The 72,089-nt window shown below is 38.7% G+C and overlaps 2 protein-coding genes across 2 annotated transcripts; both read right to left on the reverse strand.

Moving 5' to 3' along the window:
• Positions 1-2,143: 2,143 nt before the first annotated feature.
• Positions 2,144-43,108, reverse strand: LOC131357538 (fibronectin type-III domain-containing protein 3A-like). The gene is made up of 26 exons (XM_058396556.1): positions 42,878-43,108; positions 34,304-34,433; positions 26,732-26,807; positions 26,553-26,629; positions 26,186-26,390; positions 24,535-24,768; positions 23,543-23,607; positions 23,268-23,431; positions 22,843-22,902; positions 20,712-20,850; positions 20,530-20,583; positions 20,291-20,415; positions 19,878-20,061; positions 18,232-18,318; positions 16,471-16,609; positions 14,986-15,048; positions 14,751-14,869; positions 14,565-14,670; positions 13,881-14,056; positions 11,857-11,970; positions 11,615-11,764; positions 10,843-11,129; positions 10,513-10,716; positions 9,250-9,416; positions 8,540-8,661; positions 2,144-8,355 (listed from the first exon to the last, which is right to left on the reverse strand). The coding sequence occupies exons 2-26, from the start codon at positions 34,400-34,402 to the stop codon at positions 8,053-8,055; spliced, it is 3,519 nt and encodes a 1,172-aa protein (XP_058252539.1). The 5' UTR covers positions 34,403-34,433; positions 42,878-43,108; the 3' UTR covers positions 2,144-8,052.
• A 516-nt stretch (positions 43,109-43,624) lies between these two features.
• cysltr1 (cysteinyl leukotriene receptor 1) lies at positions 43,625-47,865 on the reverse strand. The gene is made up of 2 exons (XM_058396557.1): positions 47,611-47,865; positions 43,625-46,463 (listed from the first exon to the last, which is right to left on the reverse strand). Exon 2 carries the CDS (start codon positions 46,456-46,458, stop codon positions 45,433-45,435), a length of 1,026 nt encoding a protein of 341 aa, XP_058252540.1. The 5' UTR covers positions 46,459-46,463; positions 47,611-47,865; the 3' UTR covers positions 43,625-45,432.
• Positions 47,866-72,089: the final 24,224 nt, after the last annotated feature.

Below are 72,089 nucleotides of genomic sequence, written 5' to 3' on the forward strand. Positions count from 1 at the left end.
TACTTCATATTTTATTTATATTTTGGAATACATTTTGTACTTTTGAATACATTTGTATATATAGATAATTTCATTTATATTTATTTTTCTTGTAATCTGAAGCAGTCTCTGGCAAAAGATGGGATTAATAAAGTTCTATCTGATCTGATCTGATCTGATCCTGGAAACAAGTTTTTTTCTATTATTTTCTGTTCTTTTGTTTTTCTGTTTTCAGGGGTATTGTGATATATTATAATATCATTGAAAATAGAAAAACGAAAGAAGAAAATACTTCAGATTTCACCATATTGTGATATTTATCACAATATAGTTTTTTTATACTGAATATCAATATAACAAGCTGTCTGAGATGGGTTAAAATATTCTGAATAGTCAATTGTTTACTTTCTATATTCTGTGTTGGAAAAGGTATTTTTTAAAACAGGTTATAAGGACTAAGTGACACTCCAGTTGTGGAATTATAAATAAATTCTTCTAACTCTTGTACAATCTGAGCATGTTTAGGATCCTTTATGCTGTAATATCATCTGTTCAAGCTGATTCAGTGTGACATTTATTTAACTCCCAGACTGAGCTACCTGTCTACTAACTGTCTACCTGTTCTACAGCTGAAGTCTAGAATCTAAAAAATTCCTAGCAAAAGTCATTGTTAATTTTTTGTTCCCAACAGTCTTTATTTTGCTTTACCATCATGCCATTTTTTTAGCATGCCATTCCAGATTTAGTTTCCCTTTACAGTTATTATAACCTCCACTCCTTTGGGAAGGCTTTCCACTAGATTTTGCAACATGGTTGTGGAGATGTTGTTTATTCAACCACAAGAGTGTTAGTGAGCCGCTGTCATGGGACAGGTTAGGAACAATGCAGGGAAATTGTAATACTACAGCCTACAAATATATCTTATACAACTGTGTGCTTCCAACTTTGTGGTAACAGTTTGGCCACATCTGGGGTGTGATGGTCAACGTTTTGACCATATCAGAGCTTGAAATAGTTCACTCTGAGTGATTATAAACTCTGAGTAAACAGAATCCTTAGTTATAAGTATCCTTAGTAATCCAGAGTTATCTTGTTTTGAACTGAGGGCAAGGTGCCTTTATTATTGCCACACATACATTACAGCACAGTGGAATTCTTTTCTTCGCATATACCAGCTGAGGAAGCTGGGGTCAGAGCAACTGTGATACAGCACCCCTGGAGCAGAGAGGGTTAAGTGCCTTGCTCAATTGCCCAACAGTGGAGCTTGGTGGTGCTGGGGCTTGAACCCTGATCCTCAACCCAGCCTTAACCACTTGAGCCATCACTGCCCCAGTTTTATACTTTATCTTGTCTTATCTTGTCTTTTATCTTGTCTTATACTGTACTTAAATAATGAATCTTGGCTATTCATAATCTAACATTTCACACTGTACATTCCTAAACTCTGGGTTAAAGTTCTCATTTGCATACTTGCTTTGTCAACAAACGCGACTAGATAAATACATCACTCAACTGCTTTAAATAATGGATTGTCTGATGCTTTTGCATGAGTGAGAAAAAAAAAATGCCGCTGTGTAAATCCTCCTTGACTGTTTTAAGCCTTTAAACAAAGACAAAAAACAAAAGACTTTTCTGATCATAACTGTCAGAATAAAATAAAAATAAAATGTCTCCTTCTGAGTAGTTCCAGTTGATACGTTTTCTGCCAACATTTTACTTTTTCTTTCCTTAAATGCTGCAGCTATTGTGCACAGCATCTAGTTGTACTGTTCCAACACTGCATTGTTTGACATATTTGGCACCAAATTGTAAGGTTAAGACCACTAAACCTGCTTCAGAACAGGGTTTCATAACCATGAGAAAAAAATACAAAGAAAATGCTGGTAACTCCGCTTCTAAATTACAGTGTGAAGCGTTCCTCTCTCCAGGGTTAAAAGTTAAAAACAGGGTTTAGAATGACACCAGAGCAGCGTAAAAACCCTTTTAGTGTATTTATGTTGTTGCAAGGATACACTTCCATTTCATTTTAACATTATACCAGTCTTCTATTTTAAAGTTTTTGAAGTTTTCCTTTTTCTCCCAAAATCCAGTCATCATTCACCATATTTAAAGAATAATAATAAGAAGAAGACAAAACACCTGAACAGAAACTCAGAAGTCACAATTAATACACAGCATGACTATAATTTATTGAACATATTAAATATATTATCTATGATTGTTACAAGTCAGTTATGACATACGGTACATGGCAGTCTTTAATGTGAGTAAAACAAAACAAAACAACAGATAAATATTTTTTGGAATGTATCTTTTTTTTTTTTTTGTATTTCAAAATAAAAAAAATGTTCAGTATCAAAATGTGGTCTATACACACTGGCATGACAAAAAAGGTAATTTGGAGCTGGTAGATTGACATAAAGATGATTCCATGTACATGCTGGCACACAGTACAGCTACTGACTGCTCATGTGTTCGGGTTGCCAGTCTATCTCCCTAGTTTACACACGACATTCTAAAACACTGAGATACTACTTAGAGCTTAAAAACATTTCATAAGCCTATTTTTTTTGTTAGTGTTTTTAGCAGCGAGCCACAAATAGAGAGACCATAACAATTCAGGCTGTCCCTTATGGCTTCTTTATGCTTTATGACAGTTTTTTTTTTTTTATTATTAAATTTTTTCTTTCTTTTTTTTTTAAATCATGGCAAATGTCAAATAAAAAACAAGACAGTGTGTGCACAGTAACCTCGGTGCCTGTTAACAGTCTTTGTACCGGCTTTGGTTACATCGTTGGGAAAGTGAAATGCTTTGAGATTACGCAGAAACAGTAGCAGTAGCTTGCACGCAAACTGAAAGCAGCACAGAGGTCAGTGAGTCTCAGGGCTACAGCTACAAACCTAAATGCTATTTTGCATTTATTTTCGAAAATTGTGCAAGAAAAAAACAGCGTACACGGTAATAAAAATAAAAGTAAATTTAAATTAAAAAAAGAAAAAAGATTTTGTTTGAAATGTATAATTTAGCATGTCGTTCCTGTGTGGGTTTAGATGCTTGTTTCACACAGCACAGTGAATTACGAGTCGCACAGTTTGTTTGGAAGAAACACAAGTTTGGACCGAGAGATTCTCATCAAATCAAACATTTTGAGAGGTTTAAACATGCATCGTTGACATTAAACCATACTTAAATATACTGCAGCAGTAATATCTTTGGTCCATGTCTGCTCCTCAGATACGTCGTTAAATGCTATCATGTTATTTGTATGTTTTAAAACTCTATACTTGTGTAAAGTATATAAACTCCCTCCAGCTTTTGGCTTACATTAAAGGATGAACAGTCCAGTTTCTGGTAGCAGCAAGAAGGTAGGATTTACAAAGAGAACACTTTTACATGAAGGTGCACTGAACTCACATTAGTTTACTAAATTACTTAACATCAACAATCCATAAACTTCAGCACGGATCTTAAGCAGTAAATCACGTTAATAAAGCTGAATTTGCCACATCACACTCACTACAGACCAAACAATCTGAACTAGAAGAGAAATTAAATACAGAATTAGTTTTATTATAGAATTAGTCTCTCTAAATTAGTGTTGCATTAAAGTCTACATACAGCAGCATAAATGAAACTGTAACGTTAATAAAAGCTGACGTTAATGTTGATATTAGTGCTTCAATCATCCATGTTGTGTATTGTTTATCCTGTACAGGGTGACAGGGAACCTGGAGTCAGGACACAAGGCAGGAGACACCCTGGAGAGCAACCCATCACAGGATACAATCACACACCACTGACTATTTGATAGAGTTTTTTGGTGATTGCTGTGGCCAAGATTGCTTGACTTTGCTGTGTCATTTCCCACAATTTGCAACACAACACAACTTGTGGACATTTTGTGCTTTTTTATGCCCAAAACTACTTTGATAGGTGAAATTGCAAGCACAGGATTCTTCTTTTAAGCTACTGCTGAAGATGCAGCTATAATTACTTTCCATGATAGCTGTTAGCTGTGATGACATTACACAATACTTGGCCCAAACCTACAGAAAATCTTTAAAATAAATTGCAATATCTTCTAAATATGTGATCCTCTTTATGTGATGTGGCTATTTTTTTTTTACTTCTTAGCCCTTAGTCCTGTGTTGTCTTATGTAGATTGGTAAATACAAGTAAATACTGTATTACTATAGAAAATTTATGATGTAATAATGCTGAAGTTTATGGTTTGTTTGGTATGTAGCAAACAGTGGAGCTTAAAACTCTACAGGGTGTGTGGCTTAAAAAAACATGACTATATGGGCATTGTCAGAGCTGTATCACAGAGTCAGAGCTGTATCATAGAGTCAGAGCTGTATCACAGCATCAGCGCTCTATCACTGAGTCAGAGTTGTATCACTGAGTCAGAGCTGTATTACAGAGTCAGAGCTGTATCACAGAGTCAGAGCTGTATCACAGAGTCAGAGCTATATCACAGAGTCAGAGCTGTATCACAGAGTCAGAGCTGTATCACAGAGTCAGAGCTGTATCACTGTCAAAGCTGTATCACAGCATCAGAGCTGTATCACTGTCAAAGCTGTATCACAGAGTCAGAGCTGTATCACTGTCAAAGCTGTATCACAGCATCAGAGCTGTATCACTGTCAAAGCTGTATCACAGAGTCAGAGCTGTATCACTGAGTCAGAGCTGTATTACAGAGTCAGAGCTGTATCACTGAGTCAGAGCTGTATCACTGAGTGAGAGCTGTATCACAGCATCAGAGCTGTATCACTGTCAAAGCTGTATCACAGAGTCAGAGCTGTATCACTGAGTCAGAGCTATATCACTGTCAAAGCTGTATCACAGCATCAGAGCTGTAGCACTGTCAGAGCTGTATCACACAGTCAGAGCTGTATCACAGCATCAGAGCTATATCACTGTCAAAGCTGTATCACAGAGTCAGAGCTGTAGCACTGTCAGAGCTGTATCACAGAGTCAGAGCTGTATCACTGAGTCAGAGCTATATCACAGCATCAGAGCTGTATCACTGAGTCAGAGCTGTATCACCGAGTCAGAGCTGTATCACTGTCAGAGCTATATCACAGCATCAGCGCTCTATCACAGAGTCAGAGCTATATCACAGAGTCAGAGCTGTATCACAGTCAGAGTTGTATCGGAGCTGTATTAAAGCTGTAACAAAGTTGAATTAGAGCTGTAAGAGATAGCTGTATTAGAGCTGTAACAGAGAGTTGTACTAGAGCTGTATTGGAGTTGTATTAAAGATGTATTAGAGCTGTATTGGAGTTGTATTAGAGCTGTATTATAGTTGTATTAGAGCTGTATTAGAGTTGTAACAGAGAGCTGTATTAGAGTTGTATTGGAGTTGTATTAGAGCTGTAACAGGGGCTGAAATTGGTGTGAAATTTCATAAAATCAGATCGGAATCATCTAACATCACCCAAGTCTAACTACACAATGACTGGACACAGCCAATCAGGAGAGAGCAAGAGGGAGAGTGTATGAGTGTGTAAATAAAGTAAGCGAGAATGAGAGTGAAGGAGCCTGACACTACACTACAGGCTAATACAGGTATAATGGGGTGCAGGGCTCAAGCCACAATCGAAAATTTTCTGTAAGTCAATTACAATAACATTTTTTAGCAGAGGAAACTGGTAGAAATGTCAAAATTCTTAAATCTTACACCTTGTAGCTTTAATGTACCTTTATGTAAAGTGTTACTAAAAAAATGTTTTTGTTTTTCTTTCATCCCAACAGATTCCTGCTACCAGCACTTTTTTTTATATGGAAACTCCCATTATAATAATCTGTTATTACTCTTAGCCCATTTCCTGGATTCACTTATCAAATGACTCAAATTTGCACAACAGGCCCCTTTAACATGAAGATCTTGGTTAAATAAATGCATTAAGAATGGCTGTGTTGTACACCAGCGTTTCCTAAAAGGCATTGTGAGGAACTTCTATATCTAAGACATTCAATATGTCAGAAACCTTGAGATACTGCGGGTCCTATTGTGAAATTTGATCCGACGCAAAGTGTACAGGTAAAATATGGAAAAGCCCTAAGGCTAAGACCAACCTGATGAAGAAATAAGGTAAGTGACAAAGTGAAAGCTAAGTGAAGGAAAAAAACGTCGTCTGCTGTGTGACAGAATGGCTTTTGTGACATGAAAGAGGTATAAAGAACGAAATAGCGTACAGCTCTATTCAAGTTTGAAAAGAAGGAAGTTCAGACAGCAGCTTTTCTTCTTTGTAAATAAAAACAGCTCTAGCAGCTCTATAAGTACGTTGATCACTACATTTGGTAGTGAAACACAGCTTTTGTGTTCGCATGAGAAGCTCACACGTAGGCCTTGCACAGAAGCACAGGAGAATATGTCATTAGGATTCCTTATTAAGAGTCCTTAATGTAGCCAAGGCAAAGAAAGGCAAAGCTCCTAGAATGACACTGACGGTACATGATGCCTTCTCAGATAGAGGCACTACACTCTGGGTCTACTTCATCAAGCATTATCACTTACGTCTTAGATGGGAAAAAATTCTGTGGAAGGGAGGATATGAAATCACATTAAATTATTAATCTACTTTCAATAACAATGTGATGACAAATAATGACCCTGCAACAGAGATATCAAAAACCATTCGCTTCATCTGGATTGAGCACCGGGAAGAAACCGGGATGTTTGAGTTTACAATATTGACATAAATATAAAAGAAAACTTCAAAGATTTAAAATCCCATTTGTGTCAAGTGCGGTCCTTTCAAGAATGAAAGAGGGAGGGAGGGAGAGAGGGATGTGTACTCCTTTTGTTGCATTCAAGCACCAATCAAGAAAATAGCAACATAGGAGCAGCTTCACTGGCACTGGAGCTGGGGGGTGCTAACATTTACTCCCCGAAAATCAGTAATGTTTCGATGAGATAACCAGAAGTCATTACAAAAATGAATGGAGATAATATACTGTTAAACCAAAAGTAAAGCTCAAAATAAAACTCTTCAGCATAAAGTAGAACTCAGAAAGGGACTACACTGCTCAGTTTGAGCTAAATAGAGACATTTATAACAAATGCATATCCATATCGGCTATCTAAGCAATACTGCCATATCTGTATGTACATGAACATAGCTAGAATGTATGTATAGTCTATCATAGAAGAACACACTGGTGATAGCAGAACGTAAAAAAATCTAGCTCTCCCAATGTCTCGGATAAATGAATGGAATTATTATGGTATAATGTGGTTATGATGTTATGAATTCTTAAACGTAAAAAATATTTCATATCTGCAAATGAGAGTACAAGAGACTCCAGTCGTTTATGAGTATGCTTTTTTTGTATATGTCTATGAAAGCTTTGGCACGGTCTCCCTTTTAACACTTATACTGAAAAACGTGATACTGAAAAAACAATTGGAATAATGCCTACATGATATATATGCACGCAAATAAAAAAGCCCCAAACCCTCCTATTATTATTCTAAGGCAGAAAAAAGCACTCAGCCCATAAGACTTCATTTTTCTATAGCGACAGAAACTTCACTGATGTCACAATCCTCAAGGGTGTTTCAGGAGAAATCACATGACCTCCAAACTGAGAATGAGGTCCTTTAATGTCCAGATAAGGCTGCTGTGTACCGAATAGCAGCCAAGCTAACCGAAGCTCTGAGTGATCGGCCTTGCCTAGAGAGGTTTCTGTGATCTAAAAATAATCGGCATTCGTGTAACATAATAATAAAAATCTGGCCAAAACTGTGAAGTAACCTTCTGAAAAGTACACCGACGGCACACTGAAGTCTCATTCATCACAGTTTACATAGCAAAGTACCTACTGATGCCATATATAGATTTCTTTCCTCCATGCATTAATAGTCATTAAAAAAAACAATAATAATAATAATAATAATAATAATAGTAATAATTGGGCTTTGACCATTTTAAAATGCTCTGTGCTAGCCAGGGCGGCTATGTGCTACGAGGCCTGCTCTGCTCTAACATGCCGCTTTTTCTTTCTCCTTCTTTTATCTTATTCCTTTCTTCATTTCCTCAAACCAAATCCCTTTCCTCACCCCCTCATGGCACCTCAATGATAAAGTACTGGATGAGCACAGCAAACAGAATGGCCAGTATCACGAAACCAAGGAGCAGAAGAGTTGCAAAGCGCTCATCGGCAAGAGACCAACTCCTCTTGGGCTGAGGATTGTGGGAGCTTGAGATCCGGGGTGGTTTAGTCGCAGGGAGGGCCGTGCTGAGGCTGCACTGACCCCACAGCTCTCCGCCATCTGTGCTCCGACGCCCGGCACACACACGCAGGCGACATGTGCTACTCGCTGTGGAGTTATGCCATGTGTATGAGGTTCCAGAGCCCTTATACAGCTAGAAAAGACACAGGAGTGTTACTCATGAGATTTCTATAAGCAGCTAATGCTGATGCCAAGCACCTGTTTATTTGTATATATGTACTTATAATGGAAATCTATGAGCAGCTGATTAACATATGAGCTCACATCCATCAATCCATCAGTCCACCCACACTAAGTTTAAATTGCCCTTTCCATACCTGCTCCACTTCACGGCCCCTCAGCAGCTGCAGTGCATAAACAACTGGGTCTCCTCTCATGGCTTGAAGAGCCTCCCACGTGACTGTATACCTGTTCCACTCGACCAGTTCAACCTTTGGTGCTGCGAAATGGACATAACAGTCAATTTTTATAAATTGACAAGCAGAAAAGCATCTAATGCAGAAATATGTTTGTTAGCATACTCTACAGTTTTTTCCCACTTTGCTAAGTATAACAACATATAATACCAGAAAATGTCTTTTGTCCCTTAACTACAGATAAACTGCCAATGATTTGGTACCAACTGGAACTAGCTGCACGTGTAGAAGAGGTTGGGGCTAGAAACACAGCGATGACACTGACATGAGGGTATACATTGTACTGGTAGAACTCTCCCAACTTCTGAACACTGACTGAAGGAATAGCTTATGGATTAATGGTGTTCATCCTTCCAGCATCCTCCAGAGACTTTCTTTTTTTTACGACCAACATCTTACTAACACACTTCATATCTTTTTTTTTCCTTGCTGGCCTGTCTATAGGACTTCTTTAAGCCAAGCTGTTCTTCCATGTTACATTGAAGGTGTCTACATTATTGTGGTGTCAAATGATGGTGTTGCTTCAAACCCCTGGCAACACTGGCTCCTGTTTCTTGAAATGATCCATAGGCACACAAGTGTAACAAGGTAAACTAATGGTAAAGGCTTACGTTTGAGCTGAGGTGGTGGAGAGCGGGTGGTGCTGAAGGTGTAGGGAGGAGAGAGGGGGCCCATGCCTGCTGCACTTTGAGCCTGAATGCTGAACTGGTACTCGGTAGCCTCACACAGTCTCTGCACTTTAAATGTATGACATGGGCCGCTGTAGATGCAAACCAACCTACAACACACAGACGCACATGTTCTAACCATCACAATATGTGTTTTACTTCTGGTAAAGCAGTTGTTAGGCATCTCATAGACATGTGAACGCTGAACCACCAACCATCCACCAAATGAAATAAGAATAGTCATACTGGCGTATCATGTCAGGCGTGTTGACACCTTAGCAGTAGGGAAATGGCAGAAATGTTGATGTTATAAACAAGCAGGTTTGTTATGATTGAATGGTTTGTCATCGTGTTTGATTAGACAGTTACCTCGCCACTGAAAATGCCAAATACTACATTTCCATATACCCATCTATATTCATTCCTACACTCCAGTAACATCTGCTACACTGTGCAGTGGGCACTGAAAACCCTTTGGCTGTGTTTTGCTTTCTTGTATTGGCATATACTCATTATTAAATAAACTGTATCAGGATTGGGGGCAAAAAAACATGACGTGAAACAGGACGTCCACAGAAACAATTAACTATATTTCCCTATGTCACACTATACGTTACTATGCTCATTAGATTTTCTTTATTATGCACATCCTTTTCTCACAGGCTCTTATAGCTTATAAAGGCAGTAAGATAAATACTGACAGTCTAAGAAGTTTTATGGAAAAGACTCAAACATATATTTCTAGAAGAGACTTTTGTGCAAAGATTTCATGATTAAATTTTCCTTTCATTTTCACCATTAGCTTGTGAACAGATGAAATCCATCTAACCCTAACTGTATCTGGTAACATGACATTTAAAACAGTAATAAATCCCCCTAAAATGAGCTAGACTAAATGGTCTAATCATGTAGACTTGCTCTGTAGCACATAACACTTTAACTTAACTCCTTGCTGATCACCTGCCCATAATTGAAAATACAGTGGTATGATCTGATCATCAATGAAACCAATTGTGTTGCATGCTAAACCTCAAGAAATATCCAAAGAATTACCTGCAAGGGATTAGGGGTTAGAGTTATGGTGAGAATTTGGGTTATATGTTAGGGTTATGGTCAATGGTTAGAGGTTAGAGGATGGGGTTAGATGCTTATTAAAGATTTCTCATGCAGTCTACTTAGATTAGATGCATGTAGCTTGGCCAGTACCTGTCTGTGGCAGCTTGCATGTGCAAACAGTAGTGTGTGCCGTGACTGTTCTGTAGCCGGTCTCCCCATTTCAGCTTCAGACTCTGAGGTCCAGCCACCACACACTCCAGCACGGGGGGTTCAGGAGGCAAGGGTCGTGTCCTGAGCTTTAGCATTGTGCTAAAAGGACCAGCACCGATGCTATTAACTGCTTGCACTTGTATCCTGGAACACAGCAAAACGATTTGGAGCTTATCGAGGAGAATTTTCAATTCAATTCAATTTATTCAATTTTAGAATCTTATCACCGGCTATACAGTTTCTCTGGTTATATTTTCATGTAGGTTATACCTATACGTAGTGTCCGATTGAAGATTTTCCAGTATGTGGTAGTTAGTCCTTCCTACAGACAGAGGCTGCTCCTCTCCAAAGTCTATGTTGTATCCAGAAATTTCTGCTCCATGACACTTAGGTTCTGTCCACCTTACAGCCAAACTGTTAGAGGTACTGCAAACTGTACCAGCACCCAGGGAGTCTGCCCTAATTTCCTCCACATGCTCCACAGCTGCTGGTACCGATGCTGGGGTCTTTACCGTGGCAACATCGCTGAAGAGGCCTGCCCCAACAGCATTGACTGCCTGTGTGTTTAATAAGAAAAACACAGTTGTATAGCTTGTTAGTTTTACATCTTTGATTTTAACCCATAAATATTTATACCCATTTTGACTTATCATCAAATCTTAACAATCAATGAAATATATATATATGGCTAGAGTCACTTAAATGCAGTATTTAGTCCATTTGAGTAAAACTTTGAAGCATTTTCCCATTGGTGTGGCTGATTTAGGCAAAGAACACGCTGGTCTGGACCAGAAATTAATTAATAATTAATTAATAAATTAATGTGTATTTTTAAATTATAGATAATATTATACTTATATATATATATATATATATAAAGAATTATATAATTAAAAAAAATAAAGCTAAGGAAATGACTTTCTGTGAGGAAATGGGCATTTTTCACTTTCATAAAATGTTGAAATAGGTTATTTTATCTTACAAAAAAAATTAAAAGCAAATTAAAAGTATTATTCTGCCGTAATTAGAGAGTAGCCCCTACCTGCACTCTGCAGTAGTACACTGTGGCAGGCTGCAAGTCTCTCACTTCATATTGAGATAAAGACCCAGAGTACAGTAAATCCAGAGCACTTTCCTCCAGACCCCACTCCATCTGAAACTCATACACCTCTGACCCATTACAGGCTGGGCTCTGTACAATGATAGAAAAAAAAATCAAATAAATTCATTTTCGGGCTTCTACCAGGCAAAAGAAATAAAAAGTAAAGCGGTATGGCAGCTTGCCTCCCAGGTGGCCAGTACACTGCTGCAAGAGCTTGGTGTAAGATTTGGAACACTGCACTGCTCTGGGGCTCCTGATGTTGTGGAAGCTTGGCACATGTCTGAGAGGGGACCCCACTGCAGGAGGGAAAAAAATCACAGCAATAACTCTTAAATGATTGCTTAAAATAATAAATGTGGGATTTATTTAAAATGCAGTAACAACAACAGGATGGTGTCTATTATGATGACTGAAAATACAGCTACAGAATCAAACCTGTAGCTTTGACCCCAATCCAGGCAACTAACTACTATTACTAGCTAGATATTTAACTAGTTAATTAGTCTTTTATTTTATGACATTCCATAAAACTGAGAATAGATTCGAGCAACAGAAAAAATGCACAAATAAACAAATCACCAAAACCAGCAGTGATTAGTGGAGTTAATGAACCAGCCTCTGTTCCTCACTAGTTCCCTAATTATGTGCCATAAGTGTATGAGACACCCCACTTTCCTTAATATACAAATTTCCTTAATATCTATTATTTACACTTTAATTTTTGCAAGTGTTGTGATAATGAGCCAATAAATAGAAAGCATTTAGTAAGCTACATTAATTCATATTCAGTTATTGGTAGCTGTGGCTCAGTGGTTGAAATTCTGGGTTACTGATCAGAAGATCAGGGTTTCAAGAAGCATCACTGTTCAGTCCTTAACCCTTTGGTCCAGAGGTTCTGTATCAAAGCTGACCCTGTGCCCTGACCCCAACTTACTAAAGAGTTGGGATAAGTGAAGAAAGGAATCTCATTGTACTGTATTGTATAAAGCTTTATTGTATAAAGTCTACCTACCTACCTACCAACCTACATACCTAATCAAATCTATACTATACTATAAGGCCAAAAGTTTATGTATACTTGGGCGTCACACCTATATGTGGCTCTTCCCCAAACTGTTGCCAGAAAATTTTAAACACATCTAAACTAAAAACTATCTAAAATAAAAAATTCCCTTCACTGGAATTTATAGGCTCAAACCTAGGTACCAGAATGTTCCAAAGCCTCTGTACACAAGGCTCATCGTGTGCCAAGGAAGTCCAGTGGCCTGAGCCCTGACCTCGACCCCACTGAACAGCGACTGTGCTCCAGGCTTTCTCTCTTCATATCCGTGTCTGACCTCACTAATGCTCATGGGGATGAACGACAAATCTCCACAGTCATGTTCCCAAATCTAATAGAAAGCCTTCTCAGGAGAGTGGAGGCTGTTATAACAGCAAAGAGGAACTGAATTCATGTTAATGCCCATGGGTTTGGAATTGGCACCTGTCAGAGTGATGGTCAGTTTTTTGTGCCTGAGGTTTGTTAAAAAAGAAAGAAGACATTCTTTTTTGGAAAGCACACAAATTCCATGCAATGAAAACTCACTAAAATAAAAAAATTTCTACAGAGGCAATGCTGAAGGGTGAAGGACAGAGACCATTAATTGTGTCATGGATGTTTACTGTTTTCCATCTTCTGCTAGTCCTTGGAACTCTATTTTTATTTCATCCAACTAATAACTCAAATAGATCAGATGTTTGTGAGAGCGTCTTTGCATAGCCCAAGCGTGTGATTTGCCCTGAGGCTCCTTCAGCTCAACGTAGCATCTCATGGTGCTTTTTGTACGCCTTTTGTAAAGAAAATAAAGGTCTATGTGAGTGCATTCTGATTCTGATAATGACATTATCTACATTTTAGTATTGCAAGCATCTCACACGCACAATTACAGTAATTCTAATTATCAGTGTTATTTTCTATTTTAATTGTTATTCATTTTGATAGAATTTATTGATTCTGATTGAGTAAGAATTTACACAGGATCAGATCTGACCATACGCAACACAATGAATAAAAGCAATAGTTTTAACTCCTGGAGAAATGATTCACACTGAAATTGTTTTTTAAAATCATTTCTTTTTCAATTTTTTTTTTCACATTAACTCACAGATCATCTTTTACTGCAGTAGTGTTGCTTTACCCATCGTCACACAGCTAGTATGTACCTACCCCTGCTGCATTGTAGGCTTTCACCCAGAACAGGTAGGATGTGCCAGGAAGTAGTTGTCCCACAGTGCAGTAGGGATCTGAGCCCTGGTACACCTGCAGTGGAGAGCCTTCCACTGACCGAGCCATTTCCACACAGTACTGGGACACCGCAGCCCCTCCGTCACACACTGGAGCATCTGCAACAGACAATGGACACCATGTTTAAATTTGTATCTGAATTTCGAAAGGTGAGTAAAAAAATCTAAGTAAATAAAATCAACAAAACAAATTATTTATCCGTTAATATCAGAAGGTAAAAATCTGCAATATATACTAAACCGAAGATTCAAACTATTTAAATTGAATCATATATTTGCTAATAAAGCATGGGTAACAAATAGAAGCATACAAATAGACAGATACTGTAAACATAGAGTTTTAACAATGACTTCCAGTTGAATTAACAAATTAAAATAAGGTAAAAGAATTAAGTTATATCCAGAAATAAATACTGTAGCCATTGTTTAATTGTTTCCTGGTTTGTTTTAGTGGTTTGTGTATTTACGTAGAAACTCCTGACCATGGACAACTGATGATTTTTTTCTTTGATAAAATTTTCTACATATGCTTAAAGTTAAACACAGAAGGTTGACAGAATTCATGTGAAAGATGTTTGTGAACTCATAAAAATGTAAGAAGCTTAACCCCATGATAGTGAAATCTCTGAGGATGTGGCTCCCTCTGCAGGGTGGAAGGCTTGGCATTGTCCAGGAGGCAGAGGAGCCATCTGCACACAGAGACTCTCCGACACCTGAAGGAAGGAGAGATGTTCTTTAATCAGAATTAAAACATCATAAAACTCAAAATTCCAAAATATTGGAATGCCATTACCTGACTCTGACCTCCCAAACTCTCACAGTACACCCGCAGTTTGTACCATCTGCCCTCCTGCAAGCCTTCACACACATGCTGTCTGAGAGGCCCACGGTACACGACATCCCAGGGGTGGTCTACACACACACACACACACACACACACACACACACACACACAGATTTTATCAGATTATATGTTGCCTAATCCGTTCTGGGTCTAATATGATGACTTGGACAGAAGTTTCTCTTACCACTCTGACTGAGTTCCAGTATATACAGAGTAATTGGCGAGCCGCCGTCATCCTCTGGGGCCTCTGACGTGCAAGTAATGAAAGAAAACACAAGAATAAGCAGTCAATATACCTGACTATTCAGTATGACAAGTATGATAATTTATGCTCATTAATTATGTAAAGAATGAAATAAGGTAGGGTAAACAATGGCAGGGAAAGAATCAATGCCAGTTATTTTCTAATAACAGCACTTCCTGTAGTGTTTTATTCCTCTTATACTACAGCAATGTGCCAGTGATTGCAGTATAGTAATACACTTTTTGTGTGTGTGTGTGTGTGTGTGTTTTACCATTTATTGTCACATTTACTAAAATTTAATTCAGTTATACAATATCCAGGCTTTCTTTTTTAAGTAAAAAACAAGGCCAAGGCCAAAGACCTTGATCCTGAAGAGTTTCCAAAGAAGGAAAATCCAGTGACTTTGAAATGCACTGAAACCCAATACTTCTTTTATAAATGTTAAATAAACATCCTTCAAACATCCATTATACAAGTATGCAGTAATGTATATAACATATTGTATGTGTACACTAATGTATTAGAATTAGCAGATTAATATGATTTGAACTGATTTGAAATACAACTGGAGTGCTGTCATTGCTGCTCTTATAGAAAATAAATCATCAATCAGACTCAGAAATTTGCCAGTGATGTATTTATTCCTACGCTCTTCATGAAGTTCTGTGATCATTTAATGTGGCACCAAAGCCTATAGTGACCAGCTCTGTAAAACTACATGATTTAAAGACTGTTGTATTATCTGAGGTGCTGGGAGCATGATCTTTGGCATTCTATGGCATATCCAAGATTCCCGCTTCACTCCTGAGCCTAGCTTACTGTACTATATGTGTAGACTTTTACATGTTCTACCTTGTCAGCATGGGTTTTCTGTGTGTGCTCTGGTTTTCTCATACCTGGCTACAACTGAAATGCTTCTAGGTGTGAATGCATTCCCTGAGACAAAATTTCAGATTTTTTTCCCCACCTCAAACCCCGGATTAAATCTGGATTCACTGGATTTACCAGGATAAAGCAGTTACTGAAGATGAATGATGAGAAATAATAAAGCATGGAATGTTAACTAGATCTTTTATATTTCCTCATATGTGGTAGCTTAGTGGGTAGGGCATTGGACTACTGATCGTAAGGTTGTGATATTGAATCCCAATCCACCAAATAATTGGCATTAATTTTTTCGCTGCCACTGGGCCCTTGAGCATGGCCCTTATCCTTAGATGTATAAAATGAGATAAGATGTAAGTTCATGCTTTCAACAGGTCACAGACACAGATACCACGGATGACATTACCTTTCAGGCATGTACTAGCAGACTTTCTTGTATTACTATACAGTTATACACATTTGTTTTCAACTAAGCCCAGGTGTAATCAGCGTATAGAGAACAGACTATGAATAACTCTTTGTACTCTAACTCCGCCTTACCCCAGACAACATGCAGGCTGTGTGGTTGTACAGAACTGTGCACTGATGGTTTTCCTGGGCTGCCTGGTTGGTCTGGCAGTGTTCTATAGTCCACTACTGCACTAGACACATTGTGACCATCTGGTCCAGCCACAGACACCTGTTTAAACACAAGATGATGGAACAAGAACTGCTTAAGCAAACACAGACATTAAGTTTTCAATTATAATATCTTTATGTTTTCCTCTGATAAACTCATGAGACATTGTATGTATATATGTATGATGTATGGCAGTGTTGGAAAACACCTGAAATGTTAACATTTTCTACTATATATAGATGTAGCTATATACAGTGCAGGCTTTCCTGAATGCAAATTCAATTCAAACATATTTATAGCGCATTTTAAACACTACAGTGTACCAAAGTGATGTACAGTTACAAAAAATATCATAAAAGTACATAAAATACCAGAAATAGCCGACATCTGTTCCACACCTAATGATTGTTAAAGGCTTCATTAAACACATTGAATAAACATTAATACTCCATTCCACAGTTTTGGGGAAGCAGCAGAACATGCAATCTTCTTTACCCCTTAAACATGAATATCAAACAGCTGGTTATTAGATCTAAGAGATCTCTGGATGCAGTGGAAAATGATAAGCTCAGAAATCTGATGATCTTGGACCAATTCTATCAATGATCTTAACATACAATTTAGTGGAAACCTCACTGTCATGTCATATCACATTATATTACACAGACTGAATATATGTCTCTCTGTTGCATGTATTTATTCAGTGTGACAATGGTGCCCTTGAGTATGGCTGCTGCATCATGGCTAACCCTGCACTCTGACCCAACTTCCAAAGCTGTGAGGAAGAGCATTTCACTGTGCTGTATGTATATGTGACAAAAAAGGCTTCTTCTTCTTCTATTCCCATGTAAAGTTCCACTCTGACATGCATAGATGTTAACACAGCAATTTCACGAGTATGGACAAAAATAACCAGGCTAAGGCTGTTTCTCAGTCTGTGTTCAAAAGAACCCAGGTGCAGTCTAACTACAGTGAGAACACAATTCAACCCTGATTCAGTCCGACCGCAGGAAATAACATGTAATAAACATGCTGGGTATTTTGGGTTGTAGGCGGCATTTCATCATGTGAGCTACTAAAAATAAAACGGCAAACTGAACAAGAGGGTTTAACTGGAGCGACGCAGAAGGAAGCTGTGTAGGATGTAAAAAATACTATTGTTTTTAAATAATGTAACATTTTTTTTAAAACTAAAAAAAGTCTCGTTCCTCACACAGCGTTTTCATTCTATAGCCCAATTAATTCTGTGCAGAATTCTGTAGAATAAAAATCAAAATAATGTTCACTCTAATATTCATCCGTCCAGATGTACCTCTTATCCTACATAGAGTCTGTCCCAGGGTGTACTCAGGACAAATTGTGGAACACCCTGGACATGTTGCCAACACATCACATGCTCACACACCTGATCACACACTACGCACAATTTAGAAATGCCAATCAACCTGCAACATGTCTTTGGACTGGAGGACAATGGAAACCCCTGAAACATAGAGAGTAATGAAACTCTGTACACACAAAACAGAAGCGGGAATCAAACCCTGCACTACATAGGTGTGAGGCAAAAGTGCTTGTCAAATTGTCTACTAGCTGAGATGTGACCTAAGACATAAGTATGTTACATTACATACATTCAGTAACTTTAAATACTATATACTAAATGAGCTTCTGCCATCACTCACCCTGAATCGATAAGACGTGTATCGCCTGAGCTCTTTCACTACACACGATTGCTCCTCTCCTCTATGTTTCGGCTGAAAGCCACACCCCTGTACAGGAAAAAAAAAAAACATCCTGTATTTTATTTCATAAATATTTCACAAACAACATGACTATGTTACTAGTCACTTCCTGGCCTTAAAAAAAAAAAACTCATAACAAGTTGTTATTGTGGCTGTGTTTTAACCTTCAGCGTGCCACTGTGGTAGAGCGGGATTAGTCCACAGACAGATGTGTGAAAAGAAAGTATGAGGGACAACAGATGAATAGCCTCAAACATCTGGCTCTAATTAGGCACACTGCACCATGTTCTCGATGTACACTGCACATGTGAATAGCTAAACCTAGGCTCATGTGTTAAACTGCACTGGTCATCTCTCAGTACATCTCAATAGTAGTTTTATTCACTTCACAACTTATTTACACAGATGGTCCAACTAAGGGCTTTTTCTTCTGATGGACAGAAGAGGCATTCTAATAAAAATCTGTGAGCGAATATAGGGGATATCTGACCTGTGGATCTCAGCAGCTACTCCAGAGTTAGATTCGGTCACTTGGCTGCTTCTCTGACTAGTGGTGGATGTAAATGTTTTTGATGCATGGCCTCCTCTAGAGCGACATGATTTGTGATATATCTTTTCTGTTTTTTTTTTAAATAATAGATTTAAATCTGAGGTAGCTCAAGTGATTAAAGTTCTGGGTCAGTGACTGGAAGATCTGGGTTCAAGCCCCAGCACCGCCAAGCTGCCACTGTTGAGCCCTTGAGCAAGGCCCCCAACCCACCCTGCTCCAGGGGTGCTGCCTCATGGCTGACTCTGTGCTCTGACCCCAGTCCCCAAGGATGGGTTATGTGAAGAAAGAATTTCACTGGGCAGTAATGTATATGTGACAAATAAAGACAACTTAACTATATTTATTTTAAGAACCAAACCCTGCTTGATACTATGCCTCTTTCCCAAAACAGGTGTGTTTTTATTACGACTATATGACACTAACTGCAGACAGGTCGACTCCATTCAACTAATTACGTGACGTCTGATGGCAACTGCTTGCAGCAGAACTAATTTAGGGGTTTCACAAGCAACAGGTGTGAATATGTATGCATTCACAAGTTTTCTTTTTTTTTGTTTACATTGCACATAATTTGAAATGCTATTCAGTATTATGGGATGACTTGTGTAGATTCATAACATATAATCCCAGTTATACAAGTCCATTCCAGTTCCTCATTCTAACAAGCAGAGGGTCCAAATGAGGGCTTGTTTTTTCCCTTTGATGGACAGATAAGGCTGATGAACAAAAGTCAGTGACCTGGTAAGAGGGATATTTGTCATAGAAGCTATATAAGAGGGCAAATGCTCAGTAGAATGCTACCACCATCATGCTTCACTGTGGGGGATGTGGTGTTCTCAGGGTGATGCTGGGTTTCTGGCCAACATAAAATGAAAATATTTGGAAACATTTTTTAAATAACTTTAAATAATGTTCAATATTATGGGGCAGTTTGTGTAGATTTATGACACTATAAAATATTGAAAAGTTCATGGGAGATACTGTGTTTTGTGTGCCATCAACTCTAGTAGAAATACAGCGTTTGCTGCATACTCACCGATTTAATCTCTTCCATTTCCAGAATGTACGAGTGTGTGTCTCGGCTGGCTGTACCACACGGGGTGCTCCACTCGAGACTCAGCCATGTTACGCCAGCCTCCATCAGACGAGGTGGAGGTGGAGGAGCAGGAGGAGACATGACACAGCTGGCTGTACAACAACTCAGAACAGCACTGAAGGCACTGTTAAGAGCAGATACATAAACATACTTCTTATTGAGCAAATGATTAAGGATCTGAATCCTAAACCAGGACTAAAAAATAAATATAGTGGTGTGGTGAAATTTAGTTGCATTTTTACAAAGCAAATTAACATTCATACAACTTATCCTAGAATGATCCATAACGGTAATGGCCATAATGTAATTGAAGGAGTATTTCAGTGAGCTCTATAGAGAGACAAAATTCCTACCTCATTCCTACATCGTTTTTAGCAGCAAGTCTGAAGGCATATTTTGTTGAAGGCATGAGGTGCACAACTTTGTACTGCTTGGCAAGGCCACTGTAAATCTCCTTAAATGCACTTTGTTTTCCCTGCTAAATAAAGCAAATGCATATTCTTAGATACAGAGCACACAGTCATGACCTGAAAAAAGAGCAGGCTTTATTGTGGTAATGAAAATTTGTGCTTGTTTAGTGCAAGATTCTTACCTCGTGGTATTCCAAGCAAAAGCCAGTGATTTTTGAGCCATTGTCATTGGGTGACTGAGACAGAGACACAGCAAGAAACAGAGAATGAGCTACATGATTTATTAAATGATAGAAAGTGATTATTATTACTATATTAAAGGAATAGAACATGAAGGTGTAATAACTGAAGGTGTATGGCATACTCTCCACTGGAGGCTTATGGAGCTCTTGGTGCGCTGGATAAGTCGGGGGACTGCAGGAGTGTCTGGGATGCTGCACAATGTAGTAAAAATTACACTCTCTGATGGGGTTCCCTTCATTGACCTACATGCCACACACACCCTTACACACACACAAAGACAGCATCAGTATTGTGTACTCAGTGAATGAATTTATACACACATTAATTAACTTGCATCTCAATCAGCTCTCTACCTCACTAGGTCGTGAATCTGTATATCATGTTTTGGAAACTGGTAAGGACTCCCTACACATTGGGTCAATGATGACTCAAAAGTCACTGTTAAACACATAAATATAAAATATTGAAGTTTTATATATCGTGTTTTATTCTGTATATGTAATTATACATTTGTTAGCTTAATCAGCTGCATTTCTATCATGGATAAAACTTTAAGTAGGCTAGCTAGTAGATTTTTTAAAAATCATCAAACAATTAAAAGTCATTACACTCAAACAAACCGTATGTAGAATGTCAAATAAAGATAAAAATAACTAGTGATCATTTGAGACCTACAACAAAATATAACAAACTACGACTGAAAGTGTGTCAACTATGTTTTTAGAGCTGAAAAGCTCTACATAAAACATTTCCCAGTAAGGGGAACATAGTGAGCACTGATGCTCCCTGTTTTTTTTGTGGTGCTTTTAGGGAGTGAAGGCACCAGTGGACTGGAATGGCTTTGCAATTGAGACATCCCTTAAAATGGCTGACTCCTTGATCAGTGCCCTGACTACTGAACTAGGGAGCTGATTGAGACACCCCCTTCGTTCACACCTCTGCACTTTCATATAGTTTATGTACAGACACATTATATATAGTCTAGGTATTTATATTATTTCATTCGGCAGACACTTTGAAAGCCACTTAAAAATAATACATGATTCAACCCAAGAATAAAGCTGAGCAGTTAAGGGTTAAATACTGAGGTCAAGAGATCAAGACTGACAATCAGCTGGTTGCACCAGTGGAATGTAGTGCCATAATCTAGCATTTATATTTTAAAAAATAACCAAATCGTAGCACAGTGTTATAGCAGTAGGTATCTGCTGCATAACTCTGTGCTGAGCAAAAAGTGCATGTTTATGGGTTATATACACCAACCAGGCATAACAATTTGACCACCTGCCTAATATTGTGTTAGTTCCCCTTTTGCTGCCAAAACACAACACTGTGTATTCTGACACCTTTCCATAAGAAACAACATTAACGTCTTCAGCAATCTGAGCAACACTAGCTGGTCTGTTTGATCGGACCACACAGGAAAGCCTTCGCTCCCCACGTGCATCAATGAGCCTTGGACGCCCATGACCCTGTCGCCGGTTCACCACTCTTCCTTCCTTGGACCACTTTTGATAGATACTGTCCACTGTAGACCGGGAACACCCCACAAGAGCTGCAGTTTTGGAGATGATCTGATCCAGTCTTCTAACCATCAAAATTTGGCCCTTGTCAAACTCGCTCAAATCCTTATTTGTTATTCACGTTGACTGTCACTGCTCATAATGTTATGCCTGATCGGTGCATGTACCTTGTTTCCTTTGTATATGGCGAAATGAACAATTTCTTTTTGTTAGAGCTATTTTATTTGATTTATAATCATAATAAAAACATGCAAAATATTTTAAACATTCATAATTTGATGCAGAATTTTTAGTGTTATGGTTCAATGTTGCCAAACAAGTACATATAGAACTACTTTATTGTAAAGAGCAGTCTGTTTGGATATTTTTAAAGGAAATGTTCCACCCATTAACTGCCTCCCTCTGTGTTCCGATCATAGGTGTAGCACTTCCTGTTAAAGTTGGATCATGTTTCTGATTGGCGAAGGTGACGGTGAAATGTTACTTGATCTTTTGAGACACTGCTCACTGTGTCCGAAGCTGCAAACAAAATTCTACACAGCACTAATTCAAAACTAACTGCTCACAATAAATGATTTAGGATCTAATTTACATCCTGTCTTCCCATCAGATAATCTAACTAGCATTGCGACTGGTAGCGACTGACATTTGAACTCTTTCAATTAAGATCTCAATTATGACTTTGGGTTAAATTGGATAGAATAAATCAGTGGGATGTGCAGGTCTCACCTGGCGTAATAATGTGTCGCAGGTCTGAGCTCTCCCAGTGTACATGTAGTGTCTTTCCCTCTGGAAAAAAGATTCAATATTACAAATGATGCAAGGAAGATGGAAAAAAAAACCCTGGGAGCCAAATAAAGTCTTCAGCTATATTTTGATTTTTCATTATTGTACAAGGCACACTTGGTATTTTTGTGAGCAACAGCCAGAGCTGTGTCTTTGTAAGAAAGGATTGAATTTAAATAAATACAATGATAAGAGCACAAATTCCCACAAGATCTAGTGCAAAGAGGTTATATTACAGCAATATGGAGACTAGATCTGGAATGGGATTCTCAGCAGGAACATCTGGATGTGATGGTCAGGTGTCTACAAGCTTTCAGCCATATAGTGTACAATTTATATTTTGGCTTGTGGACGCAGGAGATACTCACTGGTACACAAGTTTGAAATCTCCCTCTGTGCCACTCTGAGACAAGGCCAGCTCGTAGCTGAGCGGCAGGGCAGGGTGTGAGTTTAAGTGTGTATCTGCTTCTGACAGTATAGGGAGTGGAGGACGCCAGGAGAGGACTGCAGAGTGTGACGTGACACTGCCCACCTGAGAGAGAGAGAGAGAAAGAGAGAGAGGATGAGGATGGGGATTATAATATTATAAATATATCTGTACATAAAAACTGACTAGTCATCAACATTAAAATAAAGCACTTACTGCTGGTTTGCATACAGTAGAGAGCAGCTCCTGCACTCGCCTCATTTCTTCTTCTGGATCTGCAGCTGTAACAATTCCATTATACAGAATGTCATTTCCCATGAGCTAGTTTTAAATTTATAAAAACTATTAGTTTTTATTATGGTGTGTTATATACTTAATACACCACAAAGCCCATTATATGTTTGGTTATCCCACCGACGGAAGGTTCAGGTGTGTGTGTGTGTTAGTGAGATTAAAAATTAAATGCTGTAGGTCATGTGACACTTTCTAAATTCATATGTATAAATCATGCTTCCTTCATCAGTCAGTTTCGAACATTTCTACTGCATCATGTTGCTCTCAAGTCCATGTTAAAGTGACCATGTTTGACATAACAATTTAACTGTACACAACATTACACTGCCATGATATACACTGCCAAAATCATACAGCACAGCATTTTGTTGTTTAGCTTCTTTTGTCTGACCAGTTATTCTCAACTGCCCAAAGCAACAAGGAAAACACACAGTTAATGATCAACCATGAGAATGGGGAAAAGGTGTGATCTCTGTGACTTTAACCGTGGCATGGTTGTTGGTGCCAGATGGGCTGCTTTGAGTGTTTTAGAAACTGCTGATCTCTTGGAATTTTCATACATAACAGACTTTACAACCAAGGTGAACAGAACAGCATCTCAGCATGCACAACACATCAAACCTTAAGGTGGATGAGCTATAGCAGAAGACCACATCAGCTTCCACTCCTGTCAGCCAAGAACAAGAATCTAAGGCTATCATGGGCACAAACTCACTGAAAGTGGACAGCTGAAGTTGTTTTGTTGTTTTGTTGTCTGACGTTGAAATGAACTGAAGCTATTGACATGATTCAGCATGATTTTAAGTGTTGTGCTGCTGCACCATAATTGGTTGGTTGGAGAACTGTAGTGAGAGCCGGCTCAGAGGTGTTCCTATTAAAGTGCATGTCAACGTGTATGCGTGTGCATAATTCACCTTTAACCTCATAGTCGTTTGGAGGGGAGCCTCTGTTCCGGACTGAGTGTTTAAGACGTGGTGGTGTTGGAGAGGCCGACATGCCTGTTCGGACTTTGCTGTGTCCGTTGTGGGTGAGTGGCATGCCATTAGCAGCACCCAGATGCCCGCCTTTCAGCCTCCGCTGTAGCTGCTCCTGCATTTTCACTGCACGTTCTTCACGGATGGGCACAGAGACACTGTGGCACATCATGTCTGCATGTATACACACACACACACACACACATATCTCTTGGATGAACAAATCTTAAATATAGTAGCTAGGTCACTGAGCAAGTAGAAACTGCTGTGAACTGCCCCATGTTATGTTGGGTCAGAAACCAAACCGACTAAGCTAAAAAAGGTTTAAGTTATGTAATTTAATAGCATATGGCAAGCCTGTTAGCTAAATAAGTGCATTAAGCCTCAGAGTAACAAAAAATATAATCACTGTCTTCTTCTGACAAAGTTTCGGAAGTAGCATATCATGTTCACACAGTCCATAAGTCACTGGTGAATGATTCAGCTATGAGCTTTGGAGTTCTGTCCTCGCACTACTCCATAAACAGTTTACGGAGCCCATTTGTCCACTAGACAACTTTGAATAACCAAATGACAGTCCAGACATGTAATCTTTTTGTCTCGGGCATGCAGCCTACTGATCTGTCTGTCCACATATATACACAATTATGCTTTTCATTGTCAGGTTACCTCCTGCCCACCTTTGGCCCAAAATCCAAATGAAAATAAAGGACAAGGGTTTCTGCTGATATTTACATCAAACATCAGAATTGGGGAAAAAACAGTAATCTCAGTGACTTTCACCATGGTAGAGATATTTGGGCTGATTTAGGTTTTCTAGAAACTGCTGATCTGCTAAGATTTTCATCCATAACAGTCTCCACACTTCACACAGAAATGGCTTAAAAACAAAAAGCATCAGTTGTGTGAGCAGAAATACCTTGTTGATGGAAGAAGAGGACTATGGCAAGGATAGTTTGAGCTACTTTGAGGTTTTACTGGGCACAGGCTCACCAAAACCATGGTGAAACTCAGAGAAACACATGATTGGCTGATTGGATAATTGCAGGTATATAATAAAGTGGAGACATGAATGCATGTGCTACACCCAAACACACCAACACACATTACAGTGTTAAAAAAGTGTTGGGTCTGAAGAATCATCATTTAGAGCACAGTAATCTTAGCAGGGGATCAATAATTTATTCAGTGATGTATCCTGGAGGATGAGATACCAGTCCATCGTATGAATGTCAATAATATCTAGCTTTTCCTGCCATGGATGAACCACTAGGTTGCTAATGAGCCAGGCTATAGTGCATTTATATACAGTATACATTTCTGCTTTATCCTACACAGGATCACAGGAAGTCTGGAGCTTATGCCTGGAGACTCGGGGCACAAGGCAGGGGACACCCTGGACAAGGTACCCAGCCATGACAGGGCACACACACTCACACACCTGTTCACACACTACCGACAGTTACAATCTGGAGGAACCCCCAAAGCACAAAGAGCAGGGCAGAGAAAAGGACCCTCCAACCCCAGAGTTTTGAAGCAAATGTGGTGCAAAGGGGCACAGTATACAGTATAGGTGTGTGCTGCTCCTCACCCTGCTCAGTGTAGACAGGAAGTGCAGGCAGCTGGTGGATGTAGTGAGGAGAGAGCTCGGTGGGGTAAAAGTGTGGGTGGTGCAGCATGGCTGGTTGTGGTGGGGTGTACAGCGGGAGATGTGGAGGTACAGGGGGTAAAGAGGGATGAAACTCCATCGTATGAGGCAGAACCAGCACCTTCCACATGCCGTTCTCCTCCACCACCTGTAGGGGACACACAAGACCACAAAACATTTCTGGTATTTATTAAGTCGCCAAGCAATATTTTTGCTTGAAGGGTCTGTTTGTTCCAAATACTGTTCCGAAAAGATTTTAGTTTTAGAATAAAGCATAATAAATTGTGATGAGAATGGGAGCAATATGTACCTGAGATATGTAACCTGGAGGCACAAAAATGGGCGGCACAGTGCCATTAGGGGACACCATGGGCACCTGCGCAGGACCTGAACACACACACACAGAATGTAGAGTCTATTAAATACCACTGACTAACCCCGGATAATCACTGGTGTGCATGTGGTGCTGTGTGTAATGCATGTGTTTACCTGTAATACACTGAATCTGACCATCATCCGTGCGTACAGTAAAAGTCTCTCCTGGATTGACCTGCACCAGAACCATCTGGACAAGACACAAGCAAACAAGATAAAAAGATAAAAAAGACAATCAGATCTGGAGTATGGAGTATGAAACTCCATACTTATTAGACAGAGTCATTTCTTTCCCTTCAATAAATGATTTTAGGTTTATTTCTGAAATTCTGCTTATCGCATCCAATAGACTGTGATATGGCATAAAAACTGTGATTTTTCAAGTATTCTTTTTCTAAAGCATTGTCAGTACTCTTTCAGTCCTCTTTCTTCACACCACAGAACAAATCTTTTTTTTCCCTAAATCTGGATTTAATGTGTACTTGTATAGCTGTTTTTCTGTTTTTACACCATGAAATATTTGAAGTCTAAAATCTAATTTGCCTAATGGACAACAAAACCCTGGTTCTAAACAACAGATTTTGGAGGTGGCAGGTCAACTCTCACATCCTCAAAGAACTCTCAGAACTAACCTCCGGCTTTAAACATGGCCGCCCTGGACAACACTTCCCAAAACACAAGAACTCTGTCATGTTCACAGGCACCAGCCTTTTAATCATACACACCTGGCTCCAGTCATGCCAGCCGCTATGTAAAGCCTTCACACACACTCGCTGAATGTGAAGTAAAAGCTCAGTCTGCTGTATCTGACTTTAGCAAGATTTTTGATCTGGTTTTGCCTGACTTGCCAGACTTTTTACACATCATCTGCCTGTTGTTTTCTTTTGTTTGTTTTTTGTGCTAAGGATTTTGCGTTACGATTCGGATGTGTTTGATTATGGTTGTCGCAATAAACTTTCTCTTCATCCATTTTCTGACAGAAGCTGTTTACTGTGACAACCACGATAAGAAGAACAAAGAAGAAGAATCTCCTACTTCTAATAGCTTCTATCCAAATTCCAGCATGTGTGCAGAGACGCAGTGGTTTCCCAGCTGAGGTGAGGTCCAGCTCAGTGCAAACACTCGTCCACACACGTCCAAGAGCATGTGTTTGTTTCCCGAGCCTGCAGAGTGTGTGCACAAAGCCCTGACCCTGTTTGACAAATTACACCTCCATGGGAAATGTACACTGGCCTGGATGTTACATCTGTCTCCGCACACATGCACCCGCTGCCTGCTGCACACTGACACCATGATGGTCAGAACCATGGGACTACATATAAGACAGACATTTTGACAAAACATTATGCCTACAATTGCTGATATTGTGCAAGAGTCAGTGCAGAGCAGAGGAAGAAGGTGAAACAGAGAGAGAGAGAGAGTGAGAGAGTGAGAGAGAGACAGAGAGAGAGAGAGAGAAAGAGAGATAAAGTGAATGGAATGAAGAAAGAGCGAGAGAGTGTGTGTGTGAGAGAGAGAGAGAAAGAGAGAGAGAGAGAGAGAGAGAGAGAGAGAATGGGGGAGGAAGCGGACAGGGGCAGTATGTGAGGAATGCAGGATACAGACAGTGGAAGAGGGGTAGAAGTATGCGTGGAATGCCCCGACCAGCCCCCAAAGCCATTGCCATCCCTGGGAGCCAAACCCCAGAGGTGAGGAAAGAGGGAGGGAGAAAGGGGGAGGAGAAAGGGAGATTGGAGGTGGAAGGAGGTGAAAAGGAAAAAAAGCAAGGCAAAGACTTCATCAATGCCTGATTAACATTTACTTTAGTTTGATACTAAATACAACCCCAAACTGCTTAGCACTTGTACCACAGCACTTCTGAATTCTCTAATCTGATTGGTCAGAAGGCGAGGATTCGTCTCCTATAACAGCAGTGCAGACTGTAATAAAACAAATCCCTGCTTCCTTTTATTTATTAATTGAAGCTAATTCTAATCTGTTTTTATTTCTCTACTAGCAACTTACAGGGATTTGTATGGCACATGCTCCACATTATCGAAGACTAAAAATAAACAGATTAACACTGTGGGCTTGTGTAAGACAATAAAATATGCAAGCAGTCCCTCAAAGAGTTTTTTTTGTGATTGTGGCGGCCAAAAAATGCTCGATTTTGCTGTTTTTGTTTTTAATTTGTGACACAAATTGCAAATTGAGTTTTTTGTGCTTGAATTTGTGAAACTGGGAGCACAGGATTCTTCTTTTATGCCACTAGCAGTGAAGACATACACACATGTAATCACGCTCTATTATAGCGTGTTCCGGTTGTAAAAGTTGTGCAACACAGCATTAGATTAAAGGTAGCATCATTTTTGTGCATGCCATTCTCATTTGTTTTATTATTTTAAAACGCGTTGTTGAATTTAAATATGAAGCACTAACTCAGAATCATATTAAATATGAAATAATGATGGAAGCCAATGATTCTTTGTAAGTTTCAAGTTATTTGAAAGAAAATGGTGGGTTCTTCTTTTTTCTTGGAAGGGTACCAACAAATTTGTCTCCGTCTGTGTCTAGATTTTGAAAGTTTGGTTTAAGCGGCGATCTTTGTCCTTTACCTGCATGAGTGCAAACTACTTTAGAAGCCTTTATAAGAAGAAGAAGCCTTTATTTAGTCGCCACACATACATTACAGCATAGTGGAATTCTTTTCTGAGCATATCCCAGCTGAGGAAGTTGGGGTCAGAGTACAGGGGCAGCTGTGATACACTACCCCTGGAGCAGAGAGGGTTAAGGGCCTTGCTCAATTGCCCAACAGTGGCAGCTTGACAGTGCTGGGGCTTGAACCACGACTTTTCAATCAACAACCCAGAGCCTTAACCACTTGAGCCACCTCTGCAAAAAGTAACACTGCTTATATCGCAGCATCCAGAAAACATGCTGATTAATGTGGCTGCTACATGCATTGATTTTTAGTTACTATTTTACATGAATAAAATGTGCATTAGCTCTGTTATTGTTACAATTTATCTTATTTTTCATACAACTGAACAATTACAGGGTTAAGGACCTTGCTCAGGGGCCCAGTGGTAGCTTGGTGGACCTGTGAGTCAAACTCACAACCTTCCGATCAGCAGACACACACCTTAACCACTAAGCTACTACATCCCCAAATTGTGATATGCACACACAAAAATTTGGTTAAATCAATACAGTTGGATATTTAACACTTCAGCAGTTTATTTCAACACACTAAAGTAATATCAGTATTAAGTTTATCATTTCATAGAGTTTATAATTAATTGTGTACGATATGGATTTATTGTGTGTATTGTCATTGTTCTGTCTGTCCCGGTGTTTATTTTTCTCTAGTCTGTCACTATGGCTGTGAGGGCAACGAGCTTTTGCTCCTAACGTTACATGTGAGGAATGAGAGGCATGATGAAGCCTGCTTGACTTGACATGATACTGAGCTCGTGTGTCATTAGTGCATCAGAGTCTAGCTCAATGCACAATTTCTCTGCTGTACTAATCAAACTACGCCACACTGGGTCAGATCTTCCTGTCTTTGAGGAGCCGCATGTGTGTGTGTGTGTGTGTGTGTTGTACTGTGACTCACAATAAAAACAAAGCTCAACCTGATAAATTCCCCTGACAGGAATACACTAGTCAAGAGTTAAAGTAATAAGAGCAATAGCGCAATAGTTAGGACGCAGAACTGCAGTGACATCCAAGCATTGTCCGATCTGATCCCAAAAACCACAAACGACGTCAAGCAGCTGCTTCGTCTCTGCCAAAACAAAAGCAAACAATCCCACAATGTGTATGGGCTGAGGAAGCAGTTTTAAAGGCACAGGGTAAATATTTGGACTTTTTTTTCTCCTACTTCAGCAAGACGACGTAAAATAAGAAGAGATAGTTGGTGCTCTAGCAGATGCCGTATGCAAACGACAGAAAACAACAAAAAATAACGAAGCTAATTTGATCCGAAAAGAGTTACAAAGTGCACAGGAACAGGGAGGGAAAAAAAACATGATCTGATCCTCAACGCTAGTAGAAACACAGCTTCTGGTAAAGTGTGTGTGGGAGTGTTGGGAAGTTCAGTTACTGCCCGGGTTGAGTCACTCACCCCAGTCACTGAGGCTTAATTAGGATGAATAATCGTATATCCGTAATGCCTTTCAGCAAAGTTCTGCTCCGTGTGTCTAATGAATTGCTAATTGCTTACGTGCATTCACTTCCTCAGGTACGGTTTTTCCTGGGAATGGGAAGTTGTTGGGAGTTGTGTTGTGGAGCTGGGGATGGAGTACGTCATGGAAAACTACAAGGTCTGGAAAGCTGGAAAAGTGATGCTGGATCTCCTTCCTCCCTGTGTCAGGACTGATGGACAGCGTAGTGAGGCGCAGTGACCTGGACTGTTTGAGGCTAATCTGCCGGTCGCTCTCAAGGAGATAAAGTTGCTCAAAAGCCACGTCTCAAGCCGAGCCCTCGTTCCTGCTCTTTGTGTGGCCTTTGAGCTCGCAGCACGCTTTGATCTGGAGGCCAAACGATGGGAAAGCAGGCATGGAATGTGGCTTTCTTTTTCAAGAGGGAGCCATGAATGAATAAAAGATTTCCCCACACTGTGTTTTTTTTCTTCTTGGTGCTATGCTTTTTCACATGGAGCGAACGCACCGGGCCGCAATCACACGGTTACTTAATACAACGTTTGCTCGTGATTAATGAATGCAAATAAAAGTGTGTTAAAAAAGTGACAAAAGTGTTAAAAGTGCGATATTATATTCTGCATTGTCTTTATCTGTTTCTACTTTACGTGACCTTCATTCACTTTTATCACTGGGTACTTTACACTGCTCTATCTTCTAGTCTGTGAAAATCCTGTGTAAAATGATTCTGTAAGACTATAAACACTACAATACAGCAGAGCAACTATTGCTTCACACACTGATGAGAGTAACTGTGAAAAAGAAACACATGCTGGGAAGAGCACACACGTCCCACCCACACACCCACACACACACAATCCCACCAAGCCACCCACCCACCAACCTACACACACACACAACCAATTTCTCTCTCTCTCTCTCTCTCTCTCTCTCTCTCACACACACACACACACACACACACTGCCACCCTCCCATCAGCGGAGGCTATCAGGACCCGAGTTCCGGATGTGTACACTTCCAGCCCCTTTCCCTCCCCCCATTTCGCCTCCTCTTCCTGGAAATTCTGCTGGCAGAGCTCGACTGTGAGGAATGCAGACACTTCGCTCCTCTCCTCTCTCCTCTCTTGGCTAAGCTTGGCTTCACTCAAAGCTCTCACATGACCCGGAGTTTTGTCTCAAAAGTTTTCAAATAGCTGCTTTTTAAAATTCAGGACTTTGTCTCTTCAGGGGCTCCACTGTGGTTAAACTGACATCAGACTGATAAACTGATAAAAGTCAAAATACAAAAATATAAATATAAATAAATAAATACCGAATGGGAAATAACACTCCTACAGTAAACCACCCACAAAATCAAATCCTGACCACGACAGACGTAAGGAGCTTCAGCTGGTAATAATTAGCGCTAGAATAAAGCCAGCTTTACACAATGTAATGCAGACAGCAACAGCACGCTAACAGATCGGTTGTCTGAGAACGCATAACCTGATGTAATCACGGAAAGCACATGTGACGCCATTACAACTAAAGGCACATGATGGATTTTTAAAAAAATTGACGCTAGGTTTTCATCTCTGCAAGTCGCAGGTAGGCATTTCTACAACTGGCAGTAATAACGTTTCTCTGATCAGCTAGCCTTCCAAATAAGTTTTCTTGCCACATAAATGAAGCATTCAGGTGTTTGTATAAAAAAAATCCAGCCGTGTGTATGTGTATCATATCCTGCAAGATGAAGGAGAAGCAGTGTGTGATCTTTAACACGAATCACAAGCACTTTACTGTCCCATTGGTTAGTCGCTGCAACGTTATATTTGCATAAAGATAAACTTTTCTCAACTTTAATCATCTAGTCACTGATGGTTGCTGTAGCTCGCCGGAAGTCACCAGCTCTCATTAAGAACGAACGATCTCCAGTTGCTTTGTGGCTGAATGTGTGAACACCACTGCTGCTATTACGATTACGCTCATCTAAAAACAACCAATAGCAGCGTGGGATTACACAATCAGAAATGTAAACAAAACAAATCTCCTTATTACTTCAAGAACACTTTGAACTAGGCTTGTGCAATATTTTATTACTTTTTCCCCTCGAATTTAGATTTTTTCCATTTAAAACAATAAAATGATAAACGATTTAAACCCTGAACCCTGGCAGACAGAAAACTAGCATTTCCACCACATGTGTTTTAGGGAGAATACAGACAGGAGTGTGTAATAACATTATCAGCTGTGCGGCTGAAAACTGGGCCAAGCGTGAGAGCTCAGCTGGACGGCGGACTTCTTAAGCAATTCTGCAGTAAAATGCGATCAACAGTCAAAAAAACCATAACATCACATTTCCATATGATGCTTTAAGAAATCAGCTGGTGTGAGGATGATGATGCTCAGCATTCAGCTTAGCAGAGAGAGAGTCAGAAAAAAAAAGAAAGAAAGAAAAGAAAACAATATTTAATCAGTTTCTGATTATAATAACTGATATCATTTCTGAAATAATAAATGTGATGCTTTGTTGTAGGTCTTTAAATTTTTTGCTTTGTACAGTCACAGAAACCCCACATTACGTAAACAGGAATATTTGTCTTTGTTTTCTTGCTTTTGTACATCTCAGAAGCCATAAAACAGCCACGAGGATTTACACAGCGACATTTTTTCTCACTGATGCAAAAGCGTGAGACAAAGAGTTAAAGTGATCTTGTGCTGTATTTATTCAGTCGTGGCTGTTGACATCGCAAATATGCAAAAAAGAAGTCAGGGTTTAAGAATGTACAGTGTGATACATCAGATTACGAATAACCAGGATTACCAGTTAGTAAAGTATAGACAAATTGAACCGTAAAATCTGATAAAATCTTGTACATATAGGCAAAAAACTTGTGGATAACCTGACCATCACATCCATATGTACTTCTTCCCCAAACTGTTGCCACAAATTGTCTAGGATTCAGTCACCTGTCTGCCTCTGAAGAAACAGCGGGTTTTGATGCAATTTCTAGAGCTGCAATCACACTGCTGCTACTGCTGCATCACAGGGCAGTGTAACACACACTTCTGCATTCTGGAGCTCATACATGCACACACTAAGTGGCTAGGCTTGTATCACTGTGATTGACAGGCGAGGGACAGTATGCCAGCTACATGCCCCACCCCCTGCTTTTTGGCTCCCAGAAATGCTGAGATTCAGACTCGTGAATCGGGGAGAAGCTTTCTCGTTATGCCCTCATTTTATATACAAAACCTTTCTCTCCAAAGTGTTTCATTTCAGCGGCAAGAAAACTGATTTGGAGCGCGTACTGGCAACTGCATAGTGTAGTTATAAAAACCTCGGTGCCTGTTTATCACTCTGAGTTGGCTTTGGCTCTCTGGATGGTCTGCCTTGGTCTGCTAATAAACCCTGCATTCGGAGCCAAATGTTGTGAAATCGAATGACAGAGTTCATCATGAAATCATGACTCTCAGAAATAAAGTAAAATCTGTATTGTAGCTAATATTCAGTCAAGAGCTCGCTATCTGAAGATCTCGACCTCCTTTGGCTCTGGCTCACTCACCTGCTGCATGCTGTCTCGGCTGATCATGTGGGGGTAGAGGGGCATTTCAGCCAGCATGGGTGTGGCCTCCAAAAGTGGGAGGTGCTGATCTGTCATCATAGCTGAAGAGAGAGTTCATTGACATCAACTCCTATGAGACAATAAAGAAAAGAGATAGAAAGATGATTAATATCTTCGGTATAACATCACTGCACAACAAGTATGTTTAAGCAGCAGAGCTTTAACTGAGAAAAAAACAGGACTGGGATTATTTTTGTGTCTGTGGAAATCTGAGTATCACAGAACAATGTCCCTTTTTTAATACATAAATACATCTGACCTACGTTACACATGCGGCCCAGCAAGTCACATGACCGTCTGATCACCCATCATTAGCACTGCTGCTTAAGTTCTGGTCTCTTTGTTTGACTCTTATGTGTAGTCTTTTAGCACTTTATTAAATCTGCCTTCACCTCCAGGTTGTGAAAAATCTCTTCTGTTGACTAAACTTCCTGTTATTAATATTGTTTACTAGGCCATTCAACCGTTTCTTTTAATTGTCTTCGAATGCTGACTGTACAGAGCGTGTATACACTCTTCCCTGTTCTGATGCTGATGTGAGAAAACAGCTGCATCGTGGACATCTTGACAGCCGACATCCGATTACAAACCTCCCTAAGCTTATGTCACCATTATGATTTTATGACAGATATTCAACCTGTCGATCGAAGCCTAATATTTACTGTGAGAGGAAAACAAACTTCGCTAACATGGTTTCAGGCAAATGGATTAGTTTTACCAACATCTGGCTCCATGCTTATTATCCTTGCGGTGAGATGCAGAAGTGAGGTGAGAAAGTCTCCTAAATAAACACATTTCATACATCATTTAATGAAATATATCTGACTGGTAAAAATTTTCATTGCGTTCATTTTCATTTTTCTGTTTGCCAGAATTAAGAATTTAGCCACAGTATCTCCAGCTCACTATACAATAGCAGCACAATGATATTCCTCCCACATCACCAGCTGCTCTACAGATGTATATCTTTCATCATCATCAGACTTTATCTACACAACATGTGAGCTGAAATGGATCCTGGGTTATCCTGTTGGCCATTTCACACTGCTCATACAAACAACTAATCCCGGTTATTAATAATCCAACGTTTCACACTGTTACTAAACCCTGTCTCAACAAACTCAACCTTTAACACAGCTAAATGATAAAATAAAGGATAAATACAGCTGCAAGTTGATGTGAACACTGGGGTGTTGAATGGGTTTGCATCCTGTTTTTCAAACCCAAATTTTTTTGCAAACTTGTTATTGACAGCTAGCTATAATAGATGGAGTGCTAGCTAGATTCCACCATAATATCCTACATGCTTCTGAGTACATTTTATATTTTTTACTCTTTCTCTGATCATCATCTTTTTAAATCTCCTCATGCTCTCTCAGTCCCACGCCAGTAATGGAGTGCTGATGGATGATACCAACTTGTGCAATGGAGGGGGGAGCACTTACTATTTCATCTGATTTATTATGACAAACACAGACGATTCAGAACAACAATAATGTTACAAAATAAACCACTATTCAGATGCTATCAGCATGCGATCATGCTATAAATATTGGAGGGTTAGAGTTGTGTAGTTTTGATTATTAGTTCTGAAAGGCTCCCCCTGTAGCTGCAATAAGAATAGTTTTATTTCACTACTGAAATTTAGTGTCTCTGAATAATGTATGATGATCTTACAAGAATGGTTTTAAACGAGAAATTTACCCTAAACGGAAAGAAGCAAAATGATATTCCACACTGCGATCTGTGTTTGAAACAAGTCTAGCCTTTATCCAGCGATTGAGAAATCTAGGGGAAAAAAAATGACGCTGGATTTTGTCCTTCATATCTGAACATATTTGACCTCTACACAGACTTCTGCACAACTTGAAGCCTTCTTCATGGAAAGTCTGATTAAACAAAAACAAAAAAATCAAGTCAACGGAGTGCAGTGATGTGGTCAGAGTCTCTTTTTTTTTTCTCTGTCGCTCCAAACTCCATGCTAGGTTTCCCATCTGGAGTCAATAACTCCACACTCGTCAGTAGAAAATTCAGCCCAGGCTGTAAACAGGAAACACAGGGAACACGTGCGATGTGACAGAAAGGCCTGCATGACGCCAGAGAACGAAACGACCTGTGCTTGTGAACGCTTTAGAGCTTGGACCACACGCACTTCCCTGGTGGGTATCACGCTCGAACTAATCACCCAGACTATAGGAGGTTGTGTGTGTGTGTGTGGGGGGGGGGGATGTCAGGGGAGAGAGAGAGAGAGAGAGAGAGAGACAGAGGTTCAGGACAAAGGGAGAGAGAATCAGGAGAAAGTCTGTGAGAGAGATGGAGAGAGAGATAGCGCATGTGAGAGAAACAGAGGTTCCGGACAAAGGGAGAGAGAATCAGGAGAAAGTCTGTGAGAGAGAGAGAGAGTCAGGAGAAAGTGGATCGTGATTCCTATCAGATTTATCAGTGTGCACTGTTGAACTGTCTAAGCTCATTTCTCTTTATAGTTATTTGGTATGAGGAGTACAGTATTACACAGCAATTCTAACACACGATACTCTCACTACATTACATCAAATGAAAGCTGTGGAGTTGTGATAGTGAGGAGTTTAATGGGTTAAACGTGTAGCGTGTGAGGAATAAATTACACCAGGATGGCACAGTGATATGATGTGGTATGATACCATGAAGCAGATTATTTTCCACATTTTAACTGCACAAGTACTTTTATTTCACTTTTAGTTCTGTTTAATGATGGGTAACGCCCACTAAACACTTCACTCCACTTCGCTTACATCATACAGTTCATCATTTTGCAAATTCAAGGGTTTGTTTCAGCAGATCATAATATTTTCAAAATGATCGTGCAACGATTTTGTGCAGAGATGCGTCATGTGACAACATCACAACACGTACTCAGCCTCAGCTTTCTTTGAATCTCGTGAACCGAGCATGATTACAGCGATCATGGAAAGTAATTACATGTGTCTTCAGTGCTAGTAGCTTAATTCAGAATCCTGTGCTTGCAATTTCACCGATTCAATCAGTTTTCAGTAAAAATAAATAAATAAATAAATAAATAATAATATTTATTATTTATTTATTTATTTATTTATTTTTTAAGTGCAAAGTTTCCTGCATCACAAATTAGGGAAAAAATATTACAAAAATAATCCACAGCGTAGTGGTGTGATGTGCAGTTGTTAGCATAAGGCTTATTATTTTCCAAGAACTGCACATCTTAAGGTACTTTTCACTTATACCACAGCATGCTCACAATGAATTCTCCATTTGGTTTCATTATAAAACACCATGCTTTATCCATTTACAGATCTATTTAATGTTGTGACTCCCACAGAACAATATATTTCCTTTTATCGCTTACATTAAAGCAGCTATAAACAGCCGTTCCCTCTCACACCTCTCTTATATCTCTCTTCAAGTTAATACGATTAAAACATCCCAGTGCCTCTCCAGTTCAAGCTTTAACTGTTACAGAGTGCTGACACTGGAGACTCCTTCTAAACATGCTACAGGAAATGTTGATATATTTTCAGTCATTATATGCCTATGATAGAAATAATAAGATATTAGGACGAGTGCATTAATAGAAATCTGTAATTTGCCTTGCAGTGGTATGTAGCATCTGAGTCGTGTTGTGACCAATCAGCATTGAGAATTCAACAGCACTGTGGTATAGCAGGACGTTTCAAAGCGGGGCTAATACGCTGTAAAAACATGACTGTAAATTTGTACTGTAAAATAAAGTACAGTAAACGACTGTAAACACATTTAAAGTGAAGTAAATAACATATAATCCAGTTGCTCAGAAAAAGATCTCGAACTTTCAGATCATTTGAATCCTGCATTTTTAACTACTTTTTTTTTTTAAATAAAATATTATATTATAATATAATTATTATACAGTTTTCCAATTATTGTACCCAGTTGTTAGTAAATGTCTACACAATAAACGTACAGTGATGATATATATACACCATAGTGAATGTAAATAATTTGGCTTCAGCTCTTGTCACCCTGAGCACAGCTCTGACTCCGGCAGCTTCTGAAATCATGCATTCTTAAAAGTTTGCTCGCTTGCAAAAGTCAACTTTCGAAAGTAAGGAAAATTTCATCCGTTGTTACATTAGCATACGGCTGAATAGTCTCCACTGCACTGTAAAGTCATTTGATTATGATATCAAGGATTCATTTCTGTATGAAATTGTTCTGCTCAGCTTCATATTCCTATTTTATTAATCATGTGAATAATAAAGACTCAGTTATGCCTGTGTGTCTTTATCTTTCAGTTACTCTCATGCTTGTAGAGGCCTGTAAGTGGTGAGAGCTTAGTGTGGGATTGTGGGTGAAGAGCCCTGGCAGTGCCAGGCACCCCTCAGCCAAGGGCACCAGTGCTGCACAATAACTCTTTGATATCGGCGGCCGCTGGCTCCTTCCATTTGCCCCTGTTCAACAGCTGCTCTTGAATGAAGCACCTCCAGCCCTGTTTAGTCCTGCGCAGACGTGTGCCAATGCTAATTCACTTACTAACAGCATGATATTATTGAGAGCTTGTCATTTTGTTGATGAGTGATGTGTTATAAGACTTCATTGATTGTGATGTATAACACAAGACGTTTCTTATTCGTCTTTACACAGTAATATCTTTGAACTTGCGGCTGCTCACTAGTTTTTGGCTTCTGAGCAAAGAGTGAACTGTCTTTATATTGTGACAAAATAATAACATCTCAATCCACCTCATACTCCTGAGAGCGTACCGTCATTGCTTGTGTAACACTGACCGACTCACGATAACAATCGGCTGCATCGTCAAGGATCTCGAGAACACATTTTCAGAATGTCTTCTATAACCACTTAGGTTCATACTAGGGGTTGCATAAACTAAACCTAGTAATGATTTAAATTAGTTAAATCATTGAAAAAAATAAACTATATGGGCAAAAGTATGTGGACACCTGACCATCACACCCATGTTGGAAGCGCTCAATTGTCTGAAATGTCTCTGTAAGATTCCATTTCACTGGAGGCTCAATCCTGCTCCTGCATGACAATGCTCCTGTGCATTAAGCAATCTCTGAGCCATGACGTTAAACTCATTGAACACCTCTGTGATGAGCTGGAACTTTGGCTGTGTACCAGACCTCCTCAACCAGCATCACAGCCTAATCTCAGTAATGCTCTTGTCGGTGAATGAACAGAAATCCCAACAGCTGTGCTCCCAAACCTAGTGGAAAGCTTTCCCAGAAGAGTGGAAGTTATTAGAAGAGTAAAAGGAGATTAAATCCGGAATAGGATGTTCACCACGCACATGTGGGTCTGAGGGTCAGACGTCCAAACACTCATGACTCATCTAATGTACATTCACTAGACACAGTCGAGACACAAGGTCAAAAAAAACTGTCTGCAAGTTCTCAAAGTCTGCTACACATTATAGGAAATATCATTTCTAAGATTATATTTTGCTTTAATGGAACTTTATTATAATTATTAGATATGAGTTTTATGGTTACATGTAGAAAGATTGTATAGGAATTTCTCATGAAGAAATTTCTGTCCTTTAAAGTTAAAGTCTCAATAAAATCCTTATACTGGAGTATAGTTAATGTGTGCAAACTATCACATTCACTACACTCCTGACCCACTATGCAAGTTTAGACTGATCTCATTTTTGATGCTGCTGAAGCTGGGGCTGAATTTGATGGAAAAAAGACCCTGCTGTAGACACAGTCACACTTCATCCGAAGAAGACTAGTCATTGAGCTATAAGAAGGGCTCTATTGACAGACACGAACTTCCATGCTGCACGTTCTCGGTTTCAGAAGCAACTGGGCCTCCAGCTCATCCACATGATGTAACTCTGTGTAATGTAATGACAGATTGATTATTTCGTACATTTATGGCACCGATTTATTTCTTTATGTCATTAACAGTACAGCTGAAGACACTAGCTGCCAAATGATTTCCAAATGATTACTACTACACACTCTGCTCTTACACTATACACTACGTACATCTAGAAGAAGGATAGTATCAGCTTAAATGGAACACCAACATATTTGTTACTAACAAGAAATATAAAGAGTGAGCTCATTCAAAAAACCTTTGTATGGTGTCTTGTCCACCAAAGTGTCTTCAGCCATCTTGAAAATATTTCCTCATCCAGCGTCAGCACCTGATAGCCCCGCCCCCTAACACTAAATAAGCCAAGCTAAGAGCACCGAGTCCATGCACTGTCCAAGATTCTACACTTTGCTTCAACCAGGTACTTAAAGTGCACTTCTTCTTGTTATTACTCACACTATTTATAATGCAAAATGGCATAAGTAGGCAAACTGTGACTGGAATGTCATTTGCAGCCTGTGTATGATTTCTAACTGAAACGCAGTTTGACGAATTCCTTGCTTTTGATAATAGCAATAAAAAAAGCCTAAAATAATGATGCTCTGAATCGACAACTAGTCAGCTACTAGTTTTGAATTACTAGTCGACTACTAAAAACGAACATTCGTACAACCCCTAGTTCATAGCAGCTTTACTGAAACATTTTACAGTTTGGTTGTGTCACAGGGAGGGAACAAGGGAAGCAGAAAGAATGAGATCAGAGTGTGAAAAATGCCCTCGGGGCATCCAGCATGAGGCCAGGCTTTGAAGGGTGTGACACCAGGCGCGGGGCACTGAGGAAACCGAACCCCTGTCAGACAAAAGAGGCTGAAATGGGGAATCTCGATTTCCTGTGGCCACTCCTTTCACCTTCCTTCTACCCTCTCCTGGAAGAACATCATTAGTCACATCCAAAAATAACCCAACTTTAAAACAGGGCTAAGATAAATATATAGTTTTCCTAACCAGTGTCAGCTGGTGTACAGCATAGCTCATAGTTCTGGTGTGTAATTAAACTGATCAACTCTGTAGTCAAACACACACAACACACACACACACAGTGTCTGTCTTTCTTTTTCTCTAACAAACACACATTTTCCCTCATATCAGACCTGCACAAGACCTCAGAGGCTTGTGAAACAAAATAACAGGGTCCATAGCTCTGAATAAACACCTACAGCACACATCCATCTGGAGCTAAATGAACACTGTGCAAACTAATACACCCCTGTAGGTATCAATTCAACCTGCAAGGGTTCATTCAGGAGTGGGGATTTGAACCGGGTGTCAAATCCTTGCCTTGGAACTGGGATGATAACAGAACAGGACTTGACCTGTGTTTAAGGAATGATTTATTAACACTCACAGCGTTGTAAGAGTTAGTCTGTTACTGTTGCACTACTCCAAGTACTATTCGTGCTACTGTATGTATATAATGGAAATTGATTATTATTGTATTATGTATAATAACATCAGTAGTCAGATTCCCGCTGCCTTGAATCTATTCGCAGAGGAGACATGAAAGCAGAACAAACTGAAAGTGTACTACCTGTTGAACCACAAATAAAACAAGGCGGAAAGTGCAGTACCCCAGTCCCCAATGACTCTTTTGAAATATAGCAAGGAAACGCAAAAAAAACCTGTGTAAACCCTGATCTTTGACTTGGAGACACACTTGTTTGTAGTGGAAGATGTAGTCTGCAGTATGGGGATGATACTGATGAACATGATCATTAGCAGAGCTGTTAAATATGACAATATTATAATGATATTGTGTCAGGGTAAAAGTTTCTGAGGTTTCATCTGTATTTTTTCTAACAAATTCTAATGGAAAGCAGCACATTTTAATGCAAACATTTCTTCTTGAGTCTTTACAATTGGCATGAAGTTTCAACCTTGTGTGTTAAATTATTACATTTAATGAAGGTCTTCATATATCATATGATATTTATATAAAAACATTTTCTTTGTTAAATGACATAACCTAAATATTTTCATATGCATAATAAAGTTTTATTATTATTTTTTCCCTAAAATTCCCTAAAACTATTCTGTACTGATCCCAAAAGCAATTATGTAAATTTATTTTAAATAGACTTATTTATATAGACAATAAACACACAACCCTTTTAAAAAAAAAACTACGCCTCCTTTTCAACACACTGAGATAAACAGCTAGTGTAGAAGTGTTGACTTGATCACTGAATACAATCAGGGACTGTAGCTGCATTCAGTAAATAAAATAAACAGCGTTGCCACGTACTCGTATTTAATCTGGCTTCAGCAGCCATAGCAATAGTGATCGGTATAATTACACACGAAAACTAACTAACGGGGTTTTTTTGTAATATTGTAACAAATAGATATGGCGTTATAAGTTAACCACCAACCGGTCTCAAGTTAAAGAAAAAAAATCCTATTCATTAAATCGTTTTTTTTTTAAAGTCCTCGGATCCAGGCGGAAGTTGGGAAAATGATGAGGGTCAGTTAATGACGAACAGGGCGTAGTCTGAGTCGGTGACCATACGGAGGGAGTAGTCTGGAAATGGAAATTGGACAGGACCCCTAAACGCGTTGCTTTCAAAGCAGAGCGCCGTTTCGATACATGAGTGATGAGAGGAAATAGTCGTTGCCTACCGCAATAGTGCCGGAACGGAGAAGACATGGACGACGCAGACGCTCGCATGTGATTACACGAGGTGGCGAGGAGTCGCAAATCGATCTGAATCCGTCCCCGAGATCCTCGCTATTCCGCAAGTCTGCTTGTTTGCCTTGATCCCCACCACAACCTCCACTTGGCTGAAAGAGGGGACATCTGAGGTGAATTCCCGATCTCGCGCTTCTACATCGCCATCAGGCTCTCATCGGGCGCATGCGCAGTGCAAGCGAAATTCCGTAAGCCTGACCAAGGTCTTCCCATAGGGGGAGGAAGGAGGAAAGTTTGAAGTGAAAACGCGGGCATCTCAATGTACAACATTCCCTAGGTTTATTTCAGCCCCATAGCTTTAATCAGGGTTTAAACAAGCCGATTGGATCTTTTGTTTTATGCACTGTTATGTCATCGTGTTTTATATAAATACCATGCACTTGTTTTGTTTTGGGGCTAAAAAGTCTTTGGCAAGGAAATGTAGGCAAATGTTACTGACTTATTTTGGATGTTTCAGGCTTAATACGAAATTTCCAGTAAAATCAGAATGGAAAAAAAGAAGAAAAAAAAGATTTTTTAGTGCTATGGGTGTGGGGATTATGGTGGTTTAGGGCCTAACCCGTTCTACCTGGCTCTGCTGGGTTTGTTGATTTGATTTCCAGCTCCATTCTATGTGTACAGAGCTTACATGATTTCCCTGTTCATTAGGAGTTTTCTCCACATACTCCGGTTTCCTTCACAGCCCAAAGCAGTGTGTTGATGAGTGTGTGTGTGGTTGTGCTCTGTGATGAGTTGGCATCCTGTCCAGAGCATCCTTAGGGATGGGCTTCAGGCTCTGCAAGATCCTAAGTAGGATAAACGGTACAGAAAATGGATGGATGGATCCTTAAGATGGTTTGGCCTGATGTTTCAAGTTTTTATTGTCAGAAATAGCCTAACAGTGTACCGTACACAATGAAGTATTCATATTTTCCTTCTCTCACAGCAACAGTACAATAGACACAAACATAATCTACATGATTTGCGAATGGCACAGTAAAATGAGAAAACAAATCATGTTAGAATAATTAAAGAAACACTGCACTTTTAGTTTTGATGTTTATTTGTTTGACTTTTCGAATCAAACAAAAATGAGATCAAGTTAACTATTTTCTGGAGTGTGAACTGCAACATTAATAATAATCATTAATGGACATTAAAGATAAAAATAAACATAAATATGCTGTCTTGAACTAATGAAAAAGTACATAACGTTCTCTGAATATTTGTGTTATTTAAAGCAACAGATACACCCCAACTTCTGATTAAAGGCACAACGTTATAATAAACTATATCAGCAACTATTATCAGCTACTCTTACTCAACAGTATGACATATTATACTGTTCGATTGAAGATTAGTGCATATATTCAAGAAAACATGTATAAATAAAGCACTATAGCGCATAAAGCACTGTAGTGGTAGCAATCTGTTGCCCTTGTATTTATGAGTTTGTACGCGGTTTTAGACGTAGCCAAACGTCCCGTTCAAATGTATCATATCATTCAGTTACCGTTTTAGCCACTAGAGGTCGCAATCATACCACCAGAACTTAAGGATGACGCACTATTGACAGTCCTCTGTAGTAATATAACCTTGTGAACAGAGTTGTCAGGTCTCAGCAAAATCTCTAGCCAAACTACAGCTCAAAAACCACACAAAAAAGACTAAAACTGAAAGTTACCACATACCACCCCAACCCCTTCCTTTTTTCTCTTTCTCTATATTTACAACAGAAATGGTTTTCGATAACAGGGCTTTACAGCTCCAGGGTTGACGAGTACATCCTGAGCTTTGGTTAAACTTTTGTGCGTTTTTTTTTTATGTTTGGCATCTTAGGTGGCATCTTTGGTTTGACCCTAGGTATGAATGAGGCTGTTGGGTTGTTGAGTATATTGTATATAAAACACCTTGCTGCATTTGCACAGTACGCATACAATCCATTAACATTCGCAATCCTTAACATATGTACAACAGATACATTATAAAATATAAGCATGTTAGCACATAATTATTAATAATAAGAACATATAATAATAGAACAAAAAAAGCAGATGTCTCTTGAAAGCAGCGTCATTAATTTAGTATACACAATATTTTGTAAGCAAGCTGCTGTTCTGTACAGTACATCAGTCCATTTACTAAGCTTTTTATAAGACTTTATCTTTCTTTCACTTGCTAATTAATATCCAGAAAACGAAAGTGCAATAAACCTGTTGAAACTACATGTCAACTTTTTAAACTCTAATAATACTGAACTTCCTTCACTGATCACCCTACCTTTTCTGTTGAACCTGAGTTTCCATAAAGAGTAACAGTTTGACGATTCTCTGTAATTCCATAAGGAAGCAGTTTGGACAACGGAACTCATATGAAAAGGTTAGGATTAAGCTTAATGGCAGGGTTAATGCCAATTCTTAAATGAAATCAAATTAAATCCAACCACATCATGCTAGCTGCGTTGCTTGCACATTCTTCTATCCTGGCGGTACTGTTATTTTCATCCTTATCCCAGTTTGTTTGAGCTTATGCAATTCTCCTGCTCGCTCTGCTGTAGACAACGGGCAGACGCTGGCAAATTGCGGTTCCGCTTCATGCTCAGGGAGCTCACTGATGCTTTGCGGAAAGTGGAGAGCCTATGACGGAAGTTCTCACCTGAAAAGAAGTAAAGCATGGGGTCGAAGCAGGAGTTGGCAGCAGCTAGGCACAGCGTGATCACCACTGACTTCTGCATGGCGTTGATCTCATCACATGAGGCACCTTGCTTCTTAAAGTGGAGGTGCATAGTGCGTTGCACATGATAGGGCATGAAGCTTATCAAGAAGGCCAGCATGACAACCACAATCATGCGGATGGCCTTGGTACGTGTGTTTTGCTTACTCTTCATTGCATTAGAGTTTCCCAGCAGTGCCCGCACAATGCCAACATAACAAATCAAGATTACTAGGAAGGGCACTATGAAACCCACCACCAGTGAGAAGTAATTGAGCACCACCAGCTTCTTTAGGCTGCCTGATTCCTCTGGAGGCTCAAAGCATTTGGTTTTGTTGGTCATTTTATCAATGTGCTGGCCAGAGAGCAGGAATGGAGAGCTGGTGGCACAGATGAAAACCCAAATGCCGGCGCAGACCAGTCGAGCCCGCCGCTCAGTGGCCATACGCAGATTCTGCACAGGGAATACGATGGCCAGGAAACGTGTAAAGCTCATGGCCATCATGAAAAAAATGCTGCAGTAGAGATTGACATAGAGCGCATACGAGCTGATGCGGCACAGAAAGTCCCCCAGTGTCCAGTGTCCCTTTTGTACATAGTAGAGAACGCGGAAAGGCAGCGTGCACACACACAGCAAGTCCGCCACTGCCAGGTTCAGCATGTACACGTGGAAGGCTGAGGATTGGCGGTAGGTCCGGATGAGCACCACCAGTGCGAAGCCATTACCCACCAGGCCAAAAATGGTGATGATGGAGTAGGCAGTGGAATAGACTTGGTTGCGGAAGTCATCGATTGAGGGGCAGGTGATATTGTTTGCCATTCTTTCTATAAAATAAAACAGAAAAAAATTAATAGTATAAATGCCACTGAAACATTAAAGATCACACAAATTATGCACAAGTTATACACTACAGACCCTACAGGAGTTACCTGCAATGCAAAGCAGGATAGTTTCAAACTATAAAAAGTGTAAACTTTAGGTAAGACAGTTCAGTCACATCTAAAAATCTAAGGTAGGTATCACTGGCACTGTATAGCTCCAGGGTCCCAGGTTCTATCCTGAGCTTGGGTTACTGCCTGTGGGGGATATCTGTGCATGGTCTCTCTTGTGTCTATGTGGTCTCGTGTCCGGTTTCCTCACACCTCCCAACGACATGACAGCAGGTGGATTGGCTGATCAATTCAATACAATTGGTGTATCACTTTTAACAGAGAACATGAAACATCTTTACATCAATATATAAACTGCTGATGTAAATTTTACATTTTATACATTTTTAAATGTACAAATAGGCTTCATCCTCCACTCACAGCACAACTCTCACCAGGATAAAGCTGTTAATTAATGAAAGAATGAATGAAAAGCATCTGGGTTAAATATTTTACCCATGTCCCCATGTGACCTGGCTACAGGAAACTGCTACTAGGTGTAAATGTGTGTGTATAGGAGTGTGTAAATGTGTGTGTACAAGGTGTCCTGTTATGCACTTAAGGAATTCATATTTACTAATGCATGTTAGTTTTGGCTCCTCTTCAATTCTAAAGAAGATCCACCCATCACTGTGTGATGTACACACACTTATTTTCTTGCATTCAAATCCATTAAACTCTATACATTTATGTAGTGTGAATGAGGAGAAGTTGTTGAAACTGATCTTAAGGATACTGGGCTATAGTTTTCCATAATGTAAACATTGTAGATCTGAGGTCTGGGGTAATAGATCGTGCACAGAGACAAAGTCACCATCGCGTCCTCATTTCTAGTCTGATATCACGACAGGAAGCCGATTTTCGCAAACTAAATCGTTTTTTTTTTCGTGTAACGTAATCTGAGATCGAATCATTGCCTTTTAAATATTTGATTTAAGTTACGTTTACTTGTATGCCAGAACCTAGCAAAATAAATAGGAATAAACTAGTTCTTGCATGTTGGTTACATTCCCATGTAATGCAAAGTATGAGAAATGGTTACCTAAAATGGTGAAATCTTCAACGGTTTTTCCAGGTAGTCCGCAGTGTGGCTGTGCCAGCTGATCAGAAACGCTTTCTTCTTAAAATAATCAATGTGATCGCCTCTGTTTAAAGGTGCTGTGGGTCCGATGAGCGCGTGTAACACAGCGCGCTGTGAAGGCGACCTGCGGCTTGTGCGCGCGCGAATAATGTCTGTCAATTAACAAAGTGAACCACGTGCTTCACGCAAACAGCCGTGCAGCTCAAGCTTTAACCACAACTCCTCTTACTGAACCAATGTTCAACAAATGCTGTGCCAACAGTAGTGACTTTGCATGCAAAACGTATTATTGAAGCAGGTGTTTTTTCCTCCTGTTTTTTCATGTCATGTAATTCTTTTACCTCAGCCAACTTCATTCTAGTAAATAAGGCCAGACAGTTCACTAGCCTTGCATTAACTGTACGTTGTTTAATACTTTGCAAGACGCTGCATTTCAAGATCCAGTTTTATTGGCCGTATACACAATTGTACACAGTACTGTGTGCAGTGAAATGCTTTAATTAATTAATTTATTAATTTATTAATTTATTAATTTATTTTTAAACAGAATTTACATATACCATAATTTACTTAAGAAGGGATATATGTTAGGGATAAATTTTAACTTTAAAATTTTTTTTCTATATTTCTGTAAAACTGCTTTGAGACAATGTCAAAAGTGATATGGAACACAGTGGAGACAGAAACAACTTGACTGTATTTTGACTGTAAACGCAGATTTGTGCAATTGTGCAATATTTGCAGTGCAAATCCGGTTGAGATAGTAGGTGTTGTTTCAGACACATCCTAGATGTTATCCTGATTAAGGGCCCGAATGACCTGTCGGAAAAAGCTCCTCTTTGTTATCTTTGTGTTTGCCTTCAGAGAGCAGAAGCGCTTCCAGGACCACAGGAGAAATAATTTTTCTTAAAAAACTTTATATGTCTATAAAGCTGCTTTGAGACAGTGTCCAATGTTAAAAGCGTTATACAAATGAAATTAAAATTGAAAAGATAATTGTTCGGATAGTTGAGGTCTTTCACCTTCAGCAATGTTTATTTTATTTTCACATTTATTCACTACATACTATTATATAGTGAGTTATAATTCCTAAGAGAAAACATACAGGATCATGGTTATTAATGACATAACACAGCTTTCCTTAAAGCAAAATCTGTTCATGTAAAAAATACTGTATAATGCACTTTCCAGTTGATTTTGAAACTTTTGTTTTTTTATTCCAGGGTTTTGAGAACCCTTAATTGAACAAACCAAACAATGTAATTTCCATACTTTTGGCAATTTTTAAGAATGTAGGGCTCCATCATTGTCTAAATTGCACACAGCCAAATGTAATAAACATAATTAACCCTCTATTGCATGAATTATTATACATGCATCAAAAATTTTTTATTTTTATTTTTATTGCTTAAATTAGTTAAAGAAATAAAAATATACAAAAAAAAATTTTTTTTAGAGGGGTAGTTTATATATGCCATATGGCAACAATGTGCAGTGATGGAAAGTATCATAAAGTCTTGTTTTTCTTAGAAAACACACATTTTATAGACAAAAGATTATACATATCTTAATATTATTTAATGAAATTCATGACTCAATTTTAGAGCAACAAAAATTAGTGTTGTTTTAACTGTTAATCACAGTTAATCACAGATTATAGCACAGGTATGTCCACCCAGAAAGATGGTGAAATTTGTCACAATTCTAAAAGACATTTGACAAGTATAACCAATTTGTATTTTCATTGTGGATCTTTTTATGTCCTACATTTTCATTCCAACCAAGCAGGAGCTACACCTGTTTCCAACTGGCTAATCAACAGATCTTGGCTTTCAGTAGACTCAGGTGTGGCTTCTGCTCAGTTGGAATGAAAGCCTGCACCCACACCGGCCCTTTGTGGATAAGACTGGACACCCCTGTCATAGATGATCTTGTATGGCATGTTGCAGGGTACAACAGAGGCCAGCTTCAACACATTGTTACCACTTGCACCAATGTCAGGGTATCCATTAGGTGGCTGAATTGGCCCTGTGTAGACATCAAAGTTATATACAATGCCATTCTGTTCTGCCAAAATGAATGCCTTGTACCCCCAGCGATTCGGCTTCGTTGGGACATACTGCTTCAGCTGGTTCTTGCCTTTGAAGGGGATCATCATGCCTTTCCATGTCATGTGACATGGTATTTTTTGTTTGTTTTTTTTAAGTTAAAACCACCTTTTTCCAGTTACATAGAAAAAAGTAGTTTTGAGTTATAATCTATCAAAATAATCGGAGATAAATTAATAGTTGCCCTATGGCAACGCCATGCAGTAAAGGGTTAAATGATTTGCATTTTAAAAAAATATATTTTCTCCCAAAAAATTGCCTCTGAAACTTCTTTTAAAAAAAAAAAAAAAAAAATTTAGTTCTTGCTGCCTTGGGGTTTAGTAGGTAGCATGTCTGTAGTGTGTGAATGAGTGTGTAAATGTGCACGTGATTGTGCCCTGTGACAAATTGGCACCCCATTCAGGGCATCCTCCACCTTACACTCTGAATCCCTTGGAATAGGCCCCAGGCTTTCCCTGAACCTGTGTAGGTTAAGCAGTACAGAAAATGGATTGACTGATTGATGGATTGATGATTTTTTCCTTCTCCCCTATAATTTGGGATATTTTTCATGGGAATGCTAGTGCAAGAGTAAGCACATTCAAAATTGGCAGTCAGCATGTTTGTCAGGCAACTAAATTCATTGTCCTGACTGGTTTCATTTTGATGGTTCACAGGCAGGAGTTTCTGTTTTAAGGGGATATCTGATTGGTTGGGGTTCTTGCATTTATACACCCTGACTTATATAAGTTGACTGAGTAAAACACTGTGAAAAGTTTTTAAGAGCATATTAGAGTTTATTGCCTTTGCCCATATATTACTAATATTGTCTTTTGACATGAAGATATGCTTGCTGAACAAGGAATGGACTAAAGATGTGCTCAAATGGGCAGACATCACGCTGGTAGTAGATCCGCAAGCTCATGCAGACTAAAGATATCATTGAATCATAGCAGGGATAACACACCCATTCCCAAAAAATCTTTCTAAGTAACATAATATTCATGCAGCACAGGGACTTACAGTATTGCATAAATATTTACCCTTCTAGTACGTTTTTTGCATTTCATTATGGAATTTAAATAGACAACTTAATTTACACAAAATGTCTAAAAGAAACTAATTAAAGAAATTAATTAAACAAAAATCAAATATTTGATTATTGCATTTTTTTTTTTTGTGTTTAGTTTCTTTTAAACTAGAAGAAGTGGCCTTCCCAGGTCACTTCCCAATGTAGGAATTTAATGACCCTCAATGGCTGTCCAGGGTCAACAGTTCGATTCTAATTTCTGCTTACTGTCTGTGCTGAGTTTCTGTGTATGTTCTTCCCATGTTAACTAGGTTTACTCTGGTTTCCTTCCAGCAAAACATTCCAACAGGTGAACAAGTCATTACACAAATGCTTCTGTGAAGACTCACAGCAAACCAGGAAATAAAAACGTTTGTACTTAGCACTATGTCAATTTGTAAACAAATAGAACAGAGAAAGAACAAACTACTTCAGATTAAGAGAACATGTTTACACATATGTTTCCACCAAACACTTAATGATGCAATGACAAATTACTAATAACGCCAAAGTGATCAAGTCTGTTCTGATCTTGGATCATTGATAATTACATCGGAAGTCAAATTCATTTTTGGTTCTTTCAGGTCTTGCCGAATAAACCTTTGGTTTCACTGGCTATTTGAAGCTAATTTTTAATAAAATATATAATAAAATTGGAAAGATATGATGGTTCAAAGTATTTGAATAGGACATGATTGGTTGAAAACAAGATCTTCGAGGATATTTCTGATTCCGGTTTCTCCTACATGCCAATTAATACATTCTCAAGAAACTTGTACTAACGTGTACTCAAGATTATCGTTATTCCTGAAAGCTAATTGAGGTATTGAGGTATTAAGGTATTTGTTATTTCATGCCTTAACTCATTGTTAGTTCATATTTAAGTCAGTATTTAAGTGTTTCAGGTATGATTCAGTGCATGATTCATATATAGTTATTGTCAACTGTTAATCACTGAAAATATGCTTGGCTATATCATCAACCTGGTGACACAGAATAAATGAAGAAAGTTTGTCAGTCTGCCTTTGGAAAATGTTAATGGAATAAAAGCAGCAGATACCCTCTGGCAGCTAGAAGCATTAAGTAGGCTTTAGTGTAGGGCAAACCAAACATGTTGGCATAGGGCATATATACACAGTCTGATAATGATAATTTGTTCTTGAGAATCACGATGAGATAATAAAAGCTGTGACATTTTGCATAGATGAATGCACAGCTGATGTGTCTCTGCATCTTTCTACAAGTTCAGATTGAAATCTGAAGCAGTCTCCACTTGACCTATATGCAGATGCCCTTCTCAACGATGTCTTTGAGGATCCTGAAGTCATCACAGCTACCACCCTGTTTGTTAAACCTCAGATGTCCTGGAAAAACCTCAACAAATCAGACAGGTGAACAGATACTGTGCTACCTGACAAATCATTAGCCAAAAATAAAGGAATAAACAGCAATAGTTCTTCTTATTTATTATTTATTTATTTACAAATGCAACCTTTTGTTCTTATTCCCATGAAAACTAACAAAACAGCCAAAACAGCTTTAATTATTCCTGCATTATCAGGGTTTATAAAACTGGCTCTACGTTTGTGGAATTTTAGTCCTTTCATGGTCCTTTCAATTTTATCTGTCTTTCAAGCACCTCCTCCAGGGGTGGTCAAAGTACTGAGAAATTATACTTAAGTACTTAAATTATATAAATTTATCAAAATCTTACTCAATTAAAAGTGGAAGTATCCAGTAAAAAAAAAAAAAAAAATTAAATAAACTCTGCTAAATTTAAATGTACTCAGTATTAAGTATAAGTAAAAACAGCAAATTTGTTTAACTAAGTTATTGTCATGTTGTCACAAAAATACTTTTAAATACTTATTTGAAGCTGTTAGAAGATAAAGCAAAAATGTTGTTTTCCTGAACGCATCATTCAATCTCTGCAAGTTAATAGTATTTACAATTATTTACAATTATTTAATCAGTGCTAGTCTAACCTGGAGCTCACTTGAGGTCTGTCCCAAATTGCATATGCAACATTCTGCAGCATTTTGTAGTATAAATAGTGTAAGTAGTGTGATCATACTTAAAATTCCAACAAGAAAAAAGATCAAGAGCTCAAAGGATGCTCTATTCATCAAAAAGTGTGGAATGTTGGACATGTCATACACTTGACACTCATAGCTTTGCTTTCACATTGAAAGAGGGGTGGGGCTGGATGGATTCCGGTGGACAAGACATCTTACAACTCTCATTTTATATGTGTCTTTTTTATTACAGCATATTGATATATTTTCTGAGGTAGATACATATACAGACACATGGATAGATAACATTAACTATATTATGCAACATGAGAAGGTCACTGCAGATGATGGACAGATGCTGGCCTGGCACGCAACTTGACAGTTTTTTCTAGAGACCTTCATGATTTGTAACGAGATTGAAATAAAACTATAAGGAGTACAATCTTGTGATTGTAATTAAGTTAGTGCAAAGTATTCAATTTCAATAATGAAAGTACAGTAAAAAAAAAGTACAATTACTCAAATAAGATCTACAAAGAATTGGATGCTTTTCTGGACACCTGGTAGTCATTCAAGTCCTTCCTGGCTGATCAGAGTTAACACGTCTCTTCCTGCTTCAGCGGCCTGCAGTTGAAGCTGACTCAAAACTTTAAAACTTTGGTCTTTTGAGTAAAGTTTAGTCCTGCTGTTTACTGTGTATTAAAGCTCTTGATTAAAAACTCATCCACACTTTCGTTTCTGTAACAGAAAGACTGGAAGCAAAGTTGATTTCCTCCATCCAATAATCACAAATCTAATTCCACTCAGTCATCTATAACATTATTTTCAGGAAGAGGATGTCAGCTCCATGTGTCTGAAGTCCAGCTCATGAGGTCAGGATGGCTATTTGATGTGTGTGGTAGACAGCCTGGAGTATGTGCAGTCCTTCATGAATGTTTGCATGATTCATCCTCCTTCTTCTCTCCCTGCTGTAGATGCTCCATCACAGGGCAGAAAACACACTTGGAATAATATGCTGTTGGCACTCTTCCACATACATAAGCTCATAGATGCCTGTGATTGGCACAAATCAGACAGGTGAACAGATATTGTGCTACCTGACAAATCATTAGCCAAAAATACAGGAATAAACAGCAATATTTCTTATGTAGTGCATAAGAAAAAATATTTTGTTCTTTTGAACTGCATTAGATCAGAGTTTATAAAACCAGCTCTAAGTTTGTGGTATTTTAGTCATTAGTTGATTTACCTGTCCAGGATGGACATTGTACATAACTGAACAACTGGATTATCTCCACATTAATCACTGGTTCTCCTTTTCCCTTGTCTGTTCTTCTACACCAAATCTCCCTGAAACACACCAAAATACTGATACTAACTGGCTAGTTTCAACATACAAGTTTATTTGTTATGTGCACACAACTTCAGAAACAGTTGTGTAGTGAAAATACTTATTATGAGACTCCTTAGGTGCTCCACAGCCATGAAATACAAAATATGTCCATAAGAACATGCTATGGTGTGCTGCAAAAAAAAAGAGTTCTGGGCTTTAAACTCATTGTTCTGTGCTTTAATAGTGTAATAATAATAATAATAATAATAATAATAATGATAATAATGATGATGATGAAAATAATAATAATAATAATAATAATAATAATAATAATAATAATAATAATAATAATAATAATAATAATAATATAAAAGCTACACATCAGATCATCAGCTAAAACAAACTTTAAAGCATTTTGCATGAGAGTTTGTGCTGTAACAGGTCATTCGCTGGGCATCTGCCTCTTTGTTTACACTTGCATTGGTGTAAAACATTCACTGTAGATAATAAAACAGTTACATCTGGTTGTTGTGTGGGCTGAGGTGTGTATTCATATTAGCTGGTCTGATTTATGTGTATTTTATAATCTTATCTTATCTTATTTTGTTCTCCACACTGCCAAAAAGCCACATATTATTATATGCCGTGCATTTCACACCTAGGCCTTCACTGGTGTCCTTCCTGAATTAATCCACCTCTATACCATCATTATGATGCCACCATGGGCGTCGCTAGGCCATTTTCTACTCAGCCCTCCTAAAATTCTGCAATTCTCCATAAACTGTACACAAATTCATGATGACCTCAGTCCCCTTTAAATTTCATAAGAAAATGACAGCAGACTTTCGGCTCTTCCCCGTCTTTCAGTGAGTTCTTCAATCCGCAGACTGTGGCATCGCAGAGCGAGGATCAGAGAACAAGTGAACATTAAATATATTAAAATGCAAGTCAGTGATTCAGATCACTGCTGTTTAGGCCAGCAGAGAAAGTTACCCACCACTGGTTAGCACATTAATCTAAACACAAAGAAATACATAGTAAAAGGGCAGACAGATACCACAGATCTTGACTGATAGACACACAAATATACAGAGAAATGCACAAAAATGAAATGCAGAAACCCCTCAGATTAGATACAACCAGCTCTCAAGCTCAAAAACTTCAGAACTGCATCATGATACAAACTCAACAATACAATCAGAGGATACAATCAGACTGCTGCAGTTCATCTTCCTAACAAAGTAAAGAACAAATAAATGCTTTTCCTGTTTAGAAAGAAAAACAATGCCACTTTTGAACAAATTTTCCTCTTATAGTATCATACTGACTTTCGTTCACATTCTCTCTTATGGTTTCTGTACCATTTCACGCTCTCATGCTTTCTGTTCTCTGATTGGTTGCTGGCTCTCAGCGTCTGTCAGCTAAAACCAAACCAAGCTCAGTGGTTAATATGATACGCTAAATGTAAAGAGACACATACCCAGTGAAGGAGCTGTTACTGCACAAACGCATTTATCAAAACACTTAGAAAAATCTTATTTTTATTCTTTTACATTAGCATTAATTGGCTCTATATTTTATATCAAGGACAGTTGTATAAACAATTCAAACAATTCAGCTTTGCTTACATAAAGAATTTATGAAGAAAGTAACAAAATTACAGACACATGGAAACACTAGGGAAAGCTAAATAACAAATAACAAGAACAAAACCAAAAACAAGAAACATGCAGCAGACAGGACACAAAAACGGGTGGCAAGAAACAAGGACTCCTCAATGACGAACACAAAACAACAGGTATATGTAGGGATTAGAGACACATAAGGTGGGAACAGGATAAGGATTGGGCGGGGCAAACACATGTGAGAACACAGAACATAAAGACAAGCACATGGCACTGGACATAACAACATAAACAAACCCCCACCAGAAAGCCCTCTGGTGTCCAAGCTATCCATAACACGCAGGATCACCAAGCTGCTACTGCTGTACTCTTGAGCATGGCCCTTAACTCTTTTCTGCTCAGCTGTATAAGGAGATTAATGTAAGTCACTCTAGATAAGGGCATCTGTTATAAACTAAACTATTATAACTATTATAAACTATTATAACACAAATAATATTGACTAAACTCAGGACCCAAATTTGTCCTTAACTGGTAATGTATTGCTAACATGCATTTTATAAACTGTAAAAGCTTGAGCAAATTTTTATGCACTGCTTTTAACAGGAAAGCAGGCCATGCAGTTTGTTTGTGCCAAATAAAATTAAACTTGACTGAGGTTTAAGACTTCAGTCATCTGTGTAATAACTTTCCGCACTAAATTCTTGCTAGGTGTGTTTTGTGGCTCAAGGCGCAGAGACAGCTCCAGGCTCTGGCTTGTTGACTGGAAGATTGGGGTTCAAGGCATAGCACTGCCAAGCTGCCACTGTTAGGCCCCTGAGCAAGGGCCTTAACCCTCACTGCTCCAGGTGTGCTGTCATGACTGACTGTGCTCTGAGTACAAATTCTTAAGAAACTGGGATGTGCAAAGAAAGACTTTTGCTGTGTTGTAATATACATATGACAATAATAAAGTCTTATTCTTATCATCTGTTAAATGTATTAGAAATGATATGGCATAACACTGAAATGTGTTATGCTAAATGCGGTGTAATATTTTCATTTTGAGGACATGCTGTGAAGATGCTATATTTACTACTATATAACTACAAACTGTGTGCACCAGTGTTTTGTTTAAACCTATATATTTCTGACTATAGGCCGGTAACATGGTTTACATGGTTTACTACATGGTTTACTGGTTCATAGTCTACTAAAGACAGGTCTCAGAAGTAAAGCTTCCGCAGGTAAAGAGAAATAAATAAATAAAGCAAGATTGGAATATCAGATAAAGAAACAAACACACCCATGACCTGCTCAGTGCATTTTTGTGTCCCAAGCCACTAGTTATAAAATGATTATTCTAGATAACATTATAACAGATCCAATTAGAGACAGCAACAAGACAAGAAAGTGGGGACATGAGACATTTTACAGCACTGTGTGCTTAAAGTAGCCTGGACACCAACACCAATAAAACTGCAAGAGTGCTGAGAGACTCTCAGTAATAAACAAATAACAAATAAACAAAATCAGTAACTAAATGTGCTGTAACATTGCACACAATGATATCTTAGCAATGAAGATATTTTAAATAAAATTTAGGTAAAGAAGCGAGTGCAGGCAGGTTGGAGAAAGGTGTCAGGAGTTCTGTGTGATAGTAAAATATCGGCAAGAATAAAGGGGAAGGTGTTCAAGACAGTGGTGAGACTGGCCATGCTGTATGGTTTAGAGACAGTGTCACTGAGGAAGAGACAGGAGTCAGAGCTGGAGGTAGCAGAGCTGAAGATGATGAGGTTCTCTGTGAGAGTGACACGGTTGGACAGGATTAGGAACGAGTACATCAGAGGGACAGCTCATGTTGGACATTTGGGGGACAAAGTTAGAGAGGCCAGATTACGATGGTTTGGACATGTTCAGAGGAAGGAGAGTGAGTATATTGGTAGGAGAATGTTTGACAAGGAGCTGCCAGGCAGGAGGCAAAAAGGAAGGCCAAAGAGGAGGTATATGGAAGTACTAAATGAGGATATGAAGCTGGTGGGTGCAAGTGTTGAGGATGCAGAAGATAGGGATAGGTGGAGAGAAATGATTCGCTGTTACGACCCTTGAAGAGAAAAGCCGAAAGAAGAAGAAGAAGAAGAAGAACAAAAGGAATAACTAAACCAAAAGAGAAAAACATGCAAGCTGTGAACGAGGTTCAACAAACAAGATGTGACGATAACAGAAACTTGCAGATACACTGAAACACAGGAACTTAAATGGAGCTGCTGAATTAGCACTCAGTGAGTGTGAGGTGCAGGGTCATGTGACATGCCAGGGCTGATGGGTATTGTAGTCCAGTGCTGATTCGACATAATCCTGACAATATAACAGAGTCAAAATCCTAAGCTTATTATTTATTTATTTTTTTTGTAAAAACTTGATAAAGCAAAACGATATGGCTATACTGTAGAATAAGACTATTTCAATTCAATTCAGTTCAGTTTATTTGTATAGCCCTTATAACAATGGACAGTGTCTCAAAGCAGCTTTATAGAAGTTTAAAAAAAGAATTAAAATGATTTAATGATAAAATTAAATTACTATTTATCTCTAACATTTATTCCTAATGAGCAAGCCTGAGGCAACGGTGGCAAGGAAAAACTCCCTGAGATGATATGAGGAAGAAACTTTGAGAGGAACCAGGCTCAGAAGGGAACCCATCCTCATCTGGGTGACACTGGATTGTAAATGATGTAAACGTAAATAATGTCCTTTCTTCAACAGTTCAGTGGAATTGTGCAACCAAGAGCTCCTGAGGAACTAATAGGTCAATGTAATTTCTGAGTTCATTATAAATTTAGCTCTATTTCCTTCCTTCCTTCGAAGTCTTCAAAAAGCGTAAGTGCAAAAAGGGAGAGGGAAAAAAGAGAAAGATAAATATTAGATTTGCTTGTGATCATGTGATGGTTAAAGACAATGTAGATTATGTGCAAAGTGCAGGCAGGGACTCCAGCAAGACTAGTTATGACAGAATATCCAAAAGGGAGAGCCTGAAGCTGACAGACATGAGGACTTCCTGGGAAATAAAGCATTTCAGTCATAGCAGCTCACTTTCCTACTGAAAGTATTACTTCCTGCTCTACATGGCAGTGAGCACATCCCTGGCCCATGCTTCATCCGAAACATGAACTTTTTTTTGTTTATGTCTGAAACTGCATAATTTTGCCTGAAAATGTCATGGAGTCATCACAACACACGTTCAGCCAAAGCCGACTTCCATTCATGTGTGTTGAACATGAGTACCGTGATCGCAGAAAGTAATTACATGTGTGTCTTCACCACAAGTATTTTGAAACCTGTGCTTGCAATGTCACCAGTTCAAATAGTTTTCCACATAAAAAGCACAAAAATCTCTGCAAGTTGCATAAAAAAATAATAATAAAATTTGTAATAAAATAATACAATAATAAAAACTTGCTGTAAAATCAGGCATTTTTGGCCACAACAATCACCAAAAAGGTCAGTGGTGTGAAATCCTGAAGAGATTTTACTTTAACTTTAGCACTTCCTGGTACATGTTGGGATATATTTTCTGGAAGTATTGAATTCTTTCATGTTAAAAAATCTGAGCAGTACTTGCTAGTTTTGTAGATATTGTATATGTATATTGCTAAAATAAATTTGTCTTACATTCATGAAATTTGTTATGGATATTACACGTAAAGAAAAAACAGAATAAAAAAAATAAACATTTTCATATCGGTTGTGTCAGATGTATTCATATAAAAAGTATTTTGTAGAATAATTACACTATGATTATAATAATATATTTTTTTCCCCATTCAAGTTTTTTCATGAATACATTATGCAGCTGCTTTACCTAGCAATGCAGCTGTGCATATACTGTGTAGATCAGTAGCTTCTTTACTATTCATTATACTGCTCTAATACTAATTTGGAAACACAATGTCTTTAGTTGCACATGATGAAATTCTTACAAAAGAAGATATTACATTTCAGCTCCAAAAAGGTATTTGCTTTGCATTTCCTGCAACTTGAGCAACTTCAGTGGAATTGCTAAGCAGATTTCCTTGCTGGCAAGGAGTTCAAACTTAATATGAAGGATGTACATACAGCAAAGAGAGGCATAGTAGTGGAACACTAAATGGAAAATCAACAGGTTTCAGGACCATGAGCATGTGTGTACACCAGTGCTAAGTGCTCTGACTGCATATTAATAGTGAAATGATCAAGTGGAAATGGTGCATTAGCCAGTGTGCTCTTCTGATGAACTTTCTGGAAACTGGTTGGTCCTAATCAAGTTAGTACTTGGCTTTGTCAGTGGGCGTGTATAATTATATCCTATCTGAGTCAATTAAGTTCCATTAAGTTCTATTATATAGGTCTAGTATTTGTGCTAAAAGAATGATGGACCAGAATGCTTGAGCCCAGATATAATAATGCAGCAAATGGGGAGGAGATGTGATTTCAACAACTTCTTCTTGTGTCATGGCTGTTCGTGCCAGGCAGACTGGTTTGACTATTTCAGAAACCGCTTTTGTAATCTTCTGGTATATTAACGCAGTAAACAGCCTCTAAAAGAATGGTGTGTATAACAAAGAGCGAAGGAAGATGCATTATTGGTGAAAGGCAACTGGTCAGACTGGTTTGAGCTTATAGACTACAGTAACACTATCTCACATAAAGTTCCTGGGGACATCTCTGAGGACTTGTCTTGGTTCACCAACACTTCCAGCCTGATCAGGGCTGATCTCAGTCTGGTACGGGAAGTGCTCTATTATGGAATGAAAAGCACTACACACAGTGGTGAAAACTGCCCAACGCATTATTGTGACCACCACTTCCTGCCACTGAGGATGTTGCAAGGGCACCGCTCATCCAGCCCATAAACTGTTTACCCTCCTATCCTCTGGTCTAGACCAGCAGGCTAAGGAACAGCTTTTACCCCACAGAGGTCTCCTTACTGAACTTCACTAATCCACAAAGCAAGGTCAATAAAGACATTCATAAATTCATACATACATGTAAAGGTAGACATTGCTAAACTTTTAGCAATTATATATATATATATATATATATATATATATATATACTGTCAAAATTAACGCGTTAATAATGCGTTAACGCAAATTCATTTTAACGGCACTAATTTTATTAATACGTGATTAACGCAGCGCGCATTTTCTGTTTGACCCTTGGCCTTGCCCGTAGTTTTTGGAAATGGGAGATGCAGCAGCAAAGGGGAATTGAGAAAGAAAAGCATCTTCTTTATATATAAAACTATGTCTGATGGTTCTGTCGACAAGACACATTTATTGTGGATGTGAATTAAGTTATCACCGCAGCACGTCGAGTTTAAAATATCACTTGATGCAGAGAGTTCTCCTGACCCTCTCCTGCCCCTCGCCAAAGGCAGACGACACTAGATTGGAGATGTAATGTGAACCTGTTATGTTCTTTTCTTCATGTGTTTAATAGTCATGAATAAGTTATTTAAAAAACATGTCTATGTTATTTATTTTTTATATTTAAGTTGGTTTCAGTAATAAATGTACACTTTGCATGTTTAGAAGAAGTGATCTGAAAATGTTAAAAGGCTTGTGTAAGTAAATCGCTCAGTGCAAAGAAAGAAGTCATTGTTTTCTATGTTCTTCTTTTCATATGTTTAATAGACATGAACAAGAAAAATATGTATGACCTTTGAAACATGTCTAGTCTTCATGCTCTATGTTGAGTATGGTTTCACTAATAATAAACAACATACATTTCAATATTTGTCCATGCCCGTGTTGATTAGAGTATTAAAAACTAAAAAACTATTAATTTAAGGTACATTTAGAATGGATAAAAATGTGCGATTAATCGCGAGTTAACCCATAACAATCATGCGATTAATCGCGATTAAACATCTTAATCGATTGACAGCTCTAATATATATATATATATATATATATATATATATATATATATATATATATATATATATATGTATATATATGTATATATATATATATATATATATATATATATATATATATGTATATATATACACTATATTGCCAAAAGTATTCGCTCACCTGCCTTGACTCACATATGAACTTAAGTGACATCCCATTCCTAATCCATAGGGTTCAATATGACGTCGGTCCACCCTTTGCAGCTATAACAGCTTCAACTCTTCTGGGAAGGCTGTCCACAAGGTTTAGGAGTGTGTTTATGGGAATTTTTGACCATTCTTCCAGAAGCGCATTTGTGAGGTCACACACTGATGTTGGACGAGAAGGCCTGGCTCTCAGTCTCCGCTCTAATTCATCCCAAAGGTGTTCTATCGGGTTGAGGTCAGGACTCTGTGCAGGCCAGTCAAGTTCATCCACACCAGACTCTGTCATCCATGTCTTTATGGACCTTGCTTTGTGCACTGGTGCACAGTCATGTTGGAAGAGGAAGGGGCCAGCTCCAAACTGTTCCCACAAAGTTGGGAGCATGGAATTGTCCAAAATGTCTTTGTATGCTGAAGCATTCAGAGTTCCTTTCACTGGAACTAAGGGGCCAAGCCCAGCTCCTGAAAAACAACCCCACACCATAATCCCCCCTCCACCAAACTTTACACTTGGCACAATGCAGTCAGACAAGTACCGTTCTCCTGGCAACCGCCAAACCCAGACTCGTCCATCAGATTGCCAGATGGAGAAGCGCGATTTGTCACTCCAGAGAACGCGTCTCCACTGCTCTAGAGTCCAGTGGCGGCGTGCTTTACACCACTGCATCCGACGCTTTGCATTGCACTTGGTGATGTATGGCTTGGATGCAGCTGCTCGGCCATGGAAACCCATTCCACGAAGCTCTCTGCGCACTGTTCTTGAGCTAATCTGAAGGCCACATGAAGTTTGGAGGTCTGTAGCGATTGACTCTGCAGAAAGTTGGCGACCTCTTCGCACTATGCGCCTCAGCATCCGCTGACCCCGCTCCGTCAGTTTACGTGGCCTACCACTTCGTGGCTGAGTTGCTGTCGTTCCCAAACACTTCCACGTTCTTATACAGCTGACAGTTGACTGTGGAATATTTAGGAGCGAGGAAATTTCACGACTGGATTTGTTGCACAGGTGGCATCCTATCACAGTTCCACGCTGGAATTCACTGAGCTCCTGAGAGCGACCCATTCTTTCACAAATGTTTGTAAAAACAGTCTGCATGCCTAGGTGCTTGATTTTATACACCTGTGGCCATGGAAGTGATTGGAACACCTGATTCTGATTATTTGGATGGGTGAGCGAATACTTTTGGCAATATATATATATATATATATATATATATATATATATATACATTTATTTATTTATTTATTTATTTATAACAGCAAACCTTCGACCAGCTCTTATATTTGGCTGATCACTCACTAGCCAAAGAGTGTGTGTATACACTGATCAGGCATAACATTATGAGCACTGACAGGTGAAGTGAATAACACTGATTATCTTCTCATCATGGCACCTGTTAGTGGGTGGGATATATTAGGCAGCAAGTGAACATTTTGTCCTCAAAGTTGATGTGTTAGAAGCAGGAAAAATGGGCAAGCATAAGGATTTGAGCGAGTGATTGTGATGGCTAGACAACTGGATCAGAGCATCTCCAAAACTGCAGCTCTTGTGGGGTGTTCCCCGTCTGCAGTGGTCAGTATCTATCAAAAGTATCCTTTAAGTACTGTAAGTCTTTTAAGTATTGTAAGTTGGAGGCCCCACCTCTCAACTTAACTGATCTGACTTAAATGATCTGCTACTAACATCTTGGTGCCAGGTACCTTAGCACACCTTCAGGGACCTAGTGGAGTCCATGCCTCAATGGTTCAGGGCTGTTTTGACAGCAAAAGGGAGGCCAACACAATATTAGACAGGTGGTCATAATGTCATGCCTGATCGGTGTATGAGTTGTGTGTTTTAAAAGGATGTGAAGTCTCATTCCAGTACATCTACATGTCATGTCCTGACTATCAGGATGTCTACATCCAACCCACTTTTTTTAGAATGCACAAGTAATGGAAAATTTCAAACATGATTAAAATAATACTGTGCAAGACAGTATAGATTAAGATAATTGAGATGAGTTTTTTTTTTTGATTAAACTAATAATTTTGTCTTAGCTGTGATAAAGGGTTTGAGAAATCAGTGCAGAGTTTTTTATTTGTTCTACCTTTCTAACCATCAGTAAATGATAAACTACAACAGAATTTTTATTTTATATATAGATATAAGATAATGAGAGCAATATTAATATATATGATCATATTTAGAATTCCTACATGTTTGCTCAATACTATCAGAAATCTACTGTAAGGACACAGTTTCTGGACTGTGAGGCAAACTCTCCTTTAACAGTGAAATGACCGAACTTTTAATGGATACCACATCCTATGCCACACCTTTTTTAGGACAAAATAATGAGGGTGTGACTTCATTATTGGAGTCATATTTCAGCACTAATAAACACAGCAGTATAATGTACCTTCTGAGTTTTGAGTTCTCTGATTTGAAGATACTCTGATCCAAAGCACTGTTCTTAACAGTAAGACATTCTTACATCCTGTCAGATATCTGTACTGATGACATTTGCTGATAATAATTGCTTTTGCATTGCGAACTACTTAAAGGTACATTTGTAGAAAACAATTTAGCAGCTCGTGTTTCAAAAGTTTTTTTTTAAGCATTTGAAGGGAATTTTATTTATCCGGTCACATTTTAGTTATCCGGTCAAACAAGCTTGGGTGCTCTCAGTCTGAGAACAAATCTGTAAAGTAAATCTGTAGAAGGAATTTGCAGAATAATGACCCATAGATGAGCTGATTAGGTTCTATTTCCACCACTGCATGATATCATTATATTAACAAGCACAAACAAAATAAACAACAACAGAAACAAGGAAGTGCACACATACACACACACACACACACACACACACACTGCTCACATGCCCCATTCAGTTAACTTATTTATAAAACTGGTGAGCTTGGTGTATCTTCGCCTTATCACGAACATATGTAAGCCACATTAACCAAATAGAAAATAGAAAATTCAAATGTGGATACTAATGTATATTAATAGTCAGTGTTAGCAAAGAATATTAATGGTGGTTTGCAAAAACGAGAGAGAGAGAGAGAGAGAGAGAGAGAGAAAGAGAGATAGAGAGAGAGAGAGAGAGAGAGAGAGAGAGAGAACTTTACAAGTGAACCAGTGATACATGTCCCTGCTTTACTACCCAGTAAAAAAAACTAGCTGTTTGAATACTAATGATGAATATAAATTGATATCTACATATTACTTTATCTTAAAAAATACAAAATACTATTCAGTCATGCAATCTATCAAATTGTGATGCATGTAAAATCATGCAGTTAATTTTCACAACAAACATCAGAATGGGGTTAATGTGATCTCAGTGGCTTTGACTGTGGCATGGTTGTTGGTGCCAAATGTGCTCACTGAGTATTTTATAAACTGCTGATCACCAGTGTCAGTTCTGAAGGTAGAAATGTTATATTGATGTGAGAAGTAAGAGGAAAATGGCCAGACTGCTTCAGGAGGAAAGGAAGGTCACAGTAACTTTTTTACAACTTTAATGTGTGGAAAAGCATCTCAGAAAGCAGAAATCACATTTTCTTAATTCTGAGGTTTGATGTGACCCTTAACCATTGAGCTCTTGACCTGTATTTGCATGATTTTATGTGTTGCCCTGCTGTCATATGAATGAGCAGAGGTACGTGCATACAAGGAGCAATCAAGGTTAATTAATGTATATATTAATATCTACAACCAGTACATATTCCAACTACAAAAGATAAAACCCACACTCACACAGCTAAAATGATCTTAGTGCTGTAAAGCTTCAGATGTTTGTGTGAGTGAGCACTGTTTTATGTTCTATTGCATATTTACTGGAGGATGTGGTTTCTGGTTTTTGCTGAGTGTTTATACTCTCATCAAGATGATAAAAATCCTCAACCTATGTCAATAAAAAACATGAAATCCTGGTAATAACACTATTTATTCATGTGTCTTATTTCTGTCTTACAGATTATTGATGTTATATGTTAATGCAGTATTTTAAAGTTAATTACACTTTTCTCACTTGCTATCTTTGCCAATTGTAAGGGAACTTGCATAACAGAAATGGCAAATATAAAGACCACATAGATTTTCATATACATTGTTACGCCAGGATTTGAAAAATTTTGTGTGTACTTGGTGCAGCAGCAGTGTACTGATAACTTGACCTAGATTTGAGAGTAAGAACATCTGCAACTTGACTTGGACTTAACTATAAGTGACATAACAACAAAAGTGACAAACATTCTATTTAGATGGCATAAACTGGAACGTGGACTGGTAGTGTTCACAGTTCACAGTCTGATACTGTGTTTTGTTTTTTTGTTTTTGTTTTTTTGCATTTCAGATAAAGTCGAAGATATAAAGCTTAAATATCTAAAAAAAAAACACACACACACTCAAAAATGATTCTATATCTAGATCTACATACAGCTGTACAAATACGCTTCAGCTATTTCCTCAGGTCAGCTAAGGTGAGAGGGAAAAAAAACATACTGAGGAGTGATTCAGTTAAATGAAATTTAATTTGTAAAGCAAATTTACTACAAATTTTTAATACAAAGGGCATTGTCCAAGCAGGTTTAATAAGTCTGGATATGAAATTTTTTAATTTAAATAAAAAAAAAATCCAGAGCTTATCAGGAACTATGTTTTAGGAGACATTCCTTAAAGGGAGTTGTACTGTAATGTCATGGGTGCCTTCTCAGGCGAATTTGATTTTTTTTTTTATCTTGATTTTTAGCAACTTGCTAAAGATGCATGTGGTACATGTTTACTTGCTTCTTAAGCACCTTCTTCTTGGCCAAGCATCTATTCCTCATTCTTATGGACTACAAGAACCTGACTTATATCCAGGCAAACAGCTAAACCATTTATCCAGTCCCTTAAATCCAGGATGAATTATCAAGCCGGATGCACTTTCATGCCAGTAGAATGCAGCTGCAGTCCATAATTCCACATCTCAAAATAGCCGCACCTGGCACTATGTGGCATGGAAGCAGCAGTCTGCTGGGCACTTCAGCAGGAACCAGATCTTGATGGTGGCCCACCAGGCAGGCTATATGTCCCACTGTCTTCCTGACCATAGGCTCTCTCCTGGGGCTACACCTTACCATTTGCAATGGACCCAGGTGCTGTCAGAAGCTTGGACTTCTTGCAGTATTGGTTATGGTAGCCTGCAATGGATAAAGGTACCCAAATCTATGACATGGCTTGCTCAACCTGCACCAAAATTAAGGTGCTTTGACCTGTCCACAGAATCTTTATTCTCTACCCTTTACCATCTCCCCATACCATCTTTTTCATGGCCACACTTCTCCCTGGACTTTGTTATTGGCCTACCAGAGTCCTAGGGGATGGGGTGAAGCTTGTAGTTGTAGACCATTCTTGAGCTCCTCCTGCAGCATGTAGTAATTACACATTGTTTTCCAACTGACAGATCCAGGTCCTCAATTTGCCAGGCAGTTTTGGAAGGCCTTTTATTGCACTTGGGGGTCCCAGCACAACACATCCAGGACTCAGAAATTATCAGGGACTACAGCAAGAACCAGCCTGTGGGCTAGGAATGTCAGGAGGTGTATCCTAAATATCCAGTATCTAGTTGACTTGGGGCAGGGGGGAGGGTGGTCTTGTAATGTTGCGGTTGACTTATCAGGCAAATCTGCAGCCACCTGCACAGTCTTTCATAGTCCCACAGTCCTGCCAATAATCAGTGCTGATGTGCAGCACTTGTGCATACCACTATTTCAACCCCAGGGTTTTGTTGGTTGGCATGTAGACATAATTTGTGCCAAGTATCAGAGCAATATTTTCTCTAAACGGTAATTTCTGCTATCCTTGTCAAACCCTTTGTATTTAATTAGTGCAGGATTTAGAGACGTTTTATTGCAATGTAGGCTTAAAGTTAAGATTTCTCTTTACAGTATTAACAGACATTAAAGAGGGGCCATTTTGCCCTGGTTCAGTGATTGACTTTTCTGAAATTTGCTGAACCCTTATGTTAGCTATAATGAACTAAACCCCTCCCCCTTGTCTTCACGGCATGTGTTTTAGCCAGATATTTGGCCAGTGCAGAGATAATTCTTCATCCTGCTGCAGAGAGCAGTCAGAGCTCCTCGGAATCTTGCTGCTCTGCTTCTCTCACATTCACTAATCGTAGCAGTTATCACATTGGAGCATTGGTCACGGTGCACATCCTCTCACCATTATTAATTAGGTTGCTCCTTCGCCAGTCATGTGCCTCCATGTCCGTCCGGGATTATTACTCACGCTTCCTGTCAGTTTTTTTTTTTTCACATTTTATTTGTTTGAATAATGGTCCTAGCTTCATAGCCCATCCCCATAACCGAAACTACCTGTTTTAATGTGGTGCTCTATGAGGCCCTTGCACCAAGGTAAAGGTGTAAAAAAATAAAAACATTCCACACAAAAATGTATTAAATTTAATTTTTACTAGGTGAAGATCCCTCCTCCTTGTTGATCTTTCAGCTGCTCCCTACATGTGTGAGGGGTCACACATGCTTGCATTTGCATAATAATTTGAATGAGCAGAATGCTGGTGAAATTGTGGATATGAGTCACTTATCTTACTTTATAACTTTTAAAACTTAGTTTTAACTACGTGATAATCCTTTATGTTTTCTGGTTGTCTGTCTGTCTCACTCTGTCTGTCCATTCAGGCTTCTTGCTAGCAAGAACAAGTGGTTGAATGTTTATTAGACATTTTTAATGGAATTATTATTGTAACTAGTAGATGAGCTAATTAGATTTTAGAAATGATTCAAGCAAAGTCAAGTCTAAAGGTCAAATATCTGAAATATTTTTTTCCCTCAATAGGTTCCTTCCTGTTTGAAGTATACTTTAAGAGAATATATAGCATAAAAATCAGTAACAATTAGGACTAGATTTATGGTGGAGGCATCTCTGTCAATGCTGTTGGTGTCGAGTTCTACTACAGTTTATTTGTAATAAACGAGAATTCCATTAATGACTAACTCTGCATTACACTTCTTCCTGCCATGCTTTGATAACACATGTTTCATCTCTGCCTGGTTTGGGAACTGCACCGTCTCGGATCGCAAGACCCTTCAGCAGATAGTGAGGACAGCTGAAAAGATCATCGGAGTTTCTCTTCCCTCTATCACAGACATTTACACCACATCCGCAAAGCTAACAGCATTGTGGATGACCCCACACACCCCTCACACACACTCTTCACCCTCCTGCCATCTGGAAAGAGGTACCGGAGCATTCGGGCCCTCACAACCAGACTGTATAACAGTTTCTTTCCTCAAGCCATCAGGCTCCTCAACACCCAGGACTGAACTGTTCTACACTCTCTCACACACACACACGCACACACACACTCTCACTCAGGACTGAACTGTATACAACTCTCTGTCTCTCTCACACACATATACACACACACTCTCTCGACTGTGTGGACGCACACACGCACACACAATTTATATTGTTCATTACTTATTGCACTACCTCTATCTGCTGCTATAGTTGTATTTATGTTTATTTCTATTTGCACTACCTCAACCGCTGCTGTTGTATTTTTGCACAATATTTTTTTTTACATCATTTCATTTTATCTTATTTTATTTCACTTACATTCCATTACACATGTTCTTTTCTTTCTTTTTTGGTGCTAATTGTCCTGTTTTTTGTGTTGTCTTTCTTGTATTTATTGTCTTTTGCACTGTCTTGTCTATGCTCTGTTTTCACCTAGCTGCACACTGTGCACTTTATGTGGCTAAGACAAACTTCTGTCCTAGCTCTGTGGTGTTGTTTTTTTTGTGTTGAACTCTTTGTTGTTGTATGTTTATGTAGCACCAGGTCCTGGAGAAATGTTGTTTCATTTCTCTATGTACTGCATCAGCTATATGTGGTTGAAATGACAATAAAGCTTCTTGAATCTTGAATCTTTCAGTCCACTTTTCCTCATTGAAACTCCTGGAGTTTCACCTTTAGCCACTATAGTGCAATAATCCTTTGTCTAAATTCAACAGGTAACACTCAGGCTGGCATATGTTTGGCTATTCATTCGGAGCATGTCCTTTAAATTATTTATTGTTGTAGGCGGATTGCCTGCCCTAAATTGCCCCTAGGTGTAAAGGGGTGTGTGAGAGTGTCTCTTTGCAAGGTGCTCTCTGATGGAGTGACCAGGACTGGGCTTATTGATGATGAATGGAAAGTGTCCAAAAATCCAGAAATGTGTATATGAAGAGTTGCAATAAGTGAAAAAAAAATTATATCATTTATATCATACCATTTTCAAAAGTTTTTCCAAACATCAGTAATAATCTATCTCTGACTCTTATTTGTTGCCTCTTGCATTCTCACTCTGCCAGTGTCAGACATTCTTTCTTTTTAATCTATTTGTGGCTTATTATTTGATATATTACTTTTTTAATAACATGGTGCACAAGTGCATAAGTAGTTACCCAGTACATAATCTTATATATTTGATTTAAAACCATTTTCTTAGGTTTGTAGACTGTGCAGAAGTCTGAAACACAAAATAAACATCTTACCATTTGCACTAACAGAGGTTACTAATACTCTTTATTTCAATTTCCTTAAAGGAAAGAGATATTTCTGTAATTACTAAGAATGGGAAATTCTCAGTGGTGGATGAGAACAGCTTTTGAGAACAGAAGTGTTTATTTTGGAAGTGGATTAAGGATGTTTCATATCTGTTGCAACAGCAGATGCATTCTTGGCTTTCTTTTTTTACATGCAAGACTACATGTCTTTGCAAAATCATATTTCAAGAGATGTTCAGGTTCTAAGTTACTAAAGGTTTGTGTGGTTAAAAATACATGCAAACTTGATAACTCTGCATTTGTACACATTTGTACCTCCATGCGTGAAATATAAATTAACATCAATAACTCTATGGACGCTAAATGGGGCAGTGAGCTCCTATGTGATCTACAACAGCAACATCTAGACTTTCATCTTTTTTAAATCTCTGGTCATCCAAAATAGGTAATTAGTCGTTTAAAATGTATGGAGCTATGAAGAATGAATATATAATGATAATGCATTTATTTGATGACGATATTATATATGTTGAACATCTGATATAAATGGTTTGGCTCTGCCTCACCTGTTCCTGTTGACAAGCTGCCACTAGTTTCTACCCTCCTAAACTGTTCAGATATTTTAATTTTGTAATCTTTTTTCCTAAATGTGGAGGCTGACCAAAGCAGTGGTGCAAACAGTAAGCAATGTATCAAAGTCCTAGCAAAGTCCAAAAATCATTATGTCAAATGAAATGACTTCTCCTTCATAAAGTCTTTGGTCGATTGGCAAAACATGGCATATTGTTGGACCTGAGATTCAAAATCAAAACATTCTAATCACTTAACACCTTAACCACTATGCCACCACATCCCCCCCATATCTGTACCACACTCGTGACATGGATTTCCCTCAGCTACCAGACAGCATCTACAGTTTTTCAATTTCTTTACAATTACATCATATTGTTTCCTGAAAGCACAAATATAATCCCTCCAAGATTATAAGATAGCCAGTAAACACCAGGATAGATATCTCTAGAAGAAGAAGCCTTTATTATTGTCACATATACATTACAGCACAGTATCCCAACTTTAGAGGCTGGGGTCAGAGCACATGGTCAGCCATGATGCAGCACCCCTGGAGAAGGGAGGGTTGAGGACCTTGCTCAGGGGCCTAACAGTGGCAGCTTGAGCCCTGATCTTCTGGGCAACAAACCTTAACCAGCTGAGCTAAATATTTGATGGTGATTTTTTAAAAACACTAAAGCATTGTAGCAGTTAGCATTACATATATCTAGCCCAACAACATGCTAATGCTAAGTCAAGTATTTGTTTGAGTTAGTAGACTAAATATGTTTGTAAAAAGTTTTGTACATGTAAGAAAATGAACTGATAAAAACAAGAGTAAGACATAGTTATCCAATAAGTTTATAAACACAACATCTCTGCTGTCCACACTGATTATATTTCATTCTAAAAGCTGGTTAGTCAGCAGGTTTTGATGGTGTTTCTATTAACACAGAGATATGATGTGGGTTAAGGGTTAGGGTTAGCAAGTAAATATACAGTTATATACTACTGCGCTTTCTCAAAATAAATGAGCATTTCTACAGAAACAACTTATTCACTGGAACTTGTAATTAATGACATTTCATGAAAAAATGCATGAAAATCTGAGCCTAACTATAAGGTGTTGT

Source organism: Hemibagrus wyckioides, linkage group LG08 (genome assembly GCF_019097595.1).
Source record: "Hemibagrus wyckioides isolate EC202008001 linkage group LG08, SWU_Hwy_1.0, whole genome shotgun sequence".
In the NCBI taxonomy this organism is placed as follows: domain Eukaryota; kingdom Metazoa; phylum Chordata; class Actinopteri; order Siluriformes; family Bagridae; genus Hemibagrus; species Hemibagrus wyckioides.

Bases quoted from the DNA above. Each gene is read 5' to 3' on its own strand.
- LOC131357538 (XM_058396556.1), bottom strand. From the start codon at position 34,402: ATGATGACAGATCAGCACCTCCCACTTTTGGAGGCCACACCCATGCTG. The intron at 26,808-34,303 runs GTGAGTGAGCCA...TGTCTTGTCCAG, and splicing joins GCCGAGACAGCATGCAGCAG to ATGGTTCTGGTGCAGGTCAA. The intron at 8,662-9,249 runs GTAAGCCTTTAC...TCCATTTCGCAG, and splicing joins TCCACCACCTCAGCTCAAAC to CACCAAAGGTTGAACTGGTC.
- cysltr1 (XM_058396557.1), bottom strand. From the start codon at position 46,458: ATGGCAAACAATATCACCTGCCCCTCAATCGATGACTTCCGCAACCAA.